The 72,089-nt window shown below is 37.0% G+C and overlaps 1 long non-coding RNA gene across 3 annotated transcripts; it reads right to left on the bottom strand.

Moving 5' to 3' along the window:
* Positions 1-29,045: 29,045 nt before the first annotated feature.
* Positions 29,046-50,638, bottom strand: LOC143213457 (uncharacterized). Of its 3 annotated transcripts, XR_013009975.1 has the most exons (4): positions 49,125-49,453; positions 47,135-49,054; positions 30,397-30,992; positions 29,046-30,279 (listed from the first exon to the last, which is right to left on the bottom strand). It is a non-coding gene; the product is annotated as an uncharacterized LOC143213457 (long non-coding RNA). The 3 variants fall into 3 exon arrangements; XR_013009976.1 differs by lacking the exons at positions 47,135-49,054; positions 49,125-49,453 and adding an exon at positions 50,436-50,638; XR_013009974.1 differs by having other exon boundaries at positions 47,135-49,453.
* Between the last annotated feature and the right edge of the window lie 21,451 nt (positions 50,639-72,089).

Genomic DNA, 72,089 nt, shown 5'->3' with positions numbered 1-72,089 from the left:
CTGGTGATCCGACCCACAATTCCAGGCTCGCTAAAACTTATCAGTCCTCTGAAATGGTCACCACCTAGAATCCTTTACCTGATCTCAACTTTCTCTTTCTATCTGAAACACGTGCATGTTGCATTCTTTGAAATACTGTTGTTGGGTTGTGATTAGTGCATCCGGACGCGTCCGGGGCGATTTTCTTTAAGGTATCATATCTTTTCTTTGTGGAATCATGTTGAAAATTTTAAAAGTACGTTTTGTAGATCTGCGCGTCAATTATATGCATTGTGAAATTTTTATTGATATCGGTTGATGCAGAGAAAAAACGACAGACATTGAAAGATGTAAGAATTCTTAGATTTACTGCCAGTATAGACCAAAAATCGTGAAAATCTGCAATTTTTACCATCTTTAAATATTTGTAGCTCATTGCAACGTCGACTGATTTGTTTAATTGACACAGATCTATAAAACGTATTTTTTAAATTTTCAATATAGGTCCACATGAAAAAGTTGTAAAATGCAACTTTTAGTATTTTCTCTACAATTCCGACCAATTGCAATTTTCGAAAAACTTTCTTTTCACATCCTGTAGGAAACTAATTGCTCTAGCTTATTAAAAAAGTTACCGCGTTTTTTAGAACGTCCGAATAATAATGGGAGTCACTGTATACAAAAAATTCCGGGATTTTTGTCGTTCATCCTGGCTTCGCGATTTTATAGATGGCAACCCTAGTTATAACATAATTTCGTAGCAAACAATGACACGTATGGGAACATGTTGTTAGATGACAGATCGTTGGACGTTCTAAAATTCAGGAAGTGAAATTCTAACAGGAAGGGACGATTTATTCACATAAATTGATCGACAAAATCGCATTATTCATATCTCTCCTACATGTATTCTTTAGATTCCAGCTAATGCAGCAACCTGCCATCGAGTACAATGCCCCAAGAGCTCGATATCCCTCAAAGAACCATCATTTTTGTTTGGAGAAACGTCGTAAGCCAGCTTGAACAGACCGGAAATAGAGAAAGGGTATTGTCCACGCACTTGAAATCCCCGCAGCATTCACTTTGTTAAATGACGTGTACTGCCGTTTGATGTTAATGCGTTCTTGAGCGGAAGTAAATAACAGAAATAATCGCGTCGCATGCATTCACCGAGTTCGCTAGCAAACCATTTTGAGATACGCCGGGCCACAGCCAAGCTGAGTCGAGTCGCGTTTGCGAATACGCGCTTCTGTTGTTGCTTTTTACTCGCCGTAAACGGCTTTAACACCTTCCCAGCAGAATCATTAAAGACGTCCAGGGCCTGTCTTCTTACGGTGCGTGAAACACACGCGACTCCGCGGCCATAACGTCGGAACTTTATGTTCCGTTTAGTGGTTACGTGAATGCTGAAACTACCTGTGTACTGTTCCCGGAGATACTGCCCGGATGATAGCTACCGGATTAACGGAGCCGCGTAGTATTATTCGCTGTAACGCGGCAAGAAAAATAAAGAATTACAACGGCCTCGTAGAATAAACCGTAACTTACCCCACTTTACGTTACGGGCGGCACTAAAGGGTCTCATCTATGGAACTTGTACCCTTCGATCAATGCAACATGCACTGGAAATACCATTAAAACCTGGAATTCCCATTTTCGCTCGCTATCGAGCATCCACGAATTATGGTCTCGAGATAACGAGACGCGGATTCCGTGTCTCAGCGTATGTAGGGGATGTTGCGCGTAAATATGTTCATCAGTTCTCACCGAAACATTTTTAACAAAATTTATATTATGAGGAAAATATTACTATTCACCAAACAAATTTAGGGTGGGAAGTACAATACCTTCAACTTCTTTACTATTATATTGTAATTTCATATACAGTGAGTTTATAATTATGTTTTAAAAAATGCCTTTTTTGTTTTTGCATGTAACCTTGTAAAATATAATTTTTGGAAAATCGTTTTTACATATCATTTCGTAAACCAATGCTTCTAACTGATTATAAAAAATCAGATCGTTCGGTACAATTATAAAAAAGTTGTTCTATTTTAAAGAGCGTACGAATACTTTATACATCCACTGTAATTCTCTAAAGTACAAAATTAAGAATAAAACACGTTGTCGAATTGACATGCGTAAAGGTTTCACAGGAATTTTAATGAGACAATGACCTAACCGCGTATTCTAGCAAATTCGATAATTTGTGTAGTGAAGATTTCTCGTCTGGCATTCTTCCGGAAAGTTTATAGCTCGGCCGAATTATTAGGCAACCTATAAATCTAATGAGTAACGAGCTACGAGATCTTGTTGCACCATTTGTAACCATTTCCCATTCAAAGTATTCGTCGATTTTTTTCGTATTTTCTTTCGGACGGTTTTGCCGAAAGAATGCTGATTTATGGGGTCGTGGAGGTCCGCCGGTAATTCTCCGTTTAACTTTTCTGAACCACGAAGCGACGATTGGAGGACAGTTTATTCCCAACGCATTGGAGGAGTCGCGTGTTTACACGGACACGTACTAAATCCTACCATGAAATGGGGATTAGTAAAGCAAGCAGAGCGGCTGAAAGCGGTCGGTATATCTCACGGTGGGCAATCGATAACGAGGTTGGAAATTATTCGGCAGTCAGTGCCTTCTTTAGAATCAGCCATTTCGTGCACGGAGGATAATACGGAAACTACAGTGGATCCGAAAAGCATTTAAGCACCGCATTTCCGATTCTCGAAAAATTGTCGATAATTTAAATTATGATCATTTCGGAAAAACAAAGTGTACAATCATGTGCCTGGACTCAAAATGCAGACTTCCCAATGAACGTCTCCAAAAACTCTCAAAAATTTTGTTCGTAAATGAAACTGCCATAGATGTGAATATTGGCCTTCTTTTCTTCTCAAAAATCGATGTACGATTTTTTTTCACTGTTTCAAGGGAAGACTTAACAATTCGAACTATAACTATAACTTAACAATTCAATAACACGCTGTATCCTCGAAAATTCTTTCATTAGTTTTAACATGTCTAACAACTATGTTGAAAGGAGTTGATTTGATTTTGTAAAACACTGCTTTCCCTTGTGCAATGTTTCGACAAGCATTATAATACCACTGCATAGGAGTTTGCATGAATTATTACTTCGGAACAAATTATACAAGATAAAGCGCAAAGCGTGATCAACCTGGATTATTCTGTTGTTAGTAGGTCAGTCTAGGTAGGTGTACTCGAGTAATACTGAATTTTATACCAACATCACGAGAATTTTTAATCATTTAAATTAAAGTACTGCACTGAATTTGTTTGCTTGACATTATTGCAAAAATAATCATGATTTTATAATAATTTGTAAATTCAAGTTACATTTATTTTTAATAAATATACGAGCGGACGTTGTGAAGTGGAAGCCACTGCCAGAAAATTGAATCACTTAAGGGCCGACCTTACAGAGTAATAATTAAATAGAACTGAAATAGAATCCAGAATCAGCTGCGGTTCCGTTTGAAGACGACCCTGACTGGTCCCTTAATAATCCTTGACCAGGTTTTCCTGAAATATATACGATTCCCATGTTGCAACATCGCCTACCTGATCGTTCAAGGAAGCTAGTTCTCATATAACGCTCGTAATGCACTAGGGCTACCCACAGACCCCAAACACAAATTTATTCCATTTTCCAACTTCACACACACACACACACACACAATTTCATCCGGTACATGATGTTAATATGATAATAGTGTAGGATACGAGGAAAAAGAGGAACCGGGAACCTCTACGGCTTCTTAACGTAAAAATGCGTTCTCTATACAGGCAAACAAGCGTAACTAAAATGTTTATCTCAATGAAATCATGGAACGTTAACAAGTTTCACCTGAGATTATTTTGTCCTGAGAACGGTATGAGAACTCTGCTTAAAAGAGCGCATCTCTAGACTGGGGATAGTTTTAAACGTTTCATAACATAAAATGAACAAAGATGGAAATATTCTAGGTTGGACGAAATCCTTGGTTTTGGCATAAAGATTTAATCTGTCTTAAATTACACCTACTTATTTCCGTGACAAATGAAACAGCGATTCCCGCCATGTATAACCGATCGCTGCTCACAGCAACCGATTTCGACGAAATAACCAGAGTGTATAGAACTGACAGGCATCTTGAAGACTTCTTTTAAATTTTGTTTATTGTCGGAAGACGCTTGTCTCGGGTAACGAACGCATAAAGACACCCAATCGAAGGCTCGAATCGCCTTTATAGCGGGATAGCTCTCGCACGCCGCGTTGAAAATAAAATGAACTGTCTGGCTGAAAGGTTCCCCTAAGCGAAACGGGTTTTCGTTTTCGGCAAGCGGTCCGCGTATAAATCATCTCGAAATCGAGACCGGTCAGAATCGCAAGGCGTGTGCGCAGACACGCGATCAGCCGCGCGGTCTGCCGTCATTGAAAGTCATTCGTCTTCCTCGCGGCGAGAAGCGGCTACGATGGGCCACACTTATCTCGCTTATCAATGAAAGCAACCGGAAGATCCGGCGGAGCAGTGCCAAACGATAGGATAGATGCGAATCGAATGATGGATGCGCGCCGAACGTTTTGCATACCTCCTTTCCCACATCACTTAAACTTGAGAATATATCACTTGCTTAACCACTCGGCCTCCCCCTCCCCCCTCGTCTTGCATCGGTCCACGACGTCTCTATGAATTGATTCCATTCCGGTCTCGTCGTCCATAATCATTTCTTCGCTCAGCAAGCTCTAATTGCCAACACCATCGTCTTCTTCCGGTTCGATAATCTTTTTGATAAGTAGGATGCAATTTCGAGACCAAGAAATGTACAGGGTGTCGATAAATTATGCGTACAAGCCGTTACAGAGTGATTCTACACCTTGCGATCAGCAGGGATTTGTTCAAAAAGTTTTCTGCAAAAATTAGACAGACTTTTTCAAAGTCAAATTATTTTCTGATTGTATCGTGGTCTACGTAAAAAATGAACCGTTCTCTTGAAAATTGACGTTAAAGTTCTAATAACACATAAGTAAACCTACTTGATTCAGAATTTTATTACAGCATAACAACACAACGTAATATAATGGATCAATTCCGACTCCCAATTCTGTGATGGTAATGATAGAAATAAAGTAAGATTGTACCATTAATGTTTGTTGATCATCACATTATCTTCTGAACCGCGTTCCTGGTATTTTCTGATGCGATTATCGCACAAGGAGATCCCCAGTCTAGTTATAGCATTTGTATAGTGGGAGTGGGGGGAGAGCTGCTATTGTGACTGGTGGTGTATCTCGCCTAACTCAACCAGATCTTTCCTTTAGTCGTCGTATTTGATCCCGAAACTGTGCGAATCGCCGAAGAAAAGCTTTTTCGACCAAAAGGAATGGCCACGAGCCAGGAGCCTGATGTGTTTACCGACATAACAAGGTCAGTTATTCCAGCCACAAGAGCAGGCCACCAGCATTCACGTTATCGGTTTATCGAATTACACAGTTCTTATACTAATTACATTAACTTTTGCACAAAACTATGCCTGGCACCCTTACCGAAAGTGCACTAAATTCCTGGGGATTATTCGAGCATACCATCTCCAAGTGCAAGAATATCAAATGTAAAACACTGGAAATATTGAAGGGACAAGCGTAACAATTGCAAGCAATTGTCAAACCTATTCTAGTTCCAAAGTTTTTTTTTAGTTCGCAATATTTTTGGTGGAATTATCTAAGCCGTTTTAATTACTACAAAAAGGAGCATCGATCGCAGCGTTGATCCGACGCAATTGGCAAGTAGGCTCGAGGGTAGTAAAAGTCGCAGACAGTAAAAGGGGGCGAGACTAAAAAATATCCTCGTAAAAATTGACAGAATACGAAGGATGTTGGCGGGGGATTAAGCCGCATCGCGCGCGCGACAGAGACCAACAGTGAAATTCCTCACTTAAATATAGGCTGGGCAATTTTGGGGATTTCCACCCTAATCGTGCTACGGCCGGATGAAAAACTGCTCTTATAAAACGTGTATTGGAAAAGCACTGTCACGCGCTTATAAAGTGGAATGGATGATACGGCATTATCAGGGGCTTACAGGGGTAGGTGATATAACTGTCAACTTAATCGTCCACGCACCTCTCGGGGAGTCATATTTGGTGATATTAGAATTATTTTAATTTCCGTTTCATCCTTTTCTCATGGTAAGTCCTCTGACGTAATAGCAATTAAACGTAGTATCCTCTTATTTAAATTAACACTAAACCTACCACTGCCAGTCAAATGACCGGTCTTACATTTTTAATTTTATAATTATTGAAATTATGACGTTGCTTAGACGGAAAATGATTCGATAAATTTCTTTATCCACAAGCACATATTGCAATAAAAATTGCGCGAAATCTAAATATACAGAGCCTTGCCATCTTTATCAGCTAAAACATTTTAATCGCTTTCAGTGCTCGGTAGTTTTAGAGTTAAGAATGTTCGATTACATTATAAAAACGATTAAAATTCCTAAATAAAATATTCTAGAATATACTAGAATACATTTGAGAATACAGTAGAATATACTAAAATATGCTAGAATATACAGCAATACATATACTAAAATAAGTGTTATAAATGCTGCTAAATAATTAATTTATACTCGCTAACAATTTCATGAGAGAATTATCGAAATATTCTTCTGTAAAAATCTGATATACGAAACAAACAATTCGCGGAACGATCATTTACCACGCAGTTACGGGAGGGAAAGACTGTCCAACCTTTTCATCCCCGTCATCCAGGATTAGAGAAAAATGGGAACCAACAGCCCGTTCATGAAAAGGTCGTGTACAGCGTAGAGGTGAGTTCAATTCCCGAACGCGAAAAAACAACGCAATCTCTAGTGTCTGTTTTTAGGATTCTGGGCCGCGCGTATAAATATCCTCCAGTCAAACATTTTTTTACCGGAATCGGAACTTTCGACCGTGTTAAATTTGCATACTTCTTGGAATAAATTCCGGATAGACGATATTCGATTTCGTTCTGGATATCCGGGATTCAGCCGGCCGATCGAGAACAAAACGCCACTTCCATATATAATTTCGTAAGCCATGCGAGCACTTACTGCGAAAGTATCCGAGGTATACCTACTGGCAATCGTTACGTGCCTTCGCGAGATAACAGTACAGAGATTCCTGAGAGAATTCGCGAAATATCGGCTGCAGTTTTATATCATTTCAGATATAAAACAGTCCCAGTTCACTCAACCAAAGTCTAAACAATTCAGTTCTGTACATTTTTTTGTCTAAAACTGGTCTTCAATTTCGCATCTGCTACACCATGTAAAAATATCTTTGAAGAAAATGAACACTGCTATGCGAAAGTAGAGGTTTCAAGCTTCAAAATGACTCCTGCCTTATGGTTGTACGATTTGTTTTTACGAAATGATAACAATTTAAATATCCACAATTTTTCATTTGTTGAAATACTTTTTGGAAAAAAAACCAAATAAGACAAAATGATGAGATGAACATACCCAAATCAAATCTTCTTCACTTTTCAAATATTCTCACTAACCGATGTGCAAAAAGCTTGATTGACCATTAATTTATCTCCCTAACGAGGCATTCAATTTCCCGATATCGTTATCTTTAAACACTCTCTTCCTCTTCCACGTCTTGATATTGGTTTCTGCTTCGAGCGACGGCAAATGAAGAAAAATATCCCAATTCGAGCAGGCTGTTTCACTTTCTGCAATCTCGAATCTGAAACACGTTCGGCTCGATTGCTCCTCTAATAGACAATTAGCGCTGACGAAAGGAAGCTCGAGGCCCCTATTTCGATATACATTTTCGTGGAAGAGAGCGCGGCTCATTAATACCGGGCAATCCTCGATCCGCAAAATTCCTTGTAGTCGTGATAGCTCCTCGAGCAGCGCCGAACCTTCTTCGTACAGGATCCATAGCGGCAACGAGTATCAAGATACCGGTGTAATTTATGCGACAGTCGTTTGTTCCACTCCTGTCGTCCTGGCGATAGCGAGCCAGGAATACGCTTTGCTTATTTCTACGTCGCCATATCCGAACCCGTGTTATACAGCCCTGGAGGCCCAACTCGGATTCAATTTTCGTGCCACCATCGAGACAGCTTGTCAGACCACGTGTCCTCGCACTTTGCGTATCTTCAATATTCACCTACAAATAGGTAATTTATCCTTAAATTAGCAGTGCATTTAAAACTATTTATTTACAGTAGTTCTTTTCGTTTTTGAAAATGTAAGAATTTTTTTCAGGACAATTATCGAACCTTCTGCGTTGAGATCTTTCACACGTATTTACTGGTATCTGATGGGCATGCATAATTTTTTTAAAAGTAAAAATAATAAAACTTACATATTTTTTAATGGAGTATGTTTTATAATATATCATATTCATAGGTATCATAACATAATAATATGTTTTATTCATAAAATGAAAAGAGACAGAAGCTCTTTGGACTATAAATGATCAATAAATGTTAAAGAGTGTATCATATGAATATTTTTGACTAATGGTATTGATGTCGAACGTTTTGAGTTTAGATCTTTCACTATTTACAGGTGTCTGAAGGGTACGCATGATTTTTTTAAAAGTGAAAATAATAAAAATTGCATCGATTACATATTTTTTAATGGAGTATGTTTTGAATAAGTATTTGGTTAAATGTTAAATTGTATAAAATGGAAAGGGAGACGAAGCTCTTTGGACTACAAATGATCAATAAATGTTAAAGAGTGTATCAAGAATATTTTTGATTAATGGTATTGAAAGTGCAAGAAGGTAATACAGAAACTACCAAATACGAGATTCATATTCCCCCGAAACAGACCGTCGAAGATAATCGTGTCATCGTGTTTTCATTATGCACAGTTCGTTGCTAGGAGGTTAGTTTCGCCAACAATATTCGTGCCCGACTCATAAACATCATTTAGAGCTGGCCAGATTGTCCGACGATATGAAAGGAGATTCCGGGAATTTGAGAATATTAAGGAAATGGAGTGGCTCTGCAGGGTCTAGTGTACATGCAACGTGCGGGGCAGGTGGTCGCCGCTAAGAAGGGCGGGAAGGGAAGAGTAATCAAGCGCTTCTGCTACTTTATTGCAAGACAACAGATCCGAAACAAGCAACTGTTTCATAAATCATTCCCGGTACATTTCTAGCATATTTCGAAACGTTCCTCGGAGACCAGGAATTCCACTGCTGTCGACAAGCCAGTGGAAACCAAGAAACCATTCGGAAAGTGAGATACAGTCGTTAGAGGCGATGTTCTGTGTATTACTATTTCCTCTTGCCCCCATTTGCAAAAATAACTGACATATTCCACACAATTAAGTTTAAAAAAACCATTAGACTTCAATCTTCATATACAGCGTACACGGAATAAAAATCTTCCGAAATTAGTACCAGAGAAAGATCAATATACAGTTACTCGAATTGATATTCGGACGCTCTAAACAAGACGATAACTTTTTAAATATTGTACTATATGATTTGAACTTTTTTGGAAAGCTAGAGTATTTAGTTTACTACAGGATGTGAAAAGAAATTTTTTCAGAAAAAGCAATTCATCGGAATTGTAGAAAAAATACTAAAAGTTGCATTTTCAACCTTTTTATGTGGGCCTATATTAAAAATTTTAAAAATACGTTTTGTAGATCTGTATATAGTAAAAAAGTTATCGTCTTTTTTAGAGCGTCCGAATATTAATTCGAGTAACTATAAATTCAGTTTTATTTCAGGTTTGATTTGCTAGAAATTTCAAAAAGACGAAAATATATAAATATTGCTGTGAAATTGCACAGTCTAGCTTCTTCATAAATTAATGGTTGAATTTACAGCTTGATGCAACATTGTTGAATAGTTAAATTGTGTTGCTTAAATAGTACATGATTCATTGGTGAATTATTTGAGTTTTCATTTCAATTATTTTATTATTATATGAATTTTTCGTGATACAATGTAGTTTTTTAAATTCTGATAGTCGTATTTATTATAGTTATTTAGAAGTGTCTATACACAATAGGCAATAATTCTAAAATAAAAATAATTTATAACTCGACCTAATAATTATGAAAATAACTTAAAAAATAGCAAAAATGGAGCCCGTCATTTATATTTTGTTCATTGCCAGATTTAATGGCTTCAGCACAAGCATCCTAGAAAAGTTGGAAAGTTAATGTGTTCACCCTATACTGTTCAACATCATCGAGTTTAGTGTTCAGTACTGTAACACGGTCGATTGTTTCAATATGTAACTTTATTAGTGAAGCCTATTATTACACCAGCTGGTACAATACGATTAATTACAACTGTTATTAATGTTCTACGAAACGCGACAACAAAATTTAATTTGTTCTTTCCAATATTCACCGAGTTGATTTGTTATTAACGTTAACGTACTTGTTCGAGGGTAAAACACAGCATCTCCCAAAATTGAATATCGGATTTTCCCTTTTTATGGATCAACATTGTCGGTTTGCATATTGGTAGCACAGGCAAAGTTGCAGAAGCAAACAGTTTTATTCAATGTTTACAGAAAGGAATTCTTGATGGAAAAATTGAATGTTTTAATTGAGTGAAAATTTATTTAGTCATTTTCGCTTGCAGTTTTAGATCTCTGTTACGTAGGCACACATACATGCAATAAATTAAGTCAATAATTGTAATGTATGAGAGAGAAAAGTAATTCAATCCGTTGTATTAATTTCCCAATGAAACTTTCATGTGCTTCTGCGAGTATAAAATTTATTTTCATTTTTTAAATAGAATAAATTATATTATTTTTTGCATTTGCTTTTATGGTCAATGAAAATATTTTCCACATTGAAAATATGCATAATTACAATGATATACAGTTGACTTGTTGATCGAGTCATTTGTGCTGGCGGTAGTATTGTCAGAAAAATTGTTAAGTACAAGTTCCCTTCAAGCAATAAGAGCAAAGCAAACACATTTGCCGAATGAACCGATTAATAAGACGATGATGCAATTTATTTGATTCTTCACGCCTCTGTTCGTGATTTTACCCTCCTCTTTCTTCCATTCGAGGTACATATAACCTGACCGGCTTCAAATACTTCGTGACTGGTTTCGCCGCTCCAAACCACATTAAATAACGAACTTGTCCGTCTCTTACTCGCTGATTCTACTTATCGTAGTATTCTTTTTCGAATTTATATGCATAACAACTTCACACGAACTTATTGCCGCACTGAAATATGATAAAATTTATCATCGCATCGTTCCATAAGCTTCTTTGTTTTATAACAAGTTACACCTCCTCTGACATCTTATTATTTTGTTCACGCTTTCGCAAATTCGACTGAAATCTACAACACCCATAATTAAATTAGTGACTTTTGCATTTATGACAAGAATTGATAGTAGTAAAATTTAACACATTCAAGAAATTAAAACACAAATTATCTTGTACTTATTTTAGTTGTCTCAAAAAAAAAAAAAAAGTGAATGTATCTACAGTTTTTATTATAAAACCAGCTCGAATAAGAAAAATTATTCTCAATTATTTCTAGAGTGGAAATATAAAACCGGTCAGTTGACCCGTGCTGATAAATTTAGTATCAATATATCAAAATTCACACTGAACCGGGGTAGTCAGTGTACCTAATGAATACGTTGTCTCCCTGAGTAGAGAGCAATTAATGACTGCGTCATTAAAAACGCGCTAAGGGCCCGCGATGCAACCTTGATCACGCATGCGTGACACCAGCAGGCGTGTTAATTAAAAAGCCGGGACACCGTGAAAAATGTTGGAAGAACAAATAATATTAATGTTTACGAGGGGCGAGAATTCGAGAAAAGAATCAAGAGGCTGGAAACTGTCGAGAGGGTAGAAGAAAAGTAAGTTACCCCTACGTTGCGGCGCATAAGTGAAATTACATCGCTTTAATTGCATCATTATAGCTAGCGAAGTGGCTTCGAGGGTCTCCAACTACTGCAATCAGTAATCACCCTTCCTTCCGATCCCTTTTCCCATTGAATCTGTCATGATGGCGAACCCGTACGATTCCCCTTATGAGAAAAGAAGAGAATAACAGACTTCGGGCTGCTTCGTTCGGAAAACAGACCAAGATAAATGACCCTTTTGCCGACCACGAATCATCACCGCCCAGAATGACGGAGAGCGATTGATTTGCAACTGGCATTGCTTATTGAATCAATGTTTTCGTCGAACATTAATTAATCTGCGGATTTTCATGCAAAATAAAAGTGTTCCTAGTCAGTTGTAAGACGTAGAAATGAAATAAAAATGTTCCCAATCAAATGTACGAAACAGGAATGAAATAAGAATGTTCTATAACTCAAATGTAAAATATAGAAATGAAATAAAGACGTTCTACCTAAGTCGTATATGAGAAATACAAATGAAATAAAAATATACTCCAGCAGTAATATCGCTCTTAAATTCTCCTGAAGTCTTCATAAGTCCAATCATAATACCTGCATAATTTTTCAATACTAATTTCGAACGACTGCAACTCGGCATTGCGAATTTGACAAAGTGAGCTGAAGTAGTACTCGTCCTTTTCTAGAGAGGATTAATAAATGGACGATTGGTAGCGCCGTGCGTGGTCGCGAATAGGAGCATTTGCATGATAGAGTCATGGGCGGCAGGTCCCTTTCGCCGATTCTGTCGGCGATAAAAGTAGGTCTTGAGAATATCCGCGTAAGCTCATTAAATAAATCGTCGTGGACCGCTGTCGAGCCACAACCATGACCACAGAGCCACAATCCACAGAGGGAAACCGTCGAATCGGCCGAAGGACGCGTTAACGAGTATCATGACTAGGCGAACGCTTCAATCCTGCTCCTCTCTTTCTCTTTTTGGATGGTCCTCGAGGATTCGAGTGGCACGCCGCCGTTGCCCACCAGATATCATCGTAATTTATACGACAGACGTTTGTTTCGGGACGGCTGCCCGGCGATAGGCGAGCTTAGATTTGCGGCTTGATTATGCCTCATCCATTCCTCCATCATCAGCATAAAACGAGCCACCGGGACCGATTCGTTCACTTCGCTTTCCTGTGAGTACATTGACTTCTCTTTACTTGCCGACTTTGTGCCCAGAAGATGATTTTAGGGATATTATAAATCTGCCCCATCACCAAGGAATGTATTCTTTGATATTCGCACATCATAAAATGCATGTAGGTAAACACAGGTTTTATTTGTAGACACATACAATGAAAAAATGTTTCGAACGAAAGTATTTAGTAATAGGGAACATTCTTTATCCCATGGCTAATAAATATATACATATATGGATAGACTGCAGATCGTAATACGTTTTAAAAATTTAATTCTTTAATGCTAACCACTTTTGCAAGTCACGAAATACAAGCATACACAATCAGACATCTCGCACTCTAAATTGCAGTATCTCATAATGTAGAACAAGTGATTAATACCATGACGGCGCTGAACTATAGAAATAATGGCTTGACAATTTTTCACGGAAGAAAGGTAATTATAACTGCACGTAAAACATCATGATTTATGAATGCATTACGTACCTGGATGATCAAAGGTAAAAGCATTTTTTACTGTTCTCTAAATTGTCTGACTGTAGCTATCTGCAAAAATTTAAGTACATACTATACATATGTCAATCTATATATAAGTATTTAGGAAAATCGTGTTACCTTATTTTGGACACTGAAATTATTGATTCGTATTTAATATTATATATTCTGGTTTGTATAAGGTTTGCTAATAATTAAGAACGTTAATATTGTAATACATAATGGACAATATATATATACTCTTACTGCTATAGCCACTAATTACAAGTGTACGAGAAAGTCATTTTTAATTTGTTCAGCGTGTCAGTAATATAGCGAGCATTAATACTGTAATACATGATGGCCAACATGAATATATCCATATAAATATTTCTGATTTGTTCAGTAGCTCATGACTCGAACGAGTGCAGCCCACGAACTGTTAACTATAGTGGATCTATGGTCGAAGTGTTCAGAAGCGAGAAAATTTTGAATGCAAACATCCAGCTCGGTGTCCTTAATGCGTGCCGAACTTAATTATTCTTAAAAGCAGACGAAGTCGCCTGACCCGTGTTATAAATTCAGTTTAGTTCAACATTCTCAGCAGACTGCTTGAATAATTTGGTTTCATTACTTAAGTGTAAGACTCCGGGAGCTGTGTGTTTCTGTCGGTAGGTGCATATCCATGCAAAACGTTCAGGGAGAGGAGTGGGGGGAAGAAGAGGTTGAGGCAAATGATCGTGCAACCGACAATAACCGTGACCAGGCTGGTGCAACTGTTTATGCACGGCCGACATTTTATTGGACAGAGCGTCCTCGTCAGCGCCATATTAGATTCCAAAGTGCACCACAGCCCCGCATTCCACGCAACGTACGAGCGCTCGCCAAAGTGTTGGCAAGTTATTGCGATTGGCGGTGAAGACAACTGCTGCACCCGAAGATCACACTTGGATTCAGGATCAAAATCGCCTTGGTATTTCGTTTCACCTAGATCTGGACACCTTCCCGAGCTTCTGTTACGTCATTGGCTTACCTTTACTTGCGAACTGTGTGCATGGGAACACGCTTCCGGAATATACTAGATTTACTAGATCTTCTGCCACCAAGTTTTCGTAAACATCGTAGAATGCAAGTAGCCAAACAGAAGGCTTTTTTTTTATTGTACAGTTGTTAACCTCCAATAAGAGGTTATTCTGCAGTCTGTATTACATACATAATATTACAATGATAACCATATGTTAATGTGTAGTTAATGTAATAAACAGACTGCGGATTTTATGCATTAATGACAAAAATGGGTATGTACAATTTAAAACAGTGGAGGTACTAAAAAGATGTAAGACCGCCAGTGTATTAGTTTCACCTTAACAATATCATCGAAAGAATAATGAAATTTTCATTTGGCTCCTGTGTCTTGCAATCGATGCAAACATCTTTTATTTTGCATAAAGATCCGCAGTCTAGTAATAAGTACATATTATTTGGAGGCACTTAATTTGCGATGGACGTGATAGTGGCGTTGTATACATAATCCACAATCTTTCAGGAAGAAACATAAGACCTTACATATGTATAGTGTTTGTAGGTCTGTGGAGTAGAACATTGCATCACATGGGACGAAAAAAACCCATAATCTCAGGTTATATATAAATTTCAATTTGCGAGTCCACATGAACTGTCAGGATTATTTACTACGTTGATTTTAGCTAGAGAGAAGTTAAGACTAAAATGGCCGGATCTATATATATACATATATATTCGGTTGTTCGGTAATTTTCAATCAATAATGTATTGGCCTATCCGTCACGCATTTCCCGACGACCAAATAATTCTATTAATGGTTACAATGGTGTCTCGAGATAGATTTTTCCCCGTGTACCAAGGTTTTCTTCTTTCGTCGTGGAAATTTTCAGAATAATTTCTTCCCTTGAATCGGCCTTTATTGACTATGTTCATTGGTGTTATTGAAAGCACGTGGTTTCGAGATCTCACTTAAATCAGTATAGGTACAGTATTTTCAGAGAGCGCTCTAGATCAGCACTGTTCCTGGTAATATTGGCTAATTCATCAGCTTTTTCATTACCATGAATACCCACATGGACGTTATCCAGTAAAATAGAATTTTATTGGAAACAGGATATTTTGTGCGGTGTTCATAAATTTTATTCCTGATACTGAGTATGTAAGGGTTAAGGCTAATACTAGTGGAGGGATATCTAAGGGAAGTTAGACAGCTCAAAGTGTCAGAAAATATGATAAAACATTGATCTTTGTTATTGCGGGCAACGTCTACAGCATCCATGAGTGCAATACACTCAGCTATAAACTGTACTACTGATAAATTCAGATTGTGACATATGCAAGCTGTTTCAACCGCAGTGGCGTCCTTGCTTTTACTACCATCTGAGAATATGGAGAGTGCACCCTTTCCACTCAGAAGATGGTCAATTAAGAGGTTGGGATTCCTGGATTTAGCCACGGTTCGACCAAAGTCAACATCAATGTGGATTTCATTAAATAGGGTGGAATAATTATAATTATATACGTTATAACAATTAAAAGAATATATACAGTCAACTAGATTGCCTTGGTCTTTTAAAGAACGAAGCAACAATCGATTACTAAGTTTAAGGTTTCAGTTACGGGTGTCTATAGTTTTTTTAATCCCAGTAACAGTGTGGTGGATTAATAGACCTGTGTTAGAATGAATTTTACATAGATAATTATTACACAGTAATTTGAAGCGCTCTTGTATAAGCTGCAGTTTGGATGTGTGTAGGAGAATATTGCTGAGAGTACTGCATCTTTGTGAGACCCAAAGTCAATCTTATGGCACAGTATTGAATTTTTTCAAGTACTTCAATCTGTTTCTTCTGTGTTGGAAAATAAACGAAACTGCCATAGTCTGCTATAGAACGAATAAAACTCTTATACTATACGTGCCTCTGACAAATTTTATTATATTAATTGCTTTATAGCACCTTTTTTGGACGTGCTCTATCTGATGTTTACAAAAACATTTTATAGTCAAAAATGAAAAAGAAGGCTTATTTACAGTATAATGAAAGCATTTTTCGGAATCAAGGTATTCGAGCAGCTTTAGTAATATTCCCGTTGTAATACAGGATGTTTCACCAAAAATGAAGAACATAAATTCGTGTCTACATTTACAGACAAATATATGTGAAATTAGTGGACTATAAATAAAAACACGTGAATATAAAATCGCTTTTATACATAACATAAACTAATTTATCGCTTTTCTCAAAAATTAAGAATTTACATAATGTCTACATGTGTATAAAAATGTTCATAAATCCAACAGAATAAGAACATATACAAGCACAAGATCGATTTTATATGTAACATAGCAAAATCCATTACAATGGAAATGTTCCAATTGAATTTCTTCAGTAATGTAAAATGCAGTTGGAAACCACAGAGTCTATTACATTTGGTAATACATGTACACTGTACACAGTATGTTCATAAATTGTAATTATTGTAATTACACATTATGTACTTGGGTCTATAGCGTATAATAATTGTGTTGTTTTTGGTACACATACTACGTCTACAGCATGTGATTACTGTGCACTATTCTAATGATTTTAAACGTCTATAACATGTTGTAGAATAATCAATTTATTGATTTATTATCTTTAATGCTTAATCTTATCTTGATGTTAGTAATAAACAAAACGAACCTGAAGAAAACTGCAACTACAACGAACCGAATAATGGAAAGTAATTTTCCTAACGCGGCCTTATAATAATGCAGCTGTACAGACGAAAAAATATGAATTTCTCGAGTAATGTATTTAATTCCACGATGTTTACAGAATTACAGACACATGCGACCAACAGAACAATTGCTGTTTTTACGGGTGCTGTAAACACCGTCGGCGTTACATGGCAGAATTGTCCGTGCATCATCGGCCATAATGAAAGCAGTAAAGTTTTATATTGTTGACAAGCGGGCAGTTTCTTTGCCATTGTTTCTCTAATTCGAGGGTTGGAGGGAATCGTTCGACAGTTTATGCTTTTCCTCGGCGACGACACGACTGACTACAGAGACAAATCTTCCAGGTTTTATTGTGACTTAGGCCGGCAGCAGTCGCGAAATAATTACATTATAAATAAGAAAAAACGAGCCGGAGGGTGCTGGCTTATATCTAATTTATTAGTGGGCGTACATTGTCGACCTGTGAATAGAGCCGCTGCCCGAAAATCTAAGGGATATTTTACGGAACTTCCAGGCTCTTTGTGCTATCATATATAGTCTGTACTTTGCCAAGGATCCGGATTATATCCTTATCCTTTGAATTATAGTGTCTAGAACAGTCCTGCCGTTGAAATGAAAAGCTGCATATAGAAAAGATTTTACGGTTAATCGCGCCAACGGGAATCGAACGGGTATTGACGTGCGCTACGTGTTTTGAGTTTTGACTGCCATTCCTCCGGGAATTGCGTTCCTGTCAACATTTGCCAGTGTACTCTGATTTACCGTCCGCTGCTAGTTCAATCACGAATATTAAATAACGTGTTCGTAGGCACGCTTTCAGCAAATCTTCCAGTTACACTGGTATTATTAAGAGTAAAACCAATATTACAAAACAAACGATTAGACAAGCTTTGTAGTTTTATGTTTCGAAGTTGCTTTAATGTAGAGTCTGCTTTGTAATTAATTTTAGTACATGGAATTGCTTAAATTCAAATTCAACCTTACATAATTAAGTGATCTAAATTAATTTCCTTAATATGGAAATAGCCCAGAAAGATGGGAATGGAAAGAGCACAAATTACAAAACTAGAACGAGGTTTCAGTCCAATTTTAAGCGAGAAATAAGTTCACGTGATTATTAAAATTAATTTAACAATGATTAATACTGCCAGGGTTAGATTGCAAAATAATGATTAATTACCCCTCTTCCGCTTATAGTCCTTCTGTATAATTGTCCCCATACTTTCTATTAAAAAATTGAACTACCTACCTCGATGTCTTCTTTTAGATTTGAGGTACAACAGAATTTATCAACATTTCCTTATAGTGCTTTGACTCAAAAATTAATTATAGAATGAAATAATAAAATGTTTTTACTGCAGACAATTTAATGAATGTCTGCACAGTGAGATTAATGTAACATTTATTAAATTAATAAATGTCAATCCTGTAGAGGTCTAATCTGCACAAAAAAAATGACTAGTTAATTATATCTATTTTCCTTGAGTTTCTAACTACTTTCATGGTTAAACTAATGTAACAATTATCAAACTGATACATTCCAACTCGACGCTGCCGAGCACACACAAAAGGCCAGCAACTATTAATTGTGCATTTTCCTAAATTGACGAGCTGGTAATTACTTTTAAAATTAATTAACGCGGCACATATTAGATTAATAAATTGGGGTCCCTCGGACGGTTCCCTTTGAGATTCGGTTAACCAGGCGAAAGGGGCGAAGACCGCGTGCAATAGTGAATGTTGCACGGGGTTACAAACAAGTACACTTTATACCTGTCCAGTACAATTTTGAATTCTTCACGCTGCCGCTTTCGCGAGTGTCGTGAGTGCACGCGCGGCTTTGAAAATAAGAGTACACCAGGTCGTTCGTGTCAGTTCCTCGTTAGTGAGATCAAAGTGACGATGGAGCGAGGGAGATACTTGCTGCTTGGATGAAATGGGGTTATCTGTCATGGTTGATCGCTCAAGAGTTTGTATATCACGATTACGGGAGGTCTACTACCTTTCTAGTACGTCAACTTCTGCGTTCGTACTTTCGTAACTAGAAAGAGTATAAAATGCATAGAGTAACCATCGCTTCAGAATGGGGGGATCGTTTAAATATTCCCGGCCGCTCGTAATTCACCGTGGCTTTTTCGTACATTCAGATTTCATCAACTATAAAAATCTTTGCGTGCGGGACATGGGTATTTAAACATTTACGTCTTCCCCTAAAAGATGCATTATAAAGTCAGTTAAACATCGTCGATAAAAGTCTAGCTGTTGGTTTTCTTTTATACCGGCGTGCGTGATATTGGGTGGTAAAAATAGCATCGACCTCATCGTCTGGCATAAATGAATGTTTATCAGTAAAGTGAAATTACAAAATATTTCAGACGTTTCAATATAGTCGTTTCTTGGCTAAACTTTACTTTACCGGACTTAAAATTAGTACCTTTCTCCTACGAATTATGATGTATTTGGTATGTAATCCAATACATTTGTACCCGGCGCGGATGCAGATCGAAGTTTCGATCCTCTAGGATCAATAATTGAGGAGCTATGGTCGCTTAAAGTTGAGCATTTTTGACAGGTAAAGGCACCGCCATATTGGTTTGTAGTGACGACCGCGAGCCGCTTACCTTGCCCCCCCCCCTCGACCTAATCCTTACCAACTCTGCAAGCGGTGTGCTGCCGTCACTACAAACCAATATGGCGGCGCCCTTATCTGTCAAGAAACTCGAAAAGTGCTCAACTTTAAACGACCATATCTCCTCAACTGTTGAGCCTAGAGGTTCGAAACTTCTACTTCTACTAGATTACATACCAAATACATCATAATTTGTAGAAGAAAGGCACAAATTTTGAGTCCGGTAAAGTAAAGAGCAGCCCGTTTCTTCACTGGGCAACATTTGTGTTCAATTTGTTCCCCGAATAATCAAATTCCAAACCGGAGATAGGGAATGCGAGAAGGCAAACAATTCTGCATTAAATCGAACTGTTGTAATTCGTTCGAAATCAGTTTCATATTTAATTTTCATTTCATTAGTCAAAGGTTCTCTCATTACCATGTTCAAATGCATTTTCCTATCGGCTATAATATACGAGGTTAAATATACATTTTATATGGTACACTGTACACATTATAAAATAATTTTGGTATAAAAATATTCTTTGTAGGATATTCCTACGAAAACACGAATTTCACTTTGTGATGTTAAACTTTCGAACATTTCCTGTCACTTTCAGGTAAATTCAGTCAATTTTCGTATTAATGTACTTCTTAATTGTGAGACGTTTTCAGAGATGTTGAATATTGTAGTAGAGAAACAACTACGAAACAATTGAGATTGTTTGTTCTCACAGGAACAACCACTGAATTTTTCAATCATACGATCTCCCACCAATATTCTCCGAGGTTGATTAATATTGTTACTAAAGAGGCTTCCTCTAAAATTGTTATACGAAGTCACGCAATATACAGCACGGTCCGAATTAGTGCGACATGTTCAGGTCCAATGTCTACTACCCGGCAATAGCAAGTTTAGTTTCTCAGCGAGAAATCTTCCGCGAACTATGAACAGCATTCAGCTGCCGAAGGCAACGATGCAAATACAGACGCTGAATCATGTACCAAAGATAATTAAATTTTAGTGCGTCTCCCAACACAATTAAGAAAACATCCTCGATCAATAAATAATGTCTGTTTTATAAAAACGAGTCCAAACGCGATACAAATAGATTACCAACAAGAAATATCTTGACAAAAAAAATCACTCTACTGAAAAAATTACCATTATATATAATGCACGTACATTTATATCTGGACATCGAAATTTATGCAAAATAAAAGTTGGCAACATTAATTGCAATATACAGGAGCTATGCAGACATTTATTTAATTTCTTAATCATTTTATTGAGCTAATCAGTTTTGTCATAAAAGCATTCAAATCTGCAGCCTATTTACATCGAATGCAACTGCATTGATCAAATCTCAGCAAAAGAAACACTGAAAATATTGTTAATCATAGGCTTAATATTCATCTCCATCAAACAGCAATATTTATTGCGGTAGCAAGTTTCGCCAACTCTCGGTTCCATAAATTACTGCTCGAAAATAAAAATTTGCATAAAGACTCGTTTGTAAATCAGTCTTCGTAATAACAATAAGACGAGTCGCGTCGCAAAGAAACGCTGCAGGAATGCAAATAACTCGCCAAAGAGAGAGAATTCACGGTGAAGCAATTGAGCTGTAAGTTCCGACGATAAAATGGCAGCCAGATAATTCAATTTAATTGTTTGTAATTTGTGAGTTGGGACTGGTAGCTTTCAGCTTGTAGCTTGTTGCTTACAGCTTGTAGCTTGTACCTCGTAGCTTGTAGCTTGTGTGTAGCTTGTATCGTAGCTTGTAGATTGCAGCTTGATGCTTGTAGCTTGTAGCTTGTAGCTGGTAGCCCCAGCTTTTAACCTGTAACAGTAAAAGTGTCATGCAAATTCTATCACGTCGTGTGCAGTTGTCGCTGTCAAGTCGCGTGAAGCGCCTATAGCATGAATGAAATACATATGCAAGACACTCGTTTTCTTGCTGCAAAAAGCCTTTTGTGAAATATTGTGAATTATGAATGACGCAGAGGTTCCAGGCACGCTCCTAGGCTTAAATACTAAATCTCATATCATGCAATGTGTGTATGGATCTTAAATCTGAGCTCAGGAGCTGGGTAAGTCTTGCTTGACTACACAGAGGGCGGTGCAACCCTCTGATGACATGCTTCGAACATGGGGTGGATGATCCACCTTCCCCATAAAAGATTTTCATTGAAGGGGCAACGTAGTCGTCGTCAAGATCATCATTGAAGTCCTCGAGGGTAAGTAGACTGCTGTAAACATTACAAGAATTTGAAAGGGCTGCTATATTATTCGCGAATTATAAAAATTATTTAAAAAAGAGAATATATTTCCATTTAAAATCTGTTTCTTGTAAATGATATGCAATACAATTTTTTGTGTACATATAATTGCGCAAGAAAGATAAGTGTACATGTTAAGAAGATTATCATTAATAAGTATATTCTATTATAAATATATTAGAATAAACATATTCTGTACTTATAAAAATTATTAAAGAAAGAGCATATATTTCCATTTAAAACCTATTTCTTGTAAATGGTATGCAATACAATTTTTTGCGTACATATGTATAATTGCGCAAGAAAGATAAGTGTACATGTTAAGAAGATTATCATTAATAAGTATATTCTATTATAAATATATTAGAATAAACATATTCTGTACTTATAAAAATTATTAAAGAAAGAGCATATATTTCCATTTAAAACCTATTTCTTGTAAATGGTATGCAATACAATTTTTTGCGTACATATAATTTTGCAAGAATGCTAAGTATGCATGTTAAGAAGATTATCATTAATAAATATATTCTAAATATATTAGAATAAATATATTCTCTACTCATAAAAATTATTAAAAACAGAGAATATATTTCCATTTAAAACCTATTTCTTGTAAATGATATACAATGCAATTTCTTGTGTACATATTATTGCGGAAGGATGCTAAGTGTGCATGATAAGAAGATTATCATTAATAAATATATTAATCAGTATATTATATCACAGCGAATGTTTATGTATCTTCTACAATTTCTACTATTTCGAAATCGAAAAGTATCATTACACAAAAGCGACAATTACGAATAAAGAGGAATCTATTAATCACACGATCAGCCACGACCGCATAATCACAGCACACTTGTTAGAAGTTAAAATACATGTATTATGCATCGTCGTCGGTGGTGTTATATGTCACATAATCGTAGGGTTGCGCGGTCATAGTTTACGCACACAATACTCGCGTAACCACAGGTGTGATCTAATTATACTAATCAACTGTCACCACTTCGTTATCGGTTGAGCCATTGTGCTACGGTAGTTCCCGATCATCTATTATCCTGTAATCAGGATTTTACACCAGCCAGATACGGCCGGCCGCCCGAAGAAATTTAAAGATGATTTAATTAACCGTCGAGCTACGGTGCTCGGATCGGTGTGACGCCGTTTCCCTTATACGACGCACTGATTACTCCGACAACTTGTCTGATTGTGCCGTGGCTAATCCACTGGAAATGGAATGAAGATGAATTAACGACAGTAACCGCACAAACTCACCGCATCACGAACTATCGGGAATGCGCACGGTTACTTTAGATATACTGTACTGCGAGATTGATGTAGAACTCATTTTCTCATCTATGCGTCTCCATTTCGAAATTTTGAGAAAACCACCTTCGTGCAAAGAGAAAATAAGAAAATCTCGTGAATTGCTCACTTCGACATGTTCTGAATACATATTTCTTCCATTTTTATTATGGCGTACTTTTTAATACTTGAAACATTAATGTATGAATTGCATGCCAATACAAAATCGTTCATATGACAATCTTTTTAATAAAGTAAAGTAATTTTTGTGCAAAACAAAAATTGTTTCCATCGATTATAAGCAAGATGAGCCGACTAGAAATTCGATTCTGCTTTGAATGATTTTAACAAGATGAAACCGATACATTAATATCCGTGAATATTTGTAATCAGTTGATTGATTTAAATTGCACGTACCCAATTTTGACATAAATGCATAAAATCCGCAGTCTAATTATGACGCACATTAAAGCAAAATTTCTATTTTATTGATTATTATGGCAGCATATTATTGTATTTATAAAATGTGCTAACAAAGTTAGTGAAATAGTCTCACAACTGGTCGAAATACGATCAGGATACAGCACCGAATAAAATATTTGGTGCACTTTTTCGCAAAGTCAATAACTGAGGAGGTTCCTCGACGGGGACACTTACCGGGCTACTTATTGGCACTTAATGTGGCTAGATTTTCGAATCACGAGTACCATCTCCTCCCACGCCTTTCCCCGTTTCATCTTCCACGAGGGCGTCAAGTTGGTCGCTGGGTCAATTGAAGCTTGAACCGTTCCCGAAGTTGAAACCATTGAAAACAGCTTCGCAACTGTTATTGATCTTGATCACACAGCATAATTACTGTTTCCCATTTCAATCGACTCGATATCTCCCAACCCTCGCTACACCTTCTTTTAATCAGTGCTCGGTCGAACACGCGGAAACGGCAAACTCAAAGCTAATGATTACATGGTCCATTAACTCTATGAAAGTTTCGCGAAGAATGGATGCAAATTGTGTCAGGTACTTTAATCTACATAATTAATTGCAATTGTACTTAGCAGCGGGTCGGGCTGCGCTTAGGTTCGTCTACTATTCTCTACTCGTGTTGCCCCAACGTATGCCTCATTGAATACTATATTGTATACGAATGCTATACATATTTGCTATATGCATAAAAAATTAAGTGACCTTCGCACACTCTATATTATACTGTTTTTTATACACTGTAGAATTGAAGACTGGAATTAAAAAAGGCTGTAAATACCATTTTTTCGAAAATTGTTTCTCCCGCAGAAAGGATGTAAGTTCCAAAACCAATGCAATGAACTAAGGTTGATTGTTTACAAGATTGGTTACAAGATTTTTGGTTTTACATGGATTTAAGTTACAAGTTTGTAAATTTCAAAGAACCCAGGGAAAGGGGAGGGCCTCTGGATTGAATATTTGGTCGTATAAATAAACTGTTGGTGCAAAATTGAATACAACCAAGCTGTGATAAATAAAAGACAAAGAACAATTAATTGACCCCAATTACATTCTACTGGTTTCCATACAGTGTACAATTATTTACGAGTTTGTAGTTTTGAGAAAACTGAATATATTTCGGAAAATGGAGGTGTGTTCAGATTTGGTCACCGAAATTTCTTATCGCCGCGGCAAAAGAAAAATATAAGCGTATGCGTCTCCGTCCGGCGACGTGCCCGTTTTGCTACAACAGAAGAAGTTTGTTTCGGCTGTTCCATCGCAATTTACCGATTGGAAGGGCTATTAATTTTCAGCCGGATCCAGAAAGTATGGAAGAACGACGGTAGGCAATAGCTCGAATCGACCTCGATAACTTTCGCGCGGAGAACTTTCCGGGAGAATACGTGAGCTGGAACTGCGTGTAAAATTCTTGCGGCCCATTTTCCAAGGGGAACAAAGGAGCGCGGATAGACGGGAACTCGATTCGTACACCTACTTCCATAAAATCTGTACCGCCCGCCGCCGCGCCGCCGCCGCACGGCCGGGCAACTTCTACTTTGTTGATACCCTTTGACGGGACAAAGGTATGCTCTCCGTATTGGCAGACAGTGTGATTTAGATCGTTTGCTCCACCTCCCCTCCCCCTTCCCTTAAGCTTTGCGTGTTCGACGAGAATTTTGTACGTCAGCCCCGGCGCACCCGAGCCTGTGATTTGCATACAGGAGCTTCGGGAAACCTAATCCTTTACGTGTTATGCATACCCAATTCTGTAAACAATATTTATGGTAATGCGACGGCCACCGTAATTTCACTTAAATATTTCAAGCGAGAAACGCCCGCGATCCGCGCCGGGCACCGCGGACGAGAGGCCTTAAATTCGGTTGAAAAATTTATCAACCTTCCCACGTGATGCACAATAAATACATTATGCAATTTTGAATGTTCATTATCGGCCATTATGAGAGTTGCAATTTAATAATCGGACCGGCGAAAGAGTGCAACAAAATTTCATTGCTACGACGGGACCCCAATTGCATTTTCCAAGGACCAATTAGTCGTCGATGAACACTTTGATTGAAGATATATTCATTTTTGTGTGCTGTTATAATTGCTGTCATATGTGAGAACGGTCCATGATTATGCCACGAACAATTTATCATATTTAAATAACAATGATGGAACTGGTATTATTCCCTGCTTACTTGGATACAGTAGATAGCGAAAATAATTATTTATTTCGTTATTAATTATTGAAATAATATTATTAATCTCAATATAATGTCAAGAGTTATATTATGTCGTATAATTTGAAGTATTGCCTATGATCCTATTAAACTGTCAATTTTTATACTATTATTAATGTTTATTTTAAAATTGCTGTACCTTATTAGAAATTCTATCATGTTCTAAGGAAGATGAAAAACTTTTAACTTACTTTACAGAGCCGGAAGATGTTTTCCTCACACTTAATTAATGCATGCTTTTTAAAGACCATTTTTTATATTCCGTAAACAGATAATTTCCGTTTTAATTGCTTCGTGAACAAACTATCTTTCCGTATGATAAATGTCCGCTAACAAACCGTTGCCAACAAAAGCTATCACCTTCCGAAGATACTTCTGATTCTGTGGAGAACATCCACGCGATCCCGTACTATCGGAGAATTAGTAATCCTAAGACAAAAGGTAATTTATCGGTACCCCATTACCAGAGAATTGAGGTGTACAGGAAGCGAGGGAAAGTTGAAGACGATAGAAATGGTGCGGGAAGCGGTAGATTGTCTTGGAGTTAAAATAGTTTCCGAAGTCTCAGCTTTGTGTACACAGGATTTTACTATGTCACCAGATCTTTGATAATAGCGGATTCCGAAAGTCGACGCTTCCAACAATAGCGGGGAGCTTTAAATAATAGTAGGGAACGTCAGATAATAATAGGGAACTTCAAATAATAATTTATTTCTTTTTCTGATGTCTGTACTAAAGTGAAAAATTGCAATGTAACGATTCGAGAGAGTTTTTAAAACATGAAATAAATACAGAAACATGAGCTGCATTCAATAATAATAATTAAGTAAAACAAATATGATTATACAGGGTGAGTTACTACCTCTAATATCTTTATTGTTTTTAAAGATACGTCAAATGTCTGAAGGACAAAGTTGAATGGTTCAGTGGGGCTCGCATAATACCAAAAATATTTTTGTTTTTATGTGATCTTTTAGAGATATCAAAGTCAGCTTCATTTTTTAAAATGGAAGCCCCCTTTTTTAAACACCTACAATGATAGTCCCTTTCATTAGGAATTCAGTAACTATAATTATCCATGCACGTATAAAATTTCTAAGTAGCTCCTAGTCCATGTAACAGACACAGAACATTATTATTCTGCATTAACCATTAAAAATTCGCAATCTACTCGTTAATCACTCACTAATTTTCGAAGCCCCTTATTTGTAGACTTCATACTTAGACTTTAGAAACAACAAAGATATCTGAGGTGGCAACATTAGGTGAGTCACCCTATATATACCCTGCAGAATGTTGCAATGTTAGATTAATATATTAACTATATTGGTATCAATACGCCAATTTCTGTTAATAAATATTTCTACCAAGCAATTATAAATAAAGCCAGTCACAAAGTGCTAAGACTTCAAAGTCTTCTGACGAAGAAGATCCCATTGGCTAATTAGCCAAACGAGATATATAAGAAAAAGACACCATGAAAGTAAACCTGATCACCGGAATTCAATGCAAAAGAGAAACCATGCCAATATCGAGCATTCGCCACTGAAAGCTTCACAAAGAGTATCGCAAGTAACTGCACCATTTACTCGCATAATAATGAACCAGCATTTATACGTCCCGAGCTAATAATATTTATTAAACGTCTGCAGGAAGTCATTGTTACACTGTGTTTATTAAATTTCATTCAATATTTGAAGTCCTATTCAATAGTTGCGCGCTACGTTCGCTCATCGTTTCTATAATACAAATACTCCACGTTTCGTGCCAATACTGCAGATGGCCCCAGTACCAGGTAGAACTTGTATACGTTATAGTAAACTCTAAATATTTCAGATGGTCAGGGAGACACTTCCCAATTGTGAGTAGTATTACAGACTGCCTCCTCTCTATTTCTATTCCCTGGTGTGTCAGCTTTATTCAAATGCACTATGCCAGGCATTATGAGGCCGCAGTTCGTGATTCATTGAACAATGTACTGGGTGAGTGAAAAGTCACACGGTATTTTGGAAACATCCTGTTTTCAAAGTTGGCAGTTTCATTGTTTGCCATTAGCTGTTTCCAAGTTCAGTGGCAAAAATCCATTACTCACCTGATATTTAGTTTTCAATTTCTTACTTCCTGAAATCTTGAAAAATTGTATGAACCCTTATAATATTCAAGGATCAATTTTTCAGGCAAAATATTATTTTAAAAATGATCACTCTTGAGCATTTGTACCAATCAGCAATTTTCCAAAATTTTGTTCACGTCATCTGGTAAATTAATGTACAGTTACTCGGATTAATATTCGGACACTCTAAAAAAGACGATACCTTCTTCAATATTGTAATATACGATTTGAACTTTTTTGGGAAGCTAGAACAATTAGTTTACTACAGAATGTGAAAAAATTCTTTTTCAAAAATAACAATTGATCGGAATTGTAGAAAAAATACTAAAAGTTGCATTTTAAAACCTTTTTACGTGGGCCTATATTGAAAATTTAAAAAGTACATACTGTGAAAGTTTCATCGAAATTGATTGATGCGGGAAAAAACATAACAATGTAATAATTCTTAGATATAGTATAAAATCGTGAAAATCTGCAATTTTTACCATCTTTGAACGTTTGTAGCCCAATGCAATGTCGACCGATTTTGACGAAATTTTCAGAATATGTTTAATTCACACAGATCGACGAAACGTATTTTTTAAATTTTCAATATAGGCCCACATAAAAAAGTTTTAAAATGTAACTTTTAGTATTTTTTCTACAATTCCGATAAATTGTAATTTTTGACAAATTTTCTTTTCACATCCTATAGTAAACTAATTGTTCTACCTTCCCAAAAATGGTTTAAACCTTATAGTACAATATTAAAAAAGTTATCGTCTTTTTTAGAGCGTCCGAATATTAATTCGAGTAACTATAGTTCTGACTTTCCAAAAGAAGTGTCTGAATATTACTGTAGTTCACACTGTGGCTGTCAATATCTAGCGAGATTTTCTAAATAAAAATAAGAAAGACATTCCCGATGAAACACATTAGATAGAAGAAAGATGATGTTTTAGTAAAATACCGCCATGTTTTTCCGTTCGAACCGCGCCGACATCAGCGTCGTCGCGACTGTCATCGCCGAGCAATCATCTCTGTCGAGCAATCAACCGTATTTTCAGTAAATTTCGTCTGACTACGCGTTCAAGGGAAAAACAGCAAAGATGCGACGCGACAGAGCGCGCCAAATTGCACCGTCATTAAATGTATAAAACAGCGAAAATGCAGCATCACGCGATCAACGTCATCGTCGTCGACGGATTGAATCGTCCGTGGCAGAGAAATCGACATAATGCCGTCGCGGCGTCAACCTTGTGTTTACGTTTCAATTGCTTCCGACAAAAAAACGTGTCTTGTTCGCAAACTGCCTGGACAGTGAACCGTGAACAGTGAAATGAAACACTACACTCGCGGTCATCGCAAAACGTATTTGAATCGTCATTAGTGAGATATATTAACGCACCCTGCTGCGCGTGTTGCTGGTCGATGATATTACGTACAGTCAACCACAGAAATTTTCGTACATCGAATAATTTTCAAAAATTTAACAACCACGAATTTTTCTCATTTCACGGATTAAATTTGTCAGTGTACACTGAAAAGTCTCTCAAAAAATGACATTTTTTTATATTGTTTATTTATAAAGGTCGCGTTAATATCGAGGTCATTAGCGACCACTTTTGGTATACAATTATAAATACAATGTTCTGTTAGCGCAATAATACATGGGTGTGGATATACACAATAATTTTTGTTTCAGCATTTAGTTGATTCGAATGAGAAAAAATAAGTGCAACATTTTGTTTTTCTAATTTTGTGTTGTCATTTGAATGGATAATATTTATTGGTTTTCTGTTGATACGACTGATAGCTTGTGTCTTTCGGAAATGATATCGGTATATACGTAATTTTGTACGACACTGTAGCTGTAACGTTGCCTGTTCAAAGGGGACTAACTCTGAAACGTGTCCCTTAGGTCTGTGTCCACTTCAAAGTAGAACTCCACAAATTATACAAGCGATAATTGTAGGCTGAACGTGAATTACTCTCGAGTTGCCATTAGCTAGTAACCGCAATTCTGAAAAGTGACGAAAATTTTAACGCGTTAGTGACCATTTGCTGACGAAATGAAAAAGTGATTAGGACGACTTGGAAGAAATTGGAAAAGGTAGTCTGTAATTTTAATTGACAGTACCTCTTTAATCAGTGAATTAAATTTCCATTCAGAATTAATCCATCCGATGCTGTATATTAATTACAAAAATTGCTGTACAAAAAGTGAAATATTGGGTTGGGGAATAAGTTCGTAGCGTTTTATTTGTTCTTTATTTTTTTGTTCTTTGGCAAAGTGTTCTATTGGGTTGGCAAATAAGTTCGTCCAGTTTTTTACATTGGAATAAATCACAAAAACCGAACGAACTTAGGGTGCGTTCCGTTTCACGCTTCAAGCGCATACACTGTATAGTGTATGCATAGAGACTCTTATACTACACTATGCAGTGTATGCGCATTATGCGTGAAACGGAACGCACTCTCAGTTGCCAACCCAATACATCAATCGAAAAAGTTCTTTCTGCTCTACAAAACTTGAGAACCAATTTGGAGGCGATTTCCTTTGTTGTTTTCGGTAAACTCGTGTGGCACCCAAGCTCCCAATTTTTCAACAAATCCCATCGAATGAAGATGGTTAAGAATGGTCTTATTCTAATTCTTTTTGACCTCGATGAAAAGTGAAGAAATGTAGGTGTCGAAAATATTGATTTTTGCCTCCTGGATATTTCATTTCCAGTCCTGAAAAATAATAAAAAATTAAATTATTCAATGCAACGATTATCACAATTTCGTAGAGCAGAAAGAGCTCTTTCGATTGATGTACAACACTTTGCCAAAGAACAAACAAATCGTTGTAGAATAAAAGAAAACGTAAAACGCTACGAACTTATTCCCTAACCCAATATGTCTTCCTTCTTAACATGTTTACTGACTGAAAAATTACATAATAATGTTTCTACTATACTGGTTTGCATTTCTCCTATACATTTTTGTCATAAAGATTTGCAATTCACAAAATGAAGGAGCACAAAGATCCCCAGAAAAATTATAAAAGTGCTGCTATCGTTTTTAGGTTATTTTCCCAGACAAACGTGTTCAGCTTAAATTCCTAAATACTCGCACATTGTCTTACATTCTCGCGTGAAGAAAAAATTTTTTCCCAGTCCGTTCCAGTGCGCTTTTCGCTTATCCCTCGCGAGCTTAGAGAGTTCCGCGCGCAATTATCATAAAACGCTTGTAAAATATTTCTCTCGTTGACCTAACGGGAATCCCGTCGCGTTAATAAATATTTAATGCATATTTAAAAGTTTCAAAACGACTGCTATAAGAAAACGTTCAACTGTACGGCTTTAATGTATTCGCCTGACCTAAATGTATTTTTAATTAGTGTCTCAACTCGGATAAGAACAGTACCGAAGGAATAGTCGGAGTTAATGCGCGCAGACGGTATAAAGAAGTTACGCGGAACAAATTCTATCTGATACTAAGTACCAGGAACGACTTCAACGAAGTTTCAGCGAGTTTTCGTTTCCACCGAGGCCAATACCGATCCATACCGAAGCAATGGTTTGTTGATGGCAGCCCCGAGGTACCGTTCACAGTCAGTTTTCCAGATTTCGAGAAATATAGAACAAAATTATAGAGAATTATTAATATTATATAGATATTTTCTCTATAATTATAGAGAAAATCCAGTTTGAAAATGCTATTAGATTGGAATCGTCCGACGCGGCTGGTCGTGGCCAGCCACAATTCTACTTCCTGTATTGCGAGAACCACGTGATCAGTTTAGATTACTGTGTTATTAGCAGGCCGACCGAAAAATTTGTTTTCAAATATCATATATGATATATTACGGTTCAGAAAGAGAGCTTTGTGAGGATTATTACGCCTACCATTTAGTAGATACACAAATTCAATAAGGATCATGAAAAACATTTTTCCACAAAAAATATGAAGTTGCAATAATCGCAGAAACACTAAGGCATGGTCTTCGTTCTCTCATAATCCGATTACGCAAGTGTATTGTAATGTACAACACTTCGAACACCGTTTGAAATTTTGTTTTACAGATATTGTAGGAGTTATTGATTTTAAGCCCTTTTTGAGTTTGGTGGTTTTTCCGAATTCGAGAGAAAACATTGGGCGCTCCATTCAAAAACTGAAGGTGACCTCCACATCTCGATGAAAAAGCGATGTAACAAAGAACAGATTACGGTATTGTGCTCTTGGAAACCATTTGAAAATATATTTGAAAATATTTTTCGTACAACAAAGTAACTAACGAGCTATTTGCAGTGGTCATGTTACTGGACTCTGTATAATTGATTAATGAAATTGTTCACTTGTAAATTGCAACGGTCTGCGTTTTATCCTGAAATCGGGGGGAATTTTTGCAATCATCAATACGTGGACGTTGGTCGGAAGCTTTGCGGTATGACAGCGTGCCGGCTGGCGACAATAGTTTAGATCGACCTTGTATACTGAACCTGATCCGGGCGCTGCAGTGCGCGGCTAATCCTTCTTCTAACCGCGCATCAATCACGGAAGCATTTATACGGTGTCGGGCGTTAACACCTCCGTTGCCCATCAAACTGATCCGAAACGCTTTGCAACAAACTAATAACGCGTTTGAGCATCGTCTTATCCGAAGGGAAGGAAGCGGATGAATCATTTTCAGGCCTCGAGTGCTCGGCCGCCGAGAGGAATAGAGAGAGAGAGTCTCGACGAGATAAGCCAGATACGATCTCCCGCCATAGTGCTAGTTAATGACCTGCTGTTTATGCAGGAAAACTCCGGGCGGAAGGGTGTTGCGAGCAAGAAAAAACTGTGTCGAAGAACAGACCGGAGCCAGGAAAAGAGAAAGAGTAACTTGTAAAGATGAAGCACGGAGCCCCTGCTAACGAAGAAAGGCGGGGGTGGAGGGGGATGCTCTGCCAGGCGAGTAGAAAAAGATCAGAAAGAGATGAAAAACGAGGGAGGAGGAAAGGATCGTTATGCCATTCCGCAAGTTCCCCCTTCCATGTTGCGACACTCTATTAAAAAGTTCGAAATAGCTGGAGAGGTCGGAGGTGGTCAGTCTTTAGCGTGAATCTTCGAACCCTTCGTTATACACTGCTCTACCAAATTAACCCTTTGCTCCCGAAGCTATTTTCACTCGGGACATTTCATCTGATCTAGAATACTTTCATTACAGCCTCCTTTATTTATTTATTTATTTGTTATTGCTTTAAACCAAGTGGTTTATATATCAAGTACAATGTTATTATATTTGGCTTACATTAAATCGGTGTTACACCGTTCCTAAATTCTTACGGAACATTGTTTAAGAAAATTATAAATTATTTTCAGACCTTCTATATCAAGTTTACATAAGAAAGAACTAATAGAAAGAGGGAAACAGTACTTGCCTTTGAGGAGCTTTGTTTCTAATGGAGACTCCTTTATTTTTTATTATTGCTAATTTTCTAATGAGTGATATAGTTTTTATGTTTTTTCGTTATTTGAATTAATCTTTTTGACTGGCAGTGTACAGAGTCGCCAAATCAGAGGAATTGACTCCAATTGAGGAGAAATAGTTACCCTCTCTCTGTCAGTATCGGATTAGTCACGTGACATTGTGACACGTGACCGGGTCGTGACACAGTGTACCGGATTGGAAAATCAAAATTCAAGATTCAAAACATTCAAAAATTGTAATCGTAACGATCACTTAAAGTTGGACATTTTGAAAATAGTATGTTTCGCAGAAGAAAGATGCTTATCTTCATCTGGATGCCCTGGCTAACCTGTTTAATATTTTTTCTCTGCTCTTATTTTAAGAGAATTTTCTTCACGATACGAATTTACACTGGCAATTAAAAATTTATTTAAATAGATTTAAATTTAATTAAATGGCGACTCTGGCAGTGTACGAGGTCCTTCATTTTGTCGATATGAAATGAAGTGTATTTGTTCGTTATTTATTCCACAAAGGACCAAGGTTTGAGGACCATGTGAGGCTTAAGAAAAGAAGGATCGTATCGAATTCAGTAGTATCGAAATTAAACATATAATTTATTTGGATACAATTTATACATAATTCAGTAAGATTTTTGAACTGGAACTTCAAATATCCCGGAAATGTAACTGAAAAGTATGATCCGCAAATTGGTATAAAAGCTTGAAGTTGTCTCAAGTCGAAAAGTCATTCGAACGTCTAAAGTTTACTCACACTATTCCAATCTTCGTGTACACATATTTGCACACAGATACACAAGCCCTGGAACTTTATGTCAGACTGAAAGTTCAGACGCGCACTCCAACTTTTGCCTAACGATATGAGGGCCATACTTAAGAGGACATGACGTACTATGGTACACGAAGCATCAAGTTTGTACACTTTCGCGATTTTAATACACATTTCTATTTCATTACTGGCAATTTTCGTAATCTGCAATCGTTGCGCAAAATTCTTTTAGTACTCTTGTTTTCATTGTTAAATGTCTGCAGGAATGAAGACAGCGCATGTTTCAACTTACAATGAAGACAGAAAATTATATTACATAGTAAACATTTCTCCGGTCCATTCATTGTCATTTGTAATAAGAGAATTAATATTACATCTGTACAAATATTTTCCCCGGGGTCCATTGCAGACAAAAATGTCATGCATGTGTATACCTTCCTCAATATTGATTTATGAACACGTGTACAGAGTACTTCCTGCTCAAAATGCGGAATGAAATATTTATCCTTTATATTAAGCGAGTATGTATATTAATACTTCAATGTTTTAACATATAGCATAATTGTGTGGCGTAACCTTGTATAAATATCGTATAAAAGAGTGAACACGTGATCGATTGGAAGAACCGTGCCACGGAAATCATTCGAATAAATAAAACCAAACAATTACATAAAACGATGGTACCAATGGAATGCATTAAAAGCGTTTTTGTTTTACAGAATTTACTCATTCTAAACAAAATGACGAATACACAGTAGTACAACTGTATAGATATTTATGCAATGCCTCATTTTCATAGATTTTACTAAGAAAAATTCTTTTATTTTATAAATACGGAACAATTTCTTTCATGTTTCTTTCCATAACAATTTTTTTATGATGCATAATTCAGTATAAAAAATATACAAATTATTGTAATATTATCACAAACATGGAGTAATTTTTAAATTATAATAATTTATTCAGATCATTCACACACTTGATATATAGTTTTATTTAATTCCAATTTCCTCAGATTTGCCAATAAAAATATAAAGTTACGGTTTAGTCAAATCATCATTTTCCCAAGTTTCCATAAGAAAGGAGGATAAAAAAAATAGAAAAATTTGTCGGGTGATATGAATTTTAAGGGTTCACTTCCCCCGGAAGTGATCAATATCAAATTTCGACTTCGTGAAGGTTCTTATGCCTCGCTATAACATAGTCGAGATAATATAAGGAGCTACTATTCTAGATGTCCCTCTTCTTGTCTCCGCAGCCGTCCCTCAAATTTGATTGTAAAATATCCTCTCGCATGCAGTCTTCCTCTAATCGAATATCCAATATTAATTCCATATTGTTGCTCTCACGGCCGGCATTATTGTTACGAGCGTTCCTATTGCCGCCGTTAACTTTCTTCATTTCTGCAAGCCATCACGGTAAATCTGCTCGTTCGCGGTTTTACGATCCAGACTTTATCGTCGGACTTCTATCACGGTGTACCGAAATCCGTCAGACAAACCAGCATTACTCGGCTGTCCGCGTGTACTTTTTAATGTTGACTCGACAAAAATTCTTTTCACACCTTGAGATAACTAAAATCCTTTGTCTAACAGCAGTTACGCGTACCTCTCTTGTACAAACATCTGTTATATTATCAACTGAATCAAAATATATAACTTTAAAATTCAAGTACGGAACCCAATAGTAACCGAGATATTGCGGTATCCCATAATCTACAGTTACCCTAATAGCAACCGAGTAGTAAGTAATGGTGAACCTCATCGATTATTTTTGCGATCCACATACCGGATACCGTTCGGAAGCAATAATTCGTGGACTAGAACCGATAGTCTCGGCCCGGTATTGTCCCGATGATTACGTATGGGTCCCAATACGGTTTCATCCCGTTCTATAGACACAGTAAACTATCCTCCAGGGTTTATCCTTTCCCTGGTCCCTTTTAACCACTGTTTCCGGAAGTACTTAGATAAACTATGGCTCGGTTTTTTGCCGGCCGATCTCGAGTCGAGCTAGTCGAGCTAATCGAGCGAATGATATTCGAGGGTGATTGTTCCTGAAAACTTCCCTGAAGATTTTCTTAACCGCCCCTGGGTCAGGTCGGTCCACGGGGCTCAGGGGCAGGGGTGTAGTGAATGGAATCGCAAAGGGAGACCTTAAAGAGGGCCGGGTAAGACGGAGAACTTCATCATCGCGACTGATTGGTCGATTTGTCACTCCCCTTCTCTTTCTTCTTCTCTCCATCTCTCTCTCACTCTCTCCCTCTCTCTCGTCCTTCGCCTTTCTCGCCTCACCCTATGAATCACGACTCTTGGACTCCCACTTGATAGTTAATTGAACAGGTCGATTTGCTGATCCAACAACCGGATATCCCCTTCCTTCCTCCCTTCTTTTCTTCCACCTTTCTTGCCCGACGCTTTTCATCTTCGTTGCGGTGATTGATCTTTGCCAGTTGATCGACTAGTTTTCTGTCGGCACAACCCCGACGGAGTATTCTAACGATTGCATGCGCTTTTTCAGGGTAAGTCTCGATACCTCCAACCCCCACCCCTCCGACAACTGTCTAGACTGGGAACGGAGGGAATCGTCGCTTTTCTTGGTACCGACTTCCTGCTTGCTACCCCTGGGATCAGTATTTTCTGCAGTACAGATGTTTATGCTGATTCCAATACAAGCATCAAGTGCTCAAAACTTAGTATTGCTGATGTTTTAATAAATGATCTACTAGTTTCGTAATTTTTTAAAATCTGTTGTCCATGGCTCAGGGTTTTTTAATAGAGATTATAACAGTGATAGCAATTTTAGGCGCGAACCAACAAGTCACCCCCAGCAACGTAATTTGGTAATTTATGTTTATTTCAATGATTGAAAATCCTATTAATTGGGTTTCGGTACTGTGTCAATTTCAGCAACCTTAAAATTATTCTCCTTGTTGATAATTAGTAAAATTGCTGTCACTCACAGGTTTCCATATTTATGAAGCAAAATATTTTTTATATTAATATAGTGTGATGGTCAACGATTCACAGATTTCATTCTCCGCCATCATTTTATTTTATTGTGCAATTTGCCAGGAAATAACATGAACGACTGAACGCTTTTGATTTATATCTCCAATTCGTAAACAACAATTTCACTGAGAAATATTTTTGAAAACCGTACAGAGTGATATTTATAAATAATTTGTGAAATGGGAATATGTTGCAGAATGTATTTTGGGCGATGACGATATGAATATAACTTTTTGAAATACAAAACTTGGAAAACATCTCGATATGCTTGTACAAGTACTGAAAGTGGCGACACCTTTTATCCCAGTATGCCCTAAAGAGTTAAATCAGCTTCATGAGAACCAAACATCTGAAGTTTCGTTTAAGACCGAGATAAGGAAACTGCTTTTTAACTGAACGTATATTTTACTTTACCAAGAATGGAAACCTCGACTTGTACGTCCTGTGGGAACCATTACGGTTATGTTCTATAATGCTTTAACTCTTTATGCGGCGAAGGTAAGTATCATTTTCATTAATGCGTTACCGTAAACTAATTCTTTAATTGAATTATTCTAATTTAGTTATAATTCTCTATAGGAAATATTTTTATTCATCCCAGGTGCTAAATTCAGTTTTTAAGTATTTAAAATGGAGACAGTAAGAAAAATAAAAATTAAATAAATGAAGTGAAAAATTTATGCTGAAAAAGTGATAGAAGTGTATGGAACATATACATTTTTCATACAAATGAAATACAGAAAGTTCTTCACCACTTCACAATTTATCGATATACAATATTAATTTATTTCATTTTATACAGTACTGCAAATTATTTTAATGGAAAAAGCATGAAGAAATTGTATATAATAGTATTAAAGGGATCATAGACATCAAGTGTGTGCAATACGATCCTGAAAAAGTGAAAAAGGATTAATAAAAAATATTCGAAAATTTGTTTTGCAATGTACCATTGATTTGAAGATCGAAGCTTCACAACGACCTCTTCAAAATTGATGTACGGATTTTTATTGTTTTATGAGAAGCAGAAATGGTGTGGACACGCTCGGTAATGGAGTACCTTATAAATAAACAGAGCACCTTCCACTCGAAATTCGATAAAACGACCGAAAAATAATCGTACGTCAAGTTTTAACAGATCGTTGTGAATGGGATGCTTCAAGCTTCAAGTTGGCGGTGGTGTTAGTCACGGTAAAAAATGTCCAATGTTTCATGAGGCAGTTTTCAATGAGAATTAAAATGAGTGCAAGGATTTAGTTTAACACTAAACCTACCGACCATCAAAAATGACTGATGTGTATAGTATTAAATGATTGCATAAGTTCGTGCTCGATTTGAAAATAAAATTCAATTTTAAAGAATACTTTAAACTTTATTCATTAATTATACATATAGGCACCATTCAATTTTGTGCGATTTTTGCTATAATATATACTGGAGTAAAAAAATATATTCAATAAATTCCCATGAAAACACCTTTACAATTTCAATAATTGTCAAATAGAAAATCTAAAATGGGTCTTTGACCCCTCGTGGTAGGTTTAGTGTTAAAAATCGAGTATATAGAATATAAAGTACATCGTTCTCGGTTGCACGTACTACTGCTCGAATCTTCCAGCACCTTTACTATCCGTAGATAATGATAGTTTCACCGAATGAACTGACTGATAACCCGTCGGAATAAATTGCAAGGCGGAGCTGATTCGTATCGTCAACGAGGGCTACGGGGGTGGCAATGGCGGCGAGCACTCGGCGCGAATTTAATAAAGTACGACCACGTGATAAATCCGAACTCGCTTAGTAATGCGGTAGCTCGTGGAGGGTAGGGACGGGAGGAAAAAAAAACAACAAAACTTAAGGAAGACACATAGCTGGAAAAATCCTAATGAATAGTAATGGCTGTGACGGTTATACGAGTCTCCACTTCGCAGGGCTGTATCTCTCGAGGGTCTTTTACGGCTCCCGGCGAAAATAATCGGGAAGAAAAATCAGCTCGTCATGTTTTTCCAATGGGGCTCGCTGAAAATTTATAACGGTCGATAAGTGTTCTTTTCTCGATTCTAATGCGTTGCTTAAGTTCCGAAGGGTGCCGAGAGCCGTTTCGAATTTTCCCGGTGTGCTTTCTTTTCGATAGCCCCGAGAGCTTTTACAAAGGACCGCCGCGAGATTAAACGAGCGGAATCAGCGGGGATTAAAGGATTATCGCCGGGAACAATCAGCCAAAAAAGGGTACATCCTACGCCCTCTTATTATTGAAGGTGTGCACATATATTTGCCGAAGGTTGGAGGTACGTTGATTTAACACTTCATCCCGATTCATTAATCTGTGTTCGTTAATGAATGGAAGGTAAACAGTTTCTTGCGCGCGAGTCCATTTAATGTTTGACCTCTTGAATGGTGAGATAAAATATTATGCCACCATCATTTTGCTTGGCAAACGTTGCTACTTGTCGGTGGTGCGAATGAAAAAATGGAGTCTGGAAAATTCGTGTCACCAGTAACAACATGACGTTAGGTAAGAATGTTGAAATAAAATTCATATGCAGATTTTTATGCAACATAAAAATTGCCTATATTACTACAATACTGTCAAATTCGTCGAATATTTTCACTATTTATTCTGTACAAATGAAGTGTCGTACCGAAGAATGCTTTTTCTCAAAAAATCTTTAAGGAAACACGAAAAAATGTCTGACTATTTTATCATTTGATTAAATATTCAAAATGATGTCCACGAATGCCAATGAAGCAATTAATGCATGGTAAATGATCTTATATAATTTTATTTTATAATTCATTTCAGAACGGACAGCTAATAAAATAATGAACTACCAACGACAGTCCTTGTTCTTCTTCTTAATGTAATTAGCGTTAAAGACACGAAACTTTGTATTCATCAGCACTTTGTAGAAATTTCGTATTTACTACCATTTTGTTACTGGCATGTCGAGATTAGAATGCAGATGAAAAGCGATTGTGAGCCTGCTGACAATCCGGTTTTAAGTTTTCATTAAGTCGCCCAATGCCACCGGCGTGCTATACAAACTAAAGGCGTAAACTCTGCGTTAATATCTCAGTTTATCGTGCAGCACCGTGCCCTATTACCGTGTAAACAGATACATACACATACATACGTCGCCAGCATACCATGTCATGCTCACGCGTGTTCTACGTGGCCTTCTCAACAAATGTCCATTTATCATTTTACCTTTTGACCAACTTGTTAAATATCTAAACAATATCTCTCTGCTGTTAGACGATATCCGATTCAATTAATCAACGTTGGATCCACAGTACCTTAAACAATAGCTTCGATGCTGGCTCTCCCATCGTTGAACAATAGAAACTTTTTATTGGAACACACCATTGAAAAGAGAGAGGAGGGCAGATAAAGAACGAATTCCGAGGTAAAACGGACTTCGAGCGTCTACACAGAATGTGTAAACTTACAATTAGGGTAATGAAATGCAGCCATCACAAGTAAGTTACCAACTCTTTTTCCGTGTAAAAAGCGAACTAACGAAGTTAGTTTTTCAATTATGGATACTTTGCAAACGTTCGCATTTTCCCCGTATATTCAGCGAACCTGCAACTCGTTTCGTTGTGCCAGTGCTGACGATTCTGTCAAGTGCTATATCGAAACAGAGGACATCTAAACTAAAGAACATTAACATCTAATCTCATCAAATTTACTAAGTAGAAGCTATGTAAATTAGTTGTAAATCAAGTTAAGTTAAAAGGTGCTGTTATGTATTGTTAAGAGAACTAATATGTAATATGTTAATATGTTCATCTATTGTTTATGCCACATAAACCATACTTGGTTTAAATAAAATTATGGCATTAAATAAATAATAATAATAATAAACTAAAGAGAGAACATAGTTTCATTATTAAAATTACTGAATCAATACGTCGGAAAGTAGACATGGTCCAATTTGGGATACGTTGACATGATCTTGAAAATATTTTTCTGCAATCAGTTACATAATGTTTCAGTCCATTGTGTTGTCACTAATATGTCAACCATGTCGTTGTTCTTAATTTTATCGGCTCGAAAAAATGATTTAGTATTTGCTTAAATAGTCATTGGACTACTATATTGATAGGGCACATTAAATAATTGTAAGCTACATGTGACAATGTTTGCTACATAAATCACTCGGTTTAAACCATTAATAAATAAATACGTTTTATTTTCACCGGTGAGATTTAAAGACCCGAAATACCATGACTTCCCAGCTGTGTTTCCGATCGTCCATCGACGCGCCGGAAAAAAGTCGTCAGCATTCGTCACTTTCATATTGGGAGCACAGCCAGTGACAAGAGACAGTGTCCGGAATAATGGACTATGCAAACGTCGTGTATGTCTGCCATGCTATGTACAGGTGTATGCTAATTCGTGTAACGCTCCTATGACGTAACATAGGTCTTCGTAAAATCGAGCATTGAGTTTGCCAGACGTGAGAGACGTACCTTGTCGAAGGCACCGTGGTCGCGCGTAACGATGTGGACTTACGTGTTTATCGACGCGTTTACATAGGCGCATTTACACGCGTGAACAGAGACAGGCTCTCGTCCGGCTGGCCTGTTTCACCTGCCGGCCAGCTTTTCGATCGATCGCGATCGGCTCAATCGAACACCGACGGGATCATGGGTGAACGTGTTTTTGGCCGTGTTAAATCTTGAAAGGGCGCACGAATTACTGCTTAAACGCAGCCCGCGATCCTGACTTATTATTTGAACTACACAACGGCACACACATCCACGAAATCGAATTCACAGACACGCGCCGTGTTCAATCTAAATCTCCAAATTGAGAATTTACTTGTAGATTAAAAAATAAAATGGATATTCCCGCCTGGTCTGAACCAAAATAATTTAAAAATGGAAGATTAAAAGTTGCATTTCGTTTCACCTCGAAGCGTGACGGATCAGGCTCATTCACTGCCAGAAATTGTGTACGCGATGCACCTAAAAAAGTTCTCACTTCAATAAAATGGATATTCCCATCCGGTCTGAACCAAAATAAATGAAAAATCTTGATTTTTTGTGCAGAATGTTATTTTGCATTCGAATAAAATCTCAAATACGATAAATCTTGCTATTGAAGTGTAGTCTCAGTAAATTGATAGTATACAGTGGCGAGCATATAAATAGGGAAATTGGTCCGTCAATGTATACCACATTCTTCTGAAGTTGTAATTATTATGTCTCTTTTTTTCTTTGCACATATTAAGAGTATACTCTTGCACAAAGTCTTGATAACTAACTCAGCTTAATTGTTAGTAAAATATATACGAAACTTAAAATAAAAAAATTTTTGGGGAGCATATAAATAGGGAAATACAGATTTATGTACCGAATGTATTTTATTTTACGATGTAAGCTATAAATAATATATTTAATAATACTATATAATATAATGACTAATACTTTGTTGGGTCACCTTTTTGGTGATTTCAGCACAAAGACGAGGCATAGAATCAATAAGTCGAAATATTATTCCATACATCTTTGATTATTTCGTATAAATTGTTCAAATTCGTAGGTTTTTTTCATTTTAATTTCTTTATCCACGTCTTTCCAAAGATGCTCGATTGGATTTAAATCGGGCGACTGTGATGGCCAACACATAACGTTAACATTATGTTCTTCCAAAAACCGCTTCGCCTTTTGGGACTTGCTTCAAATATCTAATTTTCCGGCATATTTTCTTGAGTAAAAGGAATTAAATGTTCATTCAGGACGTCAACATATTGATATTGCAAATTGGACCAGAACCGTTTATAGTCGTACCGACCCAAACCATTACAGAACATCCTCCTTCTTTAACGGTCGACTTCAAGCATTTTGTATCAAATTCCTCACCTACTCGCAGTCTCACGTAACATCTTCCATCTGATCCGAAGGAATTGACTTTGGAGTCATCAGAGAAAATGACTTTCACCCATTGTTGCCTTGTCCAGAGAAGATGCTCTTTAGCAACTATGTATATCGTGTTATATAATTGCGTTATAAATTTCCCTATTTATATGCTCGCCACTGTACGTAAACTATTCCGTAAAAATGATCGTGTCCAATAATAATGCAGCTAACACGTTTGCGTAGAATGGTTCGCGCGAAAATTTTAGGTGGAATAACTATGAGCAAGAATTTGCACTGGATATTTTTGCTAGTTTCATTTCACGCGAATAACAGCACGACGCGTACACAGCTGTTTCACTCGCGGCTACAAAATTGCTATCCGCTTTTTAACCGTAAACTCACGGCAGCCTCTATCGCAGTCTTGCGCTAAGATAATTATAGAATTGTATGCTCGACTTTGACAAATGCTCGAGACACTTTAATTAATGCGTAACAATTTCACCGAATGCTAATTCCGTGCACCGGACCCTTCAACGCATGTGTTCAACATATTGCCACTGTTTCGTGCCCATAGTCGCACGTGTTCGATAGTGATTAACTCGTACCGAAATGAAATTTCCGCAATGGCGAATTGCTCTTTTGAATATGGCTTTGCTGCTATTAACGGGCTCGACTTACGAATTCTAAATCATCGGAGGATAGCTAATTTCTATCACCGAGTAGACCCACCATTATTGGAAAAATTCATGATTCTAATTTCGAATTTTGTTCCGTGCTTGATTCTGTGCTTCGAATTTTGGCTCGTATTGCAAAATTGTTTTCGAATGACCTTTCACGCGGGCCTTTAAACTGTGCCGACGACGGCGACACGCTTCGGCCACGCGATCCGTGTGTTTCATTCTGTCCTTCTCCATGTTCGGCTTTTCAATTGAGATCTCGGCGCGGTCGGCGCGGTAGACGCAGTCATAAAAAAATAATATCTTTGAACGATCACTGTCAGTGTAGAACACGGCTGTCTGACAGTAAACGCGCGATTATTGTAGTAGGTATTGTATTGGGTTGATCAAGTTAATGTACTGAATGAACGATAGAAATGTCCATAGTGCTCACGGGAAATGGGGACATTGGGACATGTTAAATTGTTTCATTTATCGTTTACGATTATGTAATTATGCTCGACAAACATGAGTGGAATCGAATGAATAGAAACACTGTTCTAGATGCAATGGACTATTTCAAGCTCAGTTCATTTTTGGTACACGTCCAACAAAATAATAATACATGTATTATTAATAGACTGCGGATTTTTATGCAAAATAAAAACTTTCTACCTGTATCGCGACAAGCTGGAAAGAAGTAAATATTTAATTTCTCGCTGAATATGTTCAACAGGTTGAAAATAATATAGTAATGCATTGAAATTCTTCAAATTATTTTACTGTCAAAAATTAGACCTGTCCATTTTTATCATAAATGCATAAAATCCGCAGTCTAATTATTAATAAATATTATTGGACTGCGAATCTTTATGCAAAATAATACTGTTCTGTGTCAATTACAAGAAGTAGCTTTTACTCTTGCGTATTTTACCCACTGAGTTTTGTAATAAATAAATGACATGAACTTTAAAAATTTTATTTTGCATGAACTTGTTTATTTTTTATTCTATTTATATATTCATCTATTATGTAGGCATTACTGTGATGAATTCTAATCTTGCAGGACTTGTTCTTTACTCTTTAAGGGTGGAAATACTCCTCGTAGCTGAACAGTGACGATAATCGATAAAAATTGCAAGCCACAGAAATGAAAAAATTGTTTAACGGAAAGATCGCTTATTTCCCCAGAAGTAATGGGATCGCGATAACGTTGTGCAGTGATAATGGAGGGTAAGTGCCAGCAAATATGCAGACCTGTGTCCAGTTACATCTCGGGCACGTATCGTTGAATTCCGTGACCCACGTACATACTTCCGGAACGAGCTGTGAAGTTGGACGGTGAGTCAAAGTGTTCGAAATTCACTGGTTAATATGAAAAGGGAACACTGTGATTCAGAATATTACAATTGTGCTCTCGTGAGACTCTGTTAGCTCTATGAAGCACGGGCCACTTGAAACGATTGCGATTAGAACTGAAAACCAAGTGGAAACATTAATGAAACATTTTTATGCAGAGAAGTGCGACGAGGCAAATAATTTCGCGAACAAAGAAATTGAAAATAGAGGGAAAAGAATGTGGAAAAATGAATAAACATTTTCCTTTCCTCTCGTTAATTTTTAGCATTGTTTTCTGTACTGCTGGTATCCATTGATTTTATCTCTGCATCGATCTGATCTTGAACTTTCTCAATAAATAATGCCTACTTAAACAGCTAATAATAAATATATAAAACAATTAAATTTTGTCACAAAGAATTCAATACTAGAATCATGAAAATGAAGACCATTCTACGATTGCCATATTGAACATTTCTGTGGACGTTACTACACATTAGCTACGGGAGCGTTGCAAGGCAGTATTGTTCGAAATACGCAGTGGTTGAACAAGAAGAAACGATAATAACGTAGCCACAAAAAGCAGAGTCATCCAAGTTTCTGTCCTGCGTTGTTGCTTTTAGTCATAACAGTACGAGCTTCATTACAAAAGCCAAAGTATACTTTGAGGTTACGACGTGCAGAGCCATTGAAAACAGGGTCACCTGTACAGGTTGTTTATTTGCGAAAATAGAAGAAGTGTGTTTGATTTCACAAAAACGTAATTCCACAATATTTGCTTTACCTTAATTAAAACTGCAATGCAAATTCCAGTCACTCATTTGTTTTATGTGGAACAATTCAATCGTTTCCGTTTTTCTCAAAATACTCCAACAATTAATAATTACTCTCTTTTACCTTTAATCCTGTGATGAAGTATATGGATAATAGGTTATAAAATCATTCCGAAGAGTTTCTTGAGCAAGATTATGTACTTTAATGTCATATTATGAATCGTACAGTAATGTATTGTACATAGCAGGTTAATGGAGAAGTGAAACACAAACCAAAATTCGATGATATGCAGTTCTATACTCACGTGCACGTGTACACGGGTCGTGTAAGTGTAGGCAATGATGGATACACTCGGTGAAAATAACAAAACAAGAGAAATGAGGCAACCGTACTTGTCGAAATGTTTCAGTAGAGCCGGGCGTCGATCATGTGACCGCATATGCGCGCAAATGAATGTTTGCAGTAACGATGAATAATTATTGCTGTGTGTAATGCATTGTGGAAATGCGCCTACGGTGGTCGCTGTTAACTAATAGCTCTTCTGAAATTTGTGAAAACTCCGCTGGTTATGAAATTTTCTTACGAAACATTGCCGACAGAAATTGCACGAGAGAAATATTCGAGATAAGGAACAGTATTGCAAATTTTGCAAATCCCTAAGAACATTCTACCATTCATAACTTTCAGCGACAATATTTTAACAAATCAGAAAACAAACTTGGAACAGATATACTAAATTTTACTTGCAATAACAATATTTTCATTTTCAGTATTACGCGATGACATTTTTAATTTATTGTCAATTTGATATCTAGATATTAATAAATTGTAATGATATTTAAAAACGTATAAAATGCTTTTTACCAATGTTGTTTAACAAAACCCAATCAATAAAAAGACAAACTTTCATCTGATCTTTGTTACACTAAATTCTTTTGGAAGATTCCTTTAAAAATTCATTTAAAAACATTTGAAAGAGTAGAGTTGTACAAAGATCTACAGTACCTGTATAAATTTGGTAGAGTAATTTTGATCTTCCATTTCTTGCGAATTGCACGTGAAATTTTGGACGGAAGATATTTTTCGGTAACGGTCTGCTCGCATGAAATTGAAGTTCCAACTCTTCGTCTTCGCGACGGAATTTCTCTATTCGCATTCTTTTGGTTTTCTTCGAACAGCCGAAAAATTCCTTTCAATTAGAGACTCGCAAATTTTCCAATTACTCCTTTAATTAATTTCTTTTTAGCGTGAGACGAGACAACAACCTTTCAACGACATGGACAATGTGCATCTAATTAAAAGCCTCGTTTCGTGGACACAACCGCTAAGGTATTACTACCGTCAATCTTCTCGACAATGAAAGCAATCTGTATACTTGTGTGTCTCCGATGGGAGAACCCTCATTTATAGTAATGTCTATTAGAGTATCATTGCAATATTCGAATTATTTATAACATTTATGTACACAATACTATCATTATTCTCAAAGAAGCAGCAAGATTTTGTGGCTAACCTGATACAAAAAATAATTTCTCTTGAACACTTACATTAGAGAATTGCTGTTATTATTGCTGAACGACCTGTTTAAAAAAAAAAGATTTTTAAGGCCTTCAAGAATCCATTAATATTGACATACATACTTCAAAAACTTGTAATAAAGTTTTAAAAATATAAAAAGTATAGTCGGAATTGATTAGAATTATTTAAATATTCTATTATTATTAGTTTAATATTGCGGAATATTGTATTGATCGTGGTAAATTGCAAAATATAACCGAAATTTCGGGCTGGTCGGCACCGGAAGTACGCAACCTGGGCAATGTACGGTGGAGGGATCCTAAGCTCAGGAGCTTAATTTGCACCTCACTGGCCGAACTTGTCCGAATTAATCCGTGGAAACCTGTACCTAAAGCAAAGGTGTTATATTTACTACATGCATGTATGTTAGTAGGTTACAATGTACTCTCTTGACTTTTATTCCCTTTATTAAATCCACGGTCAAATAATTACATTAACTCTTGATGTTAACAAATAATCATGTTCAGTTGACAAGTAGAAATCAAAACGAAGGTTCTTTCTTCCTCCACTGAAATGCTTTTAATCTATTCTCACTATTTTAAATTTCACATCACTATTTTTTTCATAATTACATTAATTCTCGAAATGAAGAATTAACCTTTCGAAGCTCATAAGAAAATTCAGCAACGAATGAACGAATAAATAAATGTACAATCCACCTTTCAGTACCTCGTGAAACGATCTCATTAAATATGATGCTCGCATATCTGTCCTATTAAACCTCGCGCGCTATATTCGGCCAAACTCGCATTTTCCGGCTACAAATTCGATCAAAATCGACGTCCAATAACGACCAGAATACATCAGAAGTCAATTATACCGTGCATAAACTGTCGAATTAATTTATATGTTTCCCTGCAGCAGCGTCGGAGGAACACGGAAAACAAAGCTTAGCTTCAACGGGCGAAATTAACTTGTAAGTTGGTCGAGGGTTAATGGAACGAAATCAGTGTTTGTTGTAGAATCTTTCGTGCAGAAGGCGTGGCCATGAACGAAGACATTAATCTTAATACAGGCCGACACTATTGTGACGCGGTAGACGTGGCTACAAAAGTGTTAATGTACAAAAGCGCGGTGTGTTAGGCTCTTTACCGGGCAGCAAACTTCTCGGCAGCAATGGCGCGGTTTCGCATGAATCCGACCAGACTGAAATTAGTTTCCTTGGTATTCAGTAGATTCTATCACGGGGGCCAACTCCGGCAGTCTTTCGACTTATCGCCGTGCCTCATTGTCAGTCAAGAATGGCACCGCTCCGGGTATACGTCCACGCAGAAAACGGTTGGCTTTTTACTTTATGCGGCGGACACCTCGTTATCCTTCGCGCCTTTCATCGCTGTTTATATACGCCTACTTGAGAATAACGTCGTTATAATGAGCGGGCCATTTCTTTCCGTACAGCATCCTTTTACGCGCATACCTCGCCACTGTGTACCGACCGCCATTTTAGACGGCGCCGTGTACTCCGAGCGATACTAACTACTACGCGCCTTTCAACTACGCACCACAATTATTTGTTGTTCGCGGGACTCGCTGGACGTGCGTAAATCGTTTCACAGTTTTTGCGAGTTTTTTGCGAAAATTGTCGGAAAGTTACGACAATGGACAGTACAATATACAGGATATGGTCGAACGGGTGGTACAACCGAGCAGGGGGTGATACTACATGTAAAAATAAGTCGAAATAAAAATATATAAAAAAAACTTTTTAGAAACCACGCTTATATTAAAATGCACTAAAAAGGAGAAAATAATTTTTTGCCTGGTTCTCCATAAAATACCGAATCCAGTTAAACGATTAATAATATTTTTCCCCAAAATATTATGCAATTAGTTCAAAAATTCTTCTGTTATAAAACTAGTGTCGGAATAGATAGAAAAATTTAATATGAATTTAAATAAAATCACACATGACATTAGTGACTATAAAAATAAAAGCGTGGAGCGCCCACGAAGATTACGTCAATATACTTTAGCGCTCCACGCTTTTATTTTTATAGTCACTAATGTCATGATTTTATCTAAATTTATATTAAATTTTTCTATCTATTCCGACACTAATTTTATAACAGAAGAATTTTTGAACTAATTGCATAATATTTTGGGGAAAAATATTATTAATCATTTAACTGGATTCGGTATTTTATGCAGAACCAGGCAAAAAATTATTTTCTCCTTTTTAGTGCATTTTAATATAAGCGTCTTTTTTAAAAAGCTTTTTATAGTTTTATTTTCTACCTTTATTGTCACTAAGCAAGTGTGTATACAAAATTTCAGCAAGATTGGACTATGGGAACAGGTTTAAAATTCGATTACAAGATTTGACGCATACAACAACACGGCAAGTTAATATAAGCGTGGTAAAAAAGGAATAACATTTTTTTGTTCGACGCTTCGTTTTCGAGAAAATCGAGTTTGAAAATGCAGCGAATACACGTGCTATTGCATAGGAATCGTCTGCCTCGTCTGACATCGATCAACCAATTCTACTTTGTGCATATACTAAAGCACGCGAACCTGGTGGAACTTTAAACTCGATTTTCCCGTAAACGAAGCGTCGAACGAAAAAATGTTATTACTTTTTTCGACTTATTTTTACATGTAGTATCATCCCCTGCTCGGTTGTACCACCCGTCCGGCCACACCCTGTACACTGACATAAAGATACTGATCTATAATATGTACATACTCCCTGTCCAACGAAAGATGACATAGAGAAACTTGTACGTACCATGTGATATCCCTACTTCGCGCTACGCGTCCTCCGCGATTGCCCGAATCGTTTGACGAAGACAGCAAACGAGCGTCTTGAGTACGACTGTAGTAGAAGAGCGATGTGTGGTGACGCCGAGCTCCTATGACGACCGTTCCCGTCAGAACATAAACGCAAGAGTGGGATCCGCAGCCTAGAATCAAAAGTGGGGTCTCGCAGATCCCCCTGCACCCCTCTGTCAAAATCTCTGTCATCTCTTGTTGGACGTAGAGTATGTTTCTTGTTATTATGACAATATATATTTAATATAATTTATAATTCATGTAAAACATATAAATATATTATTAAATAATTTTCTCAAAAATAACATAAAGTGTCATATTTCACGTTGATACAATAAAACGGATCAAAACTACCACTGAATACATGACCATCTTATGATAAAGGTAGTATGGGATACTTTAGTTAGACAAGTTCCATTTCTTAAGGAAGCTAGTCTAGGAGAGAAAATGTTTCTAATAAAATTTGATCATACACAATGAAGAATCGTGGAATGGATGCTTCTGCGAGGAATATGGCCATAAGCTGCACGTAATAAGAAAGATAAGGAATATTTTCAAGTATATATCATTTATACACTCCAAGATATTGGTAATTACGCTAGCGCATTGGATTATGTGTGGTTCCACGGCTCCTATTTCAGGATAAAGCTGATATAAAGCCAGCCCTAAACTAAGCGCAAGGCCCCGGCACAACAATTCCCAATTATCGCTTAAACCTCACTAAGTGGATGCACTTGATCCCTTGCTAGATTAACCTGGAAAACTCCTCAATGGGCTTACTAAAATATAAGGACGGGTCTGTTAATGAAAAATAACCAGGGTCTTCCTATATTATACGAGACGGGGGATCATTTATAACGGCTTTATCACGATGCCCCCGCCGATAAAAGCGTGTCATTTATTACATTCACAAATTGAGTTCGCGGGCTCCTCTTAATGGAAAATTCGAATGATGCTGCTGCGCTAATTATTGCTGATGAGGGGTGACGATATCCTACGATTTTAAAAGCGGCCAGAGCGAATCCATTCAATATACTCACGATAATGGATTAACCGAATAATTAATTATGATTCGGATGTATTACGCTCTTTCTCGGCACAGAATGGAAGAACCCGAACGAAAAATCTACGAAATTAATAACTGTTACGTACAGCGTGGTCCATGCACAGGTTTCAGGTGGCAAATATGTTGGTGAGCTATACATTTTTCTCGTGATCACAATTTTTGAGATTTTTGAGATTTGATCTTTCTCAAACGATACTGTATATTTTTAAGCGGTCATTTAAATGCGATTGGTATTCAAGGTCACATAAGGATCACGACGTTATAAGTTGTTGGATTTGTTTCAACTTCTAATATTGCTTGACGTTAATAAAAATATACAGTCTGATTAAAAAAAATCATGAAAAACGTGTCCATGAGAAAAATGATCACATTATTTACCCTCTCAAACCTTATCAACTTTGCACCTGACACTTTTTTCTATTATCAATAATAAACGAGCTTATTATTGCTAATTTTATTATTTTAGTATTAATCCCTCTTTCAGTCCAGATTAATTACGAACCAGAAAATGAGCGTCTCGTAGATCTCATAGTATCTATTTTATAGACATTGATCCAGTCGATATACCCTAGTGAATCATAAAACAAAGATAGAGGCTATAGTGAACTATACTATAGTAGCTTAATCCAGTGCATGCTATGGAATAGAATTAACCACTTCAATCTTATTTAATCATCCGTTTAATTTGCTAAAGGTATGTTTCGCATAGCGCGGTCGGCTATCGATTAGATTAACTCGAGTTGGAATTTTATTCTTGAGCACCTAATAGTAAAGGCACGTCAACAATCTGTACTCATCGATGAACATCGAATTCTCTAATAAATGCCTCGCTTATTTCGTCGGCGTTTAATATTCTTGATTCCGGTATATTTTGCTGTTCGCTGCAGTACTTCGCAACTAAAGAGTAATTCAACTTTACTGTTCAAAATCAGACATTCCGTATACTGGACTGCAGATTTGTGTGCAAAATCTCTTTTAATAGGTTCCATAGACTGAAAATTAAATAACAATAGTTCTAAATTTTTTTAATGTACTTACTGTTTTGTAATAGCCTAATATTTAAATTGAGAAGCAATGTACAACATCGTTCGAGTTCGTTACCTTAAAAAGATCAACTGTGGTGGGCGAACATCTAGCGGACACGATCGCATTAAAGAATGAAAGCAAGCAGCCGCGTGACAAAATCTGGCATTATTAATCCAACTACTCTTAGTTAACGAGCTAGCCGCTTTAATTCTCATGGCGAGGATCTCCGTCCCTGGGAATATTTAATCCTTCCTAACAAAAATACGCCGCCAGCTCAGAAGCGGACAACACGTGGGTTCATTCGTACTCTTTAGCCGCTGGATAGTATGGGCCGCTTAATCGCGTTAAAAGGTTATGAATGGCCACGGAAAATACACGCCTTCGCGTTGTTAAACACCGCCAATTAGGATATTTAACGTTTTTCGAGGGGAAACTGGTATCGTCTGTTCCGGATGCGGTAAACCTCCCATTTATGTGTTCTTGCGTTTTTATTCACGCTTCACATTATAAATCAGCCCTCGGATTCCAGCGTGATAGATGCGCGTTGTTACGTCTCTATCGCAATCGTCGGAAATAGTTTATAAATTAACGCCTTGCATTACAACTTGATCATCACACTCCGGATTAAAATTAATTTATGAAAGTATTGCTTTAAAATTAATGTTGGGTGTTTAAGTTGACATTCCATACATACTGTGTGTTTCCAGAAGGTATTTAAATATTATATTCCTGGATCTTTTTATGCATTTATGCACATTGTCGAAATAAAAGAAAACATGATTGATATATTGCTCTTGTTCCTCATCCTGTTTTTTGTAAAATAAGCCATGAAATTTCGAATTTGCAAACCAGCCAATTTATTTTAAAATCCAATATTATAGCTTCTTTAATTTTATTTTTTCCAGAAACGTTCTTTCAGACTGACCTCAATAAAACAGTTTATTCAATTGAGAATTTACTTAATGATAGCTTAATCGTTGCATTAAGATCGAATCATTGGAGTGCACGCACCACCGCTTATAAATGTTAACCATTCGCACCTTGACGCGTCTAGAAGTCATCGCATCGCGCGGTTAACACCGAGATTACCCGCTGTTGCGCAAGTGACAATCGATACACCTATTCGGTAGACACGGTGGGTAAACCCCTACCTACGACTCCAGACCTCTGACACACTGAATACATTGTTTGAGATGCTGTTAGTCTTGTTCCGATCTAGTCAGCAAAGAGTTGCGACGAGAGTAGGATCGATGTAAAGCCCCACAGAGAGATACACACCGAAAGGAAAGGATAAACAGACCGACGCGACGTGACGGTGGATCGACGTAGAAACAGGCATATTGCTTTTTTCCCCCCACCAACGAGCAAGATTCCAAGCGGAAGAGAAACTTTCTTGGCGTTTGCAATTTTCGCCTGGAAAGAGGTCCTTAACCTTTGTGTCAATACTTGGGTTCCCGAGCACACACCTTCAATTTGTCTACCAAATATTTTGTACGTGTGTTCTTGCTGGTAAATTGAAAAATTATTACGGGTTCCTAAATACTTTCTTCGATGATCATTAGCTGGTGGATTTTACGTGGGTATAACAATAACGAATAGGCATAATGTAAAGCAGTGAAGGGATCGAAAGACCTTTGAAATATCAATGTATTAATTTTAGTCTGCTATATAATTATTAAAGGAGGAACCAAATTTGTGTTTGGCTCCTGTTTGTTGCAAATGAAGCAGTTCATTTTTAGTGTAAAAGGTCCAACAAGTCGATTTCTTTCCACATATATTGAAAGTACCGAAGATTCCATTTGTTTATCAGTTCTAATGGAACTAATAAATTACGTGTAGAGCATATTTGCAAAGTTGACAAAGTTAATAGAAGAAGAAATGAATTTTTTGTTATAGACAATTTTTATCTTGTACAATGATCCACAGAGTACTTATTAAGATTGTCTATCGAAATGGATGCATAATTCACTGATGTGCGTAACAGACTATCAGTAGCTACCACGCTGCAACCGCTATTCCGTAGTTGCTGTACAATTGAAGACATGTATACGCGCACATGGCTACAGCTGTGGTGTAATACATACGATGTAATTTTCCCTCTCTTACAAGATAATCCCCTCTCTAAACTGCCACTTGTTCTTGTCGTTGCTTCCGGCTTTGTTCCGGAGCAACTGAGAGTTCCCTAGCTCCGGTACAGGCGAGTTGCCCTTGCCTGATGTAACTGGTAACAGTTGGAACATGGTTCGCTGCATCTGTATTTAAATATCAAATACTAATAGCGTCTAGTAGGAAATGATATCATGGTGTTACTGTATATCCTCGTAACACAATAGAGCGCCAATACTGTAGCCGGAATTCACTAATTTTGGCCCTTCGGGGACGTTCCTCCTGCAATTGATCTGCTGACGCTTATACTACGGAACTACCAGTTGTAAGAATTCTACTAATATAATTAGGTTTTTGAAAGTTGGTTTTCTTTGATTGATCCGAGGTTCTTCATAAATAGAAGAAAATTTTGTGAGTTCAATTAAATGATGTCAAGTGATCATGATGATTAAGTGAATTAATCATCATTGCAACATGGCAACACGTGAATAAACGCCAAACGCGACAAGCGAACATAGAGAACAAGCACGAGACGAAACACGCGATACGAGAACAAACGCAACACCAGTCTTTCGCTGACGATCGAACTGTGTGGTTCGAATCCATTGTACGCGCATTTTCAACCTCTTACAAGGGAAGGACCCCAAGTGTCCGCCTTCGATGTTGATAATTTTTTGTGAGACGATGGTATATGGATCCCTAATGATGTCTGCAAAATATTAGGTGTAGTTACTCAATAGTTTTAAAGATATAAACAATTAAACAAAAAAGTTTTCGAAGTTCCATTGGCCGTGTAAGCAAGTTGCGTGAAAGTTCAATTGTTCATATCTTTAAAACTATTGAGTAACTACACCTAATATTTTGCAGACATCATTAGGGATCCATATACTATCGTCTCACAAAAGATTATCAAAATCAAAGTCGGACACTTGGGGTCCTTCCCTTGTTAGTAATTCATTATTAAATTCATTTTATACTATTAAAAGCCGAGTTAGACCGTTACCCAGCCCCAACCTTACGTGTATTTCCACGAATCTTCACATTAGTTTATTATGTATTGTTAAATAACTAGAAGAGCTTGTGATTATTTAGCCTTCCCATATTGGAAGAGGGGTGACCCTAATATGGCGAGGTATAATAAGAGCCTCCATTTTAGGATATTCTTTATAATGATAAAATCCCGAATATAATTTTTCTTTTATTTTCCTATATTTGAAAATTTGTATTTTAAAAATAGTGTTACTTAGATTTAAATATATTAAATTTAATCTCGTGTTGTACGAAATATTTTCCACTGAATTAGTCAATTTCCCTGCGAGTTTCTTTATTTTTCAAGAGTAAATAATATCGTGCAGTTAAATCGGAAGTGCATATATGTATTGCGTGTGACGCCTTGAATCGGTCGTGACTAGTACCCAGAGGCATACATAATGATGATCAGCACCGGTGACAATTGACAATACGATTCATTGCGCCACATTGTACGCGCGTTCCTCGACAGCAGCCTATTCCGATGAGTCGGTGCTTATTAAATGAATTGAAATTAATTGGATTCGAAATTTGTAAAAATTGCTAGTCACGATGGCCGGCACAGATCCGCGGAACAGTATATATGAAAGAAAATTTCATAATTTTCAGTGGCGTTGCAGCCATTCAGTGTTAGACTTGTGTGCGGGACGGATATTAAATTGAGTGTAAATGTGGAGATATCGAATTCGAAATTGAGAATTGCGAGCGTATCGAATGAAAGGACATCATATTAATCATCGCGGCAGGGACTAATGCTTCCGCGCGTACTGAAAAATGAGGTCCCGGCTATGTACACACGTTCATTATATGGCGGACCGATCAGATTTAATGGTTAATATGGATAAATTGCAAATAACATCTGTTTATCGGACAAATGCGGCACATGAGCGGAACGTTTACCAGATATTCATGCGAGCACACAGCTATCGGACGGCGGATATGAAATGATCGTTCCCTGAAGACAGATTGTAAATGACGCGAGCCATGCGGATGCGCGAACTTGCAAAAGGTGGATCGTTAACTTTCGCAAGAGTCACATTTACGGAGTACCAATCGCTAAATTGACTTCAGCGATGTATAGTTCCTTTAACAATTACGGCAGGGTTGACATTTATTATTTCAGGATTCTTGGGATTTTTTGTTTCTATGTTGATGGTGCACCTCCTACTAAAAATTCGATAAAACGGTAGAAAAAAATCCTTTAGAATTAAATCTACTAAAGATTCGTTCACGGAAAAATTATTTAGTGTTTTTACAGAGGTTTCACTTTATAGCATTTTCTAGTAAAAGCATGTTCTCGGTTTTATACAACGAAATTCGGCGCGGGAGAAGAGTTTTCAAGCTTTAAAATGAATCCATGTTTGTTGCTGTGCTATTTTGTTTTTACGAAATGTTCATAGTTTAAACATTGACAATTCGATTCTGAACAAAAATCGGACAATTCTGGAGAATAGTTTTTCGACGAGGAGCATCGTCTTCATTAAGCAAGAACGTAAGTAGACGGCTTTTGTATTCGTTAGTGTTACAAGTGCCTCGCACGGTCCCGTGAAAACCGATAATATCGTATTTCTATCAGGTTACAACTCTGAAAACAAAATGAGTCGATTTTCAACGGGCTTTCGCAGCAACGGTACAAGAAACCGTAGGGTAAAATGGGAACGTAATGGAAGTACTGATGTTGACGGGTCTACGTGTAAGAGAATAGCATTGTTCTCCTCTACGGTAATTCGATGCACCGAGTAGTCGCATTTCGACTAGCCTGTTCAAGTCCATGCACTCCCCTAGCCTACACCTTGTTAGGAAGCAAACGCCATTAAATTGGCAGCAAAGAAGTGGTTGCATCAGGTATCGCGTTTCACTGGCCAGTTTCTGCGACGCCTATCCTATCCCCGGAAACACGAGTAGTGGGATTAAAGGAAAATTTGAGAGGCCCTGTCAGACTTCTTAAACCCTTCTATCTTCGTCCGTATTTTGATAGATCGTTAGCGTGACTGATGTAGTTAAAGTTGTTAAGCGAACTAAACGATGCGATGTCTGCCTCTCCAAAAGAGCCCATTAAAAACGTAACGATCGTGCTTTATCTGTGCATCAAATTTTATAAAGCGTAAATTCAGCTATTCTTCTATTTTTTCCAGCCGGTTCACCTAAAAACAGAAGATCTACAGATAAAACGCCGCGCGGTTTCATCACTCGAGTATTATTAATCTGCTTGTTGAATATAATAAAATGATGGTAAAACAGTCTTGTTAGTAAAATACCAATACCATCAAATACATTCACAAATTCTTGCAAAATTTTCTTGAAATATTTATGATGAAAATAAATAAATATATTTCAATTAAAATATCTGCTACTCATTTTTCGACATAAATGGGTTAATACTAGAGATGTGATCAAGTACCTAGAAAACAGGTTCGAACTTTGATTGAATTCAAACTCTCTATAAGTAAATTAACTAACGTGCAAATTTTGCTTTTTTCCTATAAACTGATCGAACCGTTGCGCCGAGAACATTTGAATATTATACATTTCTCTATAAGTACTTCGAAAAATATAAATAGTATTCCTACGTATACTGGAACCTTTTACAAGTACTTTGGTAAATGGAAGTAATACTTGCACGTATATTCGAATCTTGGTCGAACAGATTCGAAACTTCTATGAATATCGTACCAGAAATTCTCTTAATTTTGCTAATCATTTTATTTTACTCTTAAAATCAATTATGCTGTCCTTTAATACAAAGCAGAAAATATTATGGATAAAAAAAGAAATAGGCTACCACCAAGTATTGTAAATGAAATACTATTCTTAAATAGTTACGAATTTAATAAATAAAATGCTTGAAACCTACTATGCAGTTCTGATTTCCAAGATTCGGGTGCTACTTGTAAAAGATTCGATTCCTATCAACATCGAAGCACTTATAAGTATCTTTCTGAAATTTGTAAATATTTATTCCGAGGTTCGATATCAGTTTGTATAAAATGTGAATACTTTTCAAATACATATAATCATTGAAACATTATTGCTTTTATGTAGTAATCGAAACCCATGAAACTTGGCTATTGAAATTGACTCGGATTCGTGAGTATATATTGAACTTGATCCCATCCCTAGTTAATACCTTTTCATAGAGAATAAATAAACAAATATACGATTCCATGTATAGAAAATCAGAGTTCATAAGTCCACGGCCACCTACGAAAACTTATACTAATATGTCCCTCGGTGTCAAATTGACACAGTAATAAAAAATCGATGAAATGACAAGGTAAACAGTTACTTTTCTATGTTTTTTTTATTAAAATGATAAAAGTTACGAAGTGTCGGCCAACTGTACCTACAAAACACAGAACAGTATAACTTATTTCAGGAAAACTGTGTCAGATTGATACGAGGGACGGATGAGGGTCAATAATAATGACGTAAACCCAGATGGTAATATCTCAGAAGTGGGATGCATAAGTTACTTTGATTTAGCTGAATGTTTCTGAAACCAGGTGACATAGGTAACTAAAAAAATGTTCGAAATATGTAAAATATGTATCACCGTGCATATTTTTCGCATTTCAAAAGTAACACGAACAGAAGCCAGTAATTAATATATGTCGAGGCAAACAGCGAACTCTATTGCGAGCTCGCACGATACCCGAACGAAAAGCCTCGATTACTGGAACTCGCTTTAACTTCTATCCAACTAATTAGTCGATCCATAACTTTGCATCTATTACAGAGTAATTGGCAGACTAACCGTGACCCTCTCACTCTTCTTGCAGCGCTGGCGTTACACGAACCCGATGAATATTTTTATTAATAAACCGAGGAAAATTAACTAGCTATTCGAACACGCATTCTTCAATCAAATTCATTCATTGTTTCCCCCGTGGTCTATGAACTATTTTAAGAACATGGGAAGAATATGCAAATCAAGTTTCCAGAGTTTGTGCAAGCTATTCTTGATGTGGGATACGATATATTAATAAGAAGCATTATTATGCTTCTTCAAGAGAAGCTCTACTCATCTACGTTGTTTACATGTATAGTGTACGAAATACGGCGAAATGAAGGGTAGATACCCTCCAACTTTTGCTTAGAGAACATAACCAAGCTACACCCGCTGATTTTCATGAAATTTACATGGGAGATGGTCCTCGAAAAAATATTCGACATGTATCTCTTTATCTGGACTCGTGCATGTTAAGGGGATGAAAACAACCCTAAAATACGGGGGAAAACGTACAGTTTTTTAATATGTCGAGAATGTCGAGAATTGGAGTATGTAAAAAAAACTTTTTCTAAATTTTGCGTGGAGAACATTGTGTATTAAAGTGAATATTTTTCATTTAATAATTACAGTTAATTAGAGCTAATATGTTTGGTTAAATTCAATCGTGTATTCTAGAAGAAATCGTAAATATCGTGGTAATACGTTACGACAACCGGAGCAAACACAAGTAGCAGATATTAAATTGTTCAAATGTTAATCTTTTACGGAATTTGACAGAACGCCAATTACTGTCATTTGTCAGAACTTCGTCGACGTTGGATACGATACAGCATGGCACGAAGCAATACACCAGCACGCTATAAATTAATCTTTTGCAAGAATACGAGGGACACGAAATCCATCGCATCGAGCGTACACACATTCGTTAACTAATTAAAAATTAAAATTACAGAAACGTCGTGGAATTCGCCTTAATGAGACTGGGCAGAAACATATTGATGCAGATTTACGGTATACTTTAAATTATAATTTTTATGGCCCAAGTACTACGATCTTCAGCTGACCTTGAGTAGAAACATTGATAATAATTGAATAAAAATAGTGAAACAAATTATTTGATAATTATATACGATCAAAATGGTGTCTATTGACAACAATACACTTTGTAAATAGTGTTCTTAAGAGGTTTAGTACATGTTGTTGTACCAAGATATTATGTAAGTAGTCTTTGTAATGGCCGTTTAGCTCAGAAACCAATAAAAAATATGTAAAATGCTTGTAATATCCAAAGTCCCCTCACAAATCATATAAACGGTCCCACGTGTTGCTAGTCTTAACCTCAAGCACCTGGAATTACACAACTTCCTCGAAACCCATAGAATAGACATTGCCTTATTTTCCGAAACCTGGCTCGGCAACATTGACAACATCAAAGTGCATCGGTGCAGCAGCATCATTGCAGGCAGATGCAAGAATGCTGAAAGTAAAGGCGTCGAATCCTGAGCATCATCATTATAAGTATTATAAATCACAGTAAACAGTATTCATCGTAGACACAACTGACAATGATTTTTAATAAATTTCCTGTTTACAAAAGCTCCCAAAAGCTTTATGTATCTAGAAACATCTGATCTGTTCTATAAAAAAAGAAATGATTCTTATCGGCAAATAGTGAAAAGACTTCTTCCTACCCAACCCTACCTACACAGAGAATGTAACACCATCCAATAATTAAACTCTAATCAAACTAATTAAACTCTGTAACACATTCAGACAGCACTGCAACAAAAACAGTCTCCGTGCATAAGAACCTACGCATCACTTTGCGAAATAAGTGAAGACTGTGCTACAACCTTGAAGCAGAAGCTGTGTGCAGCAAAACCTTTATACTTCAAATTTCGATCTAAAATAACTTGAAGATATACGAATCTTTGAGTAATGGTTGTGATAATGGTTAAATAGTAATTCTCCTCACTTCATAATTTACAATCACTAGACATTTACGACAAAAATGGACACGTACAATTTAAAACAGTGGACATGTTAAAAATATTTGAGCACATCAAGGTATTAGTTTCAGCTTAATAGGAAAATTAAAAGACGAATACAACTTTTATTTGGCTTCTATGTCCTGCAATCAATACGAACATTTTTTATCTTGCATCAAGATCCGCAGTCTAACAATCACCTTGCAAGTCTCTTTTGATTATTCAGATTGTTTCATTGAGAAATAAATTGCGGGTCTAATCTACGGTAGTAATATTATTAGGAAAAATTATTTTTTGGCACCTATTTATTGCAATTGAGATTGAAAATTTTTATTTTGATTAAGATCCGCAGTCTACTAACAATTCTAACCATTCTTCATCGTTAACAAATTGATGTTTGTCGTTTTGGGTGGACTAAGAGCATTACCTGAAAACTTGAGAACTTCAGCAAGTGACGAAATTATCAACGTGGAACTTTAAGTCCACCGAAATTAGCCGCAAAGCTATATTACATTGTAAAAGCAGCCCTACGTCTCTCATACTTCCACGACAACTGGAAGGATGCCAGCATCCTCCCCTTCCTAGAACCCAAGAAAAGCCCTGCCAACTGAACTAGCTACTGACCCACCAGCCTCTTTAGTTCTTCCGGTAAAATCCTCGGAAAAAATAATATTAATCCTCATACAAAAACACGTAAACGACGTAGCACAATTTTGTTTCACACCGTTTTACCACTTAGCAAATTTTCAAGCTTGTCGAATCGGTCAGTATGGTCAACTTTAATGTCCACGATGTTAAATCACAATAATTCTACAGTAATTAAATACTTCCATTCATCGTCTAAAATGGTTACTACAGCGTCGGTAGCAAGTTGAAAATGGCGAGCATTTTTGGTCCACAAAGTACACGGTAATGAACACCATAGGTTTTAGTTATCCTACTCGTTCTAACAACAATTTTCTTGTTATTATACAGCCAACACCGCCGCGAAAGAAAACAGAGGAAACTCGCGCAATAGCTTCAGGCCGAATTTTAAAAATATTATCTCTCCGGCCGGGAATTGTTCGCAAAACTTTTACCGCGATGGAGTTTGGCCACTGCAAATATTTCCTCATTGAAAGGCAATATCCTTCGCCACCGTTTTCATTTTGATCTCCATCGACGTTACCTTTTTTCCCGAAAATGCAACATTTGTCATACAGTGTCTCTCGAATGCAACTTTCACAGTCGTGGATTAATTGATTAACTTTACGTTAATTCGATTGCTGAAGAGAACGTAACGAGCATTGTTTAATCGCTTCGCCATTTTCATAATTTAGAATGTTTCTTCGTAGAAGCAATTCTGGGGTCAAATAATTTATTTATTATATTCAATTTAGAATTAGTCGTGTCTTCTGTTATGTGCTAAGTTTGCAAATATTTCTGGAATTAATATATACAGAAAATTAAATGCTTTTAGCCGTAAATATGAAAATGTAATTTGTTCTTAATTTTCCTGAGTTGAATTCTTTACTGCAATAATTACACAAAATGTATTTTTTAAATAGGTACGACTTGTCAATATCGAACAAAATATAAACAAAAAAAAATGTTCATCGTGATCATTAATCATTGGCAAACTTTTTTCCCGAATTCAATCATCAAACAATTGCAAAGTCGAGTGTCTACAACATTTACCAGTAAAACATTCTGAAACTGTTTCGTTGTGAGAAACAAGATCAAGAAATGAGAAGTGGAAGTTAAGATAGTTCAACAGGGCCTCCAGAGTTTAGCAAGGTCATATAGATGTCAGCACGTTGGATTTGCAACGTCCATGGTAGCCAACAACTTTCGTTGCAAACGTTTATCCGCGGCTCCCATATTTTTCAAGATACTCGTCTTGGGAGATTAAAATGCGGAAACTCTGTGTACATCGAGAAATTCAAATTACTGCGATAATTATTCAAAGTTAGGAAGTTTTGAAATACTTGGAGGTCTTGAAAATCGGGGAAGATTTGAAAGTTTTGGAAATCTTGGAAGTTTGTTAGAAGTCCTGAAACTTATCTATCTTGGGTGTCCGAAGTTTACGTTGAAATATCTCAAAGAGTAGGGAAGTCCAAATGGAGCAAAAAATTTGTTAACATCCCATTACTCTTGACTATCGACATTGAACTTTTGCTATTTTATTAGTTGTAGAGTCGTGCCATTATCCGAATGTGTTTATACAATTCTAGATTACCTTCCTTTCATTATATTCTTAAATTGTTTTTATACTTTCATCTATCAAGGTAGTCTTTTTGTAGGTATGGTTATTTTAACGAGGAATAGCGAAGTCCAATTTATTATTTTGAAAACAATAAAACACAGTTGTATTTTTTAATCGTATGAAAAATATAGTGAATTATTCTTTTCTCAGTCATCTGGAAAATAATAAAACACAGATAATTTTCAAGTGACTCTCACGAACATTTAAAGAAAGTGTAAAGAAAGAATAAGCCATGGAACTGCAGAGGTAAACTATTTCTCTTCGAGGAGTGTAAATTACGAAGAAGCGCTTTGTAATGCAACACTCGAAACTGGTTGAAAGATAAGTTTTGAAGTTTAAAAGGTTCGCGGATGCTGCAGGACGGACCGATTCCAAGACTTTTGAAACTTTCTACCTCCGAATAATTATCGTAGTGATTCGAAGTTCTATGGTGATTGAATTTCTGGAAAGTTGCAAAACAAAGATTTAAGTGCCCATTAACAACGATCATTACAGGGGCGCCAAATGATGCTCGATTCTGTTTAATGAACCTCGATAATACTTCCACCTTCTTACTAAAACCCATTCAATTTTCAGTGAAAGTACATCCACCAACTAGCAAAACGTTCAAGCAACTGATTCATTTTACGAATGTTTTCCTGTTTAGTTCGGATAATCGAGATTATGCTTTGATCTCGGAGGATTGACGGTGTTAATAATTCGAATGGAGCAGCCGGTAGTCGTTCGCCTTAGATGGAATTCGTTTCCGAGAGTCCATTAGTCAGTCTCGTGTTGCGATGTTCGTTAACGTTCCATTTTGCAATGTTCAACAAGCATCCCCGGCTGACAAGCCGGCTTAGCTTTCGCGTCTATATGAATATTGCTTGCAGAGAGGGAGAGCCACTCGGAAAACGAAACAGCACGTATACATACGTATGTATGTAGATTGTGTCTCTCGGTTGGCGAGGAGTTTTCATAGCCGATCGATTTCTCCGCGAAAGAAACGTCGGGCTGCGTAACAGGGAATTCTGTAGATCACAAACTCGAAGAGGGGTTCCCTTCTGTGTGTTCGACTTCTCTCTCTCTTTCTCTCGGTCGACTACTTATCACCCATTTTCCCCTCTCGTATTTTCGGTGTCCGTTCTACCGTGAAGAAGTGATACCAACCGAGCGCGATCGAAAAAGGGTGCCGGAGCAGATAGAAGGTACGGGCCTGCTAGAGGTTCACAGAAATATTTTTTTTTCCTCTCCGGTTAATCCTTCAAATGCTTCCCTAGCTGCGCCATTGCTCCGCACGTGATACTGATTTTTCCATTCGAACGGGACCATGTGCACGCATGCATGCAGTCTGAGAAACCCGGGATCTAATATTTCAGATTTTCGCAACCGTGCCCACGAAATTCTTCGTTCCCCGCACAATTTCATGGATCTGCGAGTCTTAACGCCCATTTTATTTAAGGAGCGATTTGTTGCTGAATTTTATCCATTTTTGGTGAATATTTTGATCGTGCTCGTAAATTGATTAGTACTGTGGTTGTGTTGGTTTGGTGTGACAGCAGAGTTGTGCAGAATTACAATTGAATTACTCCAGGAATTATAATTACAAAGTAATTGATTTACATTGTAATTCAGTCATATGGTAATTTATATTTCAGATCTGCATTCAATTAAATTACAATGTAATTCGTAATTGCAATTGGAATACAATTATAAAATACATTGTAATTAAATTACAATTTAATTCGTAATTGCAATTGGAATACAATTATAAAATACATTGTAATTAAATTACAATTTAATTCGTAATTGCAATTGGAGTAAAATTATAAAATACTTTGTAATTAAATTACATTAATTACGAATTACGATGTAATTAAATTAAAATTAAAAATAAAAGAATAATAAAGTGATAGATGAGAAGAGGTTGAAAAATCCATGTGAAGGTTTCGAACAGAAGGAATTTAATATTTATAAATTTATAATATCTGAACAGAAATATAAATTCTGCGTTACATATTTTTTAAATTTCAACCATAAACATGAAATAGCGTTACGTATTATGAACGAGGACGAGGAATAGAAACTACGCCGCACAGACGGCAAACAAAAGTACATGAAAGAAAAACATAAAAATATATCGCACTTCTTCAAAGTTCTGGGCTATAATTTTATTGTATAATTGTATTTCATTTATACATCTGATTAAAATACTTAGTAATTGAATTAATTGAAAGGTTTGAATTATGTAATTCAGTTATGACGTAGTTGAATTACTACATAATTGAAATACAATGTACTTGGATTGCGTAATTGAATTACAATGTAATTGAATTAGCATAACTCTGTGTGACAGTTAAAATGTGTTTGACAGTCGACCTATTTAATGAACAAAATAACAGTAGTTACTGCATAGATTTTTTCAAATTATTAGGTTACATCGTACCTAATTTGTTGAGTCACAAATTGTAATTGTAATTGCTGCTGGGATTGGCTAATTTTTAAAATAATTACAGAACAAAATACGTTTTCAATAGCTTTTCTAGGTACGCTACAGTAATATTTCAGACGATCGGAACTGTCCTCATGATGAATTCTTGATTCGTCTCAATTTCATGGGTCTTCGACTTTTAACTTCACCAACAGATTTGCTCGAGTACATCTTATGTTATACCTGTGACCAAATAGGTCACGTGGAACGCTAGACATGTTCCATTCCGTGACTTCTGGCGTCAGTTTGCTACTTTGGCCGCTGATACAAATTGTCCTGTTTCTCAAACTTTGCGCCATATTCCCTTGTCTCCAACAAAACGGAAACACCGTTTCGTTAATGATTTTTATTCTCGAGTTGTTATAAAATTCTTTTTTTAAATGCTTTTTTCCTTACACATTTCTTATAAAGAATCATCTGAAAGAATGAATAATTATATTTTATAATTACTGTTCCAATAATTTCTATATAATAAATTCTAAATAATAATTAAAATTCCAAATTGTAATTCAGATTGCTATAGAAATATCTTAAACAGCAGGTTTAATAACAATTCATAAATAGGTGTTTAAATGGAATTATTGAATGGAATCATTGAAAAGTGCGTGGTTGCAATAAACATTCACTTTCGAAGTATTCACGCACTTGTTTCGTCCATGAATATCCGCTTTTGTAACAAAATTAATATTCATGTACTCACTGTACGCGCACGAAACGCGTGATATTTAAAATACAGTGAAATGTCATTTACGTTGCCATTTATTTCACAAAGTCGCAAATTTCACCGATTCATAAAGGTCAGCAGTCGATTCGTTACGGCCGATTTCCGGCTCGCGATCCATACAAGTCCGATAATCTCGAATACCTTCTGTCGACACGCAAATATTGATAAAAACGAGCACTGCGTCCTCGATACACTTCTATTTCTAATATCGGCATTGAACAAACATCACTCGGAGCAAGCAACCGATATATTGGGGGTGAATCGAGTTTCGCTGCGCCGGCCCATCCGATTTTTGTGCGTATCAACGGGACCGTGAAACAGAATCCGAAAAATATTCCATTGTAACGCATGCTGGGACGAACAACAATTCCATCTAATAAAAAAAAAATCAAAAACTAAACGCTCTTACAAATCTTCTGATTTTCAGCATCTCTCAGTTAGACACCGACTATGGACTTTATGCAAAATAAAAATTGTCTGCATCAGTTGCAAGGTACAGGAACAACAGAGATATTATTTTCTTTTTTAAATAATTTTAGTAACCATAGTGATCCGTAGTGTCGATCTGCTTTTCCACAGTTCCATGAATAAACACGTGGTGGTGGTCGCTATATTACAACGTACGAGGGTGCAGCGCAATAAACGAGGCTCCAAAGTAAAATAATAAATTTGTTTAATATTACGATCGTATAAATATGTTTTAAAAATTCTATATTAATAAAAAAATAGAATTAGAAAATATATATTAATTATAGCCAGAGTTGGGCATTAATCGATTAAAATTTTAATCATGATTGATTGACTAATTTGTACGGTTAAAAAAAGAAATCATCGAAAAATCGACGATTGATTCAATGACGATGAAGTTAATCGTCAATCATTGATTAAAAGAAGAAGTCATCAAAAAATCGACGATTGATTCAATCGATTGATGAAGTTAATCGTTGATTAAAAAAAGAAGTCATTGAAAAAAAACATAAAAGCACGTAAACGGAGTTTGTATTGTATACTTCAGACCAAATAACAACACACCTAAATTCAGTTTACATTTTTTTCAGTATTCATACAGTTTTAATTCCGTATTTCATTTCGAAATTTCAGCAGTTAATCATTAATCAATTATCCGATTGACGATTAATAATCGTTAATCGCAATTAACGACTAAACTAGGAGATTAATTGTTAATCGCAATTAACGACTAAACTAGGAGATTAATTGTTAATTGCGATTAACGATTGAAGTAGAAATTTAGTCATCAATCATTGATTAAATTTTTGCCCAACTCTAATTACAGCTGTCTATCTATCAAATAAATGCTTTCAAAGAATGTTTCAGCATACCTTCCTTACGTAATCGATTCGAACATGAAAAATGCAACATCTTGCCCCGCTCTTACTGTACACGAAATAATCACCAAATTTTGTATTTACCGCAGATCTCTTTGTCGCTCTCCTTTTTTTTCAGAAAATCCTCGGGCTCCGGCATCCTCGTCTGGCTCTCCGTTCCGTTTTTAATCCAAAGTCCTGTCCGTATCTGGCCGATTGAACACAACCAGTCCCCCACCCCCCGGCCAACGGTGTTTTGCTTTCAATTTTCCGGCTTTTAATACAGAGCGGCCGTCGGTGTTTCCGCGGGGTGTGTATGTGTCGGTGTTGTTGTCGCCGCAACGGTGCAGCAGGAATGCAACGGCGCGGCCGTAAATACGCGGCTTATGCCGTTCCCGGAATTAATAGTTGGTGAGATACGTGAACGGTTATTACCATAATGACCGTCGCATAATTTGAATCGGCCCATAGAAAACTCGTCGGAGCCGTCGTCGTCGCGTTCCCTCCCTCTCCGCAACGGTATGTCTGTTTTTCCTGGTTTTTCCTAGTGGAACGCGGCGAGCTCTCTCGCATGTGGGTCGGAAAACGGGTCGGAAAAGCATGCCAACGGCGATTCGGGGCAAAATGAAAACTATTCAGCCCGCGCCGCTGGAAATATCACCTAGTGACGACGAAATGTTCAGCCGTTTTTGAACGACTACGACGGAGAAATGGCCCACGTGATGCATCGCCCAACAACAAGCTCGGAAAACAACCGGCGTATTTTGCGGCCGGCCGAGTTGACTTTGTTCCACTGTTCGGCAACCTGATACCACCGGTTCCATCCCCGACCGGACTGTATTCACATTGAAATGAATTTTTAATTAAAATTTGTTACGCTACTTTCTCCGTCACCCGCGCGCGCCACACCGGCGACGCTAAAGAAAAACGACGCCGGAATAACTCGCGGATAAATTGTCATTTAATTACAGCGAGAGACCCCGTCAGAAATTCACGGTTTACAAATATTTTATTGATAATTGGCTGGCGTTGTTTACTTTTTGACGGTGCGAGCGTAAGTCACAGCCACGGGTCGGTGTGCACCGTGCAATTGTATGCGCTGCGCTGCGATTATCGAGCTTTCGGGGAAATTAATGGAGATGCTTTGTTTAATTATATAAAGATGAGATCAATGATTTGCATTTATAAAGTTGAGGATGCGGATTCTTCGGTGATATTAATGGGGATGTTTAATTATATAAATTGTGATTATTGTTTTAATGATACAGATACGTTTATTTAGGAATAGCGAGGAATTCTATTTATTTATTAGTGAATACACACAACAAATCACATTAGATTAAGTACCAAACATATGCAGAAAATTATAAGAAAATTGAAATAAACTTACATGATGGCAGGATCTATAATGAGGCTGGTTTATGGCAGACAATAATACGTAAAGCAACTTGGTTGACTCAGATGTATATTTGGTTGCCGTTGTATGTGCAGTTGTCGCCGAAGTTGGTTCAAAATTCAAGTGGTACGACTTGAGCAACCTTACCCTACATATTTATTAGACTCTGTTCAAAATCTTCATCACGAGTCTGACACGATATTGTAGGGCAAGGGGTTAATTCCGCTCTAAATTGTATATCGTCAATTATTATATTCTACAATGTATTGTGGAAAGTTTAGATTTGCATTTGAAGCTACGTATAAATCATACAAGAAAAAATTAGAAACGATTGCTAGATGGATTGCTGGAATTGCTAGCTACCAGTCTGCAAATATACGATTTTTAATTTTGACCTAACATTTTGAATGTTTCTGCTGCAGAAGAGATTCGACACGTTTACAATCGATAGAATCGACAATGTCAGGAATGGATTGTAAATTTTCCAGACTCGTATACGCGAAAGCTGGATACTCTAGCAATGGCACGCGAAGCCAAGCTTTCAGACTCATAAATTAGATTTCAGCGGTTCCGGAGAATCGAAGCAAGATTTTATTGAGAAACGATATCCGATGGAAATTTCATCGCGATCCAAAATTTCAGCATCTAAAGGATGTCGAGGGGTATCAAAACTTCCACTCGAGAACTACGTTGAAAGCATATTAAAGCGAAAGCCGGCGAGTCTTCCGGAAATTCATGATGAGGCAAGACAGAGTGTTGAGGGTTTTTAGTAAATTATGACAGGTCGGAGTTAGCAAAGGTTGCTGATGTGTTACATCGCATTAGATTAGAATCTTAGTTAACTGGAGGGTAATAAGCAGTCGCTTTGGTTGACACTGTCAATTAACATGACTTCGTACGGTGCTCGAGTCGTCTGCCGCCGAAAATTTATTCCTGGAATCTTTTTAAACATTACGACACATGTAAAATTCTGTATGTTTTTATAATGACAATATTCAAAGAATTTAATAATGTCAAAATACATTATTTTTAATCTATTCAAATTATTGAAGAAAGGAACGACTGTTTATCTGGATTGTATCCCTTGCAATTAACCCAGAGAATTTTTAGTTTGCATAAAGATCCACAGTCTACTAACCAATGCGATAAATTCTTTTCAGTTCCAATGATGCTAAATAGATTAATTTGACTTTGTGTAAATTTTTAGATGTATAATTACCAACGTGATAATTACTCTGCCAGGGAGCTGAGGGTGCAACGACACTGACAGTCTCCCAGAAATTCGCAAAGTCACCAACCAGAAACTCGTTGTCGAATAGAAACGGCCTCGGAACTTTTTCGCGTCGCATAACAAACGCAGCCTTGCGCGCTCGCGAACACACACACACGCGAAACGGTGAGTTTATAAAATACGTCTACACAGGGGACACGACGCGCGTAAAAGCTGAATGGTCTGGTTCCTTGGAAAATCGTTGTCGCTACGTTAGATGCCCGTCTCGGCGACGGTTTTGCACGTGTCGCATAAAGGGGTGCGTCCTCGTCCGGCGATATCTTTTTCAGGGATGCAGCGAGGTTCCCAAGGAAGAGGTGAGAAAGGACAAGCGAAAGAAAACGACGGATTTTACCACGAAAATGTGGCAAAGTCTTTCGCCTATCGTTCCTCAAGCCACCACCTCCATCCCCCTTTTCCTCTATTTTCCTTTCTTCCTCGCTGCGTTTTCTCTTTGGTTTCACCTTTTCGGTTTCCCCTCTTTCTTCAGCAGACAGGTCACCCTTTACACCTGTCTCGCTTAACCATTTGCGATGTTAGTCGCGATGGTTACCGACCTGTTCGTTTACGAGAAATTCTGGCGAGGGCGTTTCAAAGCCGGCGTTTGACGCGGGCATTTTAATTGGTGCGAATCGATGCCGCGTCTCGAGGATGCTGTTTCCTTTTTAACCGACTTCGAAAAAGGAGGAGGTTACTCAATTCGATCTGTATGTGCCTTTTTTTCGCTTCTTTTTTCTATGTATGTTCACCGATTACGCCGAGCTGGATGGACCAATCGGAACGAAACCTTTTGCATCTTGTAGAGTATGTTCCCGGGATGGTCCCGTGCAAAAAAATTTTACATTTTTTTATTAATTACGATTTTATTTGCGAAAATGTAGGGTGGTGATACCGTTGTGAACTCCGCTGAATGTTAGATATTAGGAACAGTAACGACGCGACGTTGTTACCGTTATCGATTGCGGCTTTCCGATATTTATAAATTACGATTTGGAATGTGACGGCTGACAGAGATAAAAAGTGTGAAATAAAAAAAATTAAACCGACTTCGAAAAAACGCACTAAAAAGTATAAAATAATTTCCATTTAATTTATGTGAATACACACGAACTGAAATACAATACAATCTTTTCGGAGGCGGCGCAAAATTCAAAATTTTCCGAATGACAGATATTGCTGATTATGATTTCATTGGAATATGGTGGGCTTGGAAATCAGTAGGTGGGAAGAGAAGATAC

This window comes from Lasioglossum baleicum, chromosome 11 (genome assembly GCF_051020765.1).
Source record: "Lasioglossum baleicum chromosome 11, iyLasBale1, whole genome shotgun sequence".
Lineage (NCBI taxonomy): Eukaryota > Metazoa > Arthropoda > Insecta > Hymenoptera > Halictidae > Lasioglossum > Lasioglossum baleicum.
Note: the sequence above shows the minus strand (reverse complement) of the source record. Positions and strands in the feature narration are given on the sequence as shown.